Source organism: Hetaerina americana, unplaced genomic scaffold, assembly GCF_022747635.1.
Source record: "Hetaerina americana unplaced genomic scaffold, ioHetAmer1.1.p SCAF_2, whole genome shotgun sequence".
Lineage (NCBI taxonomy): Eukaryota > Metazoa > Arthropoda > Insecta > Odonata > Calopterygidae > Hetaerina > Hetaerina americana.
In genome coordinates this window covers 56,211,998-56,284,086 of record NW_027286763.1, presented here as the reverse complement: position 1 = coordinate 56,284,086, position 72,089 = coordinate 56,211,998, and positions in this window count along the sequence as shown.

The following is a 72,089-nucleotide window of genomic DNA, read 5'->3' as shown; positions in this document are numbered from 1 at the left end:
AAATCTTATGACAGATGGCCCTATCCGATTTCATATTTTATTGGTTTCATTGAAACTATAAAAACCGTTTACAAAAACGATTAGGTAAAGGTTTTGGTAAAGGCTATGATTACAGGAATAAAGCAATGTTTAAAAAATCACCTTAGCAACCGCGCATATTTTATTATAATGCCATGGTCAATATTAATACACAATTTCCGTGGCCATAAGTCTGAAGAGATTAAAAAAATTCACAAAATTATACCAAACCAAAACGTGAAATGTATTCCACCATTTCTCATTCATCAAACTTCTTTTCGATTTTTGAGCGTAGAGACAATTTCTTCGCAATTCTGATAAATCCGCAGGAAATTGGCCGTTCCCCATTGTGACAAAGTAGAACCAAAACGAGAGAGAAATAAAAATTTTCACCGACGGAATGGAATTATGTATCTTCAATTTCGCGAAATAAAAGGTTTTCGCAGAAAGGAGGGTAGTTACACAAATGGGGAATCATGCTGCGATGAAGAACAGGAATCTGTGGAAGAGCTGATTGAAATGGGGTTGTATAGACTCAATTCATTGCTTCGTCAGCATGGGAGATGGAGGCGATATCCCAACGGAATTGCCACTGATGAGGAAGGAAGTGGGCACATTTGAAAGAAGGAGAAGAGTAATGGGGAAGGGAAACGGTGAGAAAATTCGGAAAACCGAACGGAGCCGATACCGATTATGCACACTCAGCAGCGAGATAACGGATGCGAGCATATTGGGTCCAGCTGGTAGCTCCGTCGCTAGTGAGCTTATGAGAAATCCGTTCCCAAATACCCCTACTTCATCCCCATCGGTTCGGTCGTTTACCTTATCGACGCTTACAAAGTGCATGTGGAAACTTTGGATGGAACGGGAACACATATTGGCAGTGGCATATAACAACTTAGAACATGACTTCATCAAGTACTTGATGTGTTGGCTGAATTAGAGTAAGGATTATTTTGAGAGAAAATTGCAATTGGATCGATGACCAAAATAATGCGAAAATGTAGAAGTTATATAAAGAATGGTTAAGCTACTACATATTTATCTAGGATAGTAAGCACTCATTAGTACTCCCCTCACGGAATTAGACTTACAACTCCGACCACGTAGGAATGGACTTTTTTAATTACTTTATTTTTTTATATTTTTTATAACTATGCACAAATATATTATATCAGTCTACTCATAAGATGTTACTTAGATAAAAATAATATATTTTCATGATTGCTCATAACTTCCGTTAACGAATATCATCAGTGTTAAAGCAAATCAATTGAAGGGGAATGAGCAATATAATATTTTGCATGGCACAACACTTGACCATTAAACTATTACTAGCAGTCTACCGGCTTAGGATAGGTTTTTGATGGACCTAGGCACTATATACTACTTTATTCCTAAGCCCTAACTAGCATGACTCAGAATAACCTTATTCGCAACATCAACTACTGCATTAACTCATTCTTTAGCTATGTATACTTTCTAACGTGCTCTATTCCATCCAAAAAAATCTCTTTTTTGCTTCCTTCTATACCACTTTCTCAGCAATTCCGTCTGTTTATCAACGTCTTTAGCTCCTGCATCCACTTGTACAGAATTCTTTGAATTTTTTTCCAACTGTTATATGACATTACATGTATTTTTAAAGTGCCTTCGACGCACGTCATTCTGAGTGCAAACTGGATCATTCCGTCAACAGGAAACTCAACCGATGTAGATTGAGTTTCAAATTCTCTAATTTAATAAAACTTCGCAAAAGGAAAGGCAATTCTTAAAGAATAGGGAAAGACAAAATGTGTTTTGAGCAAGAAAAGGGACTTTTTTTGCTCTACATTAGTTTTTTTTTGTTTTTGCTATTTTAATGCTTGAAAATCTGATACAAAGAGAAAAAGGCTGTTTTTGGATTGATACTAAATAAATGATAAATTCTTATTTAATATGAGGGAAATGAATGAATATTACCAAACGATTAAAACTTAAAAAGTTATTTATTATAGCAAAGAAGTTTATTATTTATATTACTATTATTATTATTATTTCAACGAGTCTCATTAATTAAGAAAGCATTTTCAGAGGATAATATTTAAGGTACGCTAATTTCGGTCAAGTTAAAGGAATCCATCCCAATTGTCAAGCCTGGTGGAAGGGCACCTGAGGAACGGCATATAGGGTCAAATGTTTTTGAAAAAGTGCCAATAATATTGTAACAATAAAAGTTTCATTGAGAGAGGATTTATTAGATGAATTTAACTCCTATTTTCAAATAAATTCATACCCACCCCCTTATCCTAGGCTAATACTGAGAAATTTACTCAAACGCTTGCCCCTCCTTCATACCCGTTCACCTCCGCTTCTCACAATGCCATTCCCAAATGAACCCTTTGCCGTATTGCCGTTTATCTTGGAGAAGTGAGGAATTGTTTCGACAACAAAAGGGGGCGCGAAGACGAGGAGAGCGGTGATGAGGCTGCAAAGGGAAGGAGCAAACAAATGTTAAATGTAAAGATCTCCGTATGAATATGAAGAATCGAGAGAGAATTGAACTCTAGGAAGCCACCCTGTTCCCTCAGCATCCATTCAACCAATAGTCACGCCTCCCTGCTTATCCTTGCCAACTAAACAGCCCCCAGCCCAAAGTTTCTTCTCATCTTTTTACTCGATCTTTCAATCAGTAACTCTTCTCACACTGAGGATGATGGTTGGGACTGTTAAAAAAATGCTATGGTGAAATGGTGCTTTTTACTTTATTTTATTTGCCATATGAAAGTTTGGCGAGGCCACATATGCACATTCAATACTTACCGAAAAGCAGAGCCTTTGTGAAATGCATAAGATGAGGATCAATTATAATAAAACAAAGGCAATGAGGTTCTCATGAAAGAGAAAAGCTTAGATGAACATTAAAGTTGGGGGCACGATAGAACAGGTGGGTTGATTCACCTGTGTGGGAAGTTTTTTCGATAAGGGTGGCCAGTCGGTAGGGGCATTTAAAGAAGATTTGCGTTGAGTGAAGAAGCGTTTATGAAAAGGCATGAGTTAATGAGAAGTATGTTGAGTAAAAACGTGAGGAAAATACTGAAAAAGACAATAAAAAGTACCAAAGTTGTTATGTTTCATAAAATATCGTTAATGCAGGAGGATGAGCGCAGGTTGGATTATATTTTATATCTTAAAATGCACCACGCCACTCAATATAAGAATTAACACCACCGAGAATCTTGTAAACTGTCACACTCGTCCACCTTCTGCCCAGATCCCTCACCCCGAGCTATCCAAAACCTTTGATGATTTGTTACAAAGCCTCTATTATTTCTTACCTCCTGTCTTAAGTCATAAAAATAGCCTTTTGAGCAATAGACCTGGCTTGGTTTCGAACACTTTAATCTTTCCCTACTCCCAGGATTGCCCTTTTGCCCTTCCAATTATCAAACATCTTGCCCTCCTGATTACTCCACAGCCATTCAACCATTTTTCGGACCCCTCTGTATAACCATCGTCCTTAAACCAAAATTCTTCTCTTTTCCCTCCTTAATCTTCCAGTCAGTAACTCCTATCGCCCTGATGAAGATGCCCGGAGCAATCGAAAACTGTCAAATATGAGTTGTCGTTCCTTTTGAGCGTATTTTTCCACCATAACAACCGCCTTTCACTCTCCTGCCTCATCAGTCTTTTCCTTCCATATATTAAAGTGGGTGGTTGTGCCATAGAAATGTTAATCCTCTAGTATAATGTAGGTCAATTAAGTCTCTAATAGAGAGGAATATAGAATAAGTCAGGACGTATTGGCCTATTTCATAAATTTTGTAAAGTAGTTTGATACTTGAATTGGGAAAATCTGATGGATATAATTCGGAGGATAGGAGACTGTTCCGCATCCTGTACATGTATCAAGACTGTTCTGGTGCGAGTGGAAGACGGAGAGTCTGGATGGGCAGTGTTAGGAAGAGGAGTAAGGCATGGTATTTCCTCGTCATCTGTGCTGTATATATGGAGGAAGTTAGTAAAGAGACAAAGGAATGAAATTTGGAGGAGTATTCATATGATAATTTACGTTCTTTATTGCCTCTACCTTGGTTTCTTCGTTGGTGACGCACGCTGAGTTTCGCCTTTATTTATTTTACAGTTTTTTATGTTAATAAGGTGAAATTTATCATTCGTGCTAGAGTGACCTTTTATGATTAATTATATTAAGAAATATAAAGAAAACTGACATCGATCTCTACCATTGCTTAAGGCTATCTTTACACGTATTGTCTACCAGCCCTTCCGTTTTGTGCCACAACTAAACGCTGAACCGCCATATGCATTTCATTCAACAAGTGCTAGATTAGGTCACGAAAGGTTAGTGGTTGAATACTCGGGAGAAATTAGAATTTGGTAAGCACAAAAGGAAAAAATCTCGCCCTTCGCAATTGAAGTTTCGAAAATAATCACCCCCACCATTTTCACGTTTTCCAACCTAAGACCCCATTACTACCCACCAGCAACAACATTCTGGAGAAATGTACACACACACGCAAATATATATATATAGTTTTCAAATATGTTATTATTCTTAGCTCCAAATCCTCCTCATCTGGCCTCATAGTATTTCAAAATATAATGATAACTGCATTCCAGTAATGAGAGTGCATGCCTTTCAACACTTTACTATCGAAATATATAAACAATTCTCATTATAATGTATTCTCATATTAAATTTTGGAATTAATGCAGTTGGCAACAAAGTAGTCACATTAACCAATAAACCTAACCAAACATAATTACTTATTAGCGATAAAATAACGAGGTGTTCACGTATCCAAAAACAAAATAATGAGATCGAAAATGGATAGAAGGCAGAAATAAAATGAACAGTTAATATTGCAAGCCAAAGAGAACAAGATATTAGGATAAATTTGCAGTTATGGAGAGGATGATAAAAGGAGATAGTTTATAAAGAACACCCTTGTAAGCTTCTGAAAGGGAAACAGAGAGAACTATTGGTAAAACCTGAGGAATAAATTGATGGATGAAATTGGAAATGAAACGGCAAGACGGAACGAAAGAAGAAAAGAAAAGCAAAGCTATCCATAAGCTTATATTTCTCAAGGGAGATTACTCGTTTAAAAAAATAAGAATTTTATCGTTTGGGTTTAACAAATTCTCGTGAAAAGCTTTTTTGCTTTCAATAATACTTTGAAATTTGGTGTAGCTTATTTGAGGGGGTTTATATCATGGAGAAAATGTCGATTTTTGTCTAAAATTAAATAATAAAAACACTTAATTGGCAGTGTGTATGGAAAAATTAACATTTTCTTGAAGATGAAAGCGCGATGATAATCTGAAGGGGACCTAATTAAGTGGAATTAAGAAAACATAGGAACGTAGCTTTCTCTGGAGTACAAAAATAAACTGGGAATAAATTATATATAAACATATATATATATATATATATATATATATATATATATATATATATATATAGCCACTTATCAGAGCCAGATGATAACGCGTCTTAAAAACCATAATACTAGGTAAAATGTAAGAAATTAATAGTTGGATTAATAATAAATGAATAATATTAGAGTGCTGACGTATTAGTATTTTAAGTATAATAATATTGCTCGACACCACTTTAATATGACCAGACAACTAACTACAAAATAATTCCAAAAAAATCAATTTGGTGACGCATTTTACCTACTTTTTTGCGTTTAATGATTTGAATTTAAGTAACCTTTGGCGATATTAATGCCCAAATAAATGTATAACGTTGTTTTTCAGATTGAAATCAGTCATATTAATATTACTGATTTTTAATAATACAAAATAACAGTTTAACTACAGGGTGTACCAATCAAAAAGCAACACCCGGTTGGGCATTCGATGAAATATTGACGATGTACTTTTCATAAAAAACTTCTTTCGTTACAATTATTAGCATTGGCGGGAAATATTCCCATTACAACTCGAAAAACTAAAAATATGCTAATGTGATGGAGATGGAGACTCATCTCATTTATATGCCAAAGCTCCCTCCATTGAAAATATTCTCAGCACGACAAGAAAAAAAACACAGCTTGTGCCGGCGGGCCAAGTCGAGAGAAATCAGTTGAATGTAAAGAAGTATTTTTGAGGAGGAGTGAGGCAAATGCTGATAGCAACAACAATGAGGGACCGAATCGATAAAAAAGAAAGAGAGAGAAAGAAAACAAAGGAAAGACTGACAGTCCTATTATTACTCCCTTTCGACCGGACTTAAGGTACCCGTTTGAACGCCGAGATAGTCGGATTGAGAGCCATTGTCTGTTCAGAGCTTGCAAGAAAATATCGCTGAGGATGAATTATTTTTTCGCCAAGAAAATGGACTTTCTTTGCGGGGGTAAGAAGGAAGAGGGAGTAGAAGGGGTGATGATGGGGGCGGAAATAAGAGAGGGAGATAAGACTGAATGAAGGGAATTTGGTGGGGAGAAAATGCTCTGTTCGAGGGCAGATTAAAAAGGGAATGAAATGGGATTGACATAAAAACGCTAAGGTCCTCCAAATTCTAAGAATGAAAATTAATTAGATGTCTGTGAGTGAACGGGTAATGGGCCGAAGTAATCGGGGCAAAAGGGAAAAACAAGTTGATACGGTTAATTTCTTTTTCAATGGCTTGAACGATGGCGACTGAAAAAGGATTAACTCTACCAACAAAGATTGAGAATTTCCACCGGAAGTCATTGGGAAAAGGTTAAGTGGTCATTCAAAGAAAGTCGAATCTACGCAATAAAAATATGCACAAAATGAAGCAAAAACAAAACTTAACAAATGTGATCAATAATTTTCCTAAATATTTACAAAAAAATTATGATGATGATTTAAAACTTTATTTATTTCAATAACTATCTTTGAGAAAATTAATCCCAAACACATACTTTATATTAACCGCAGCGCATGCAAGATAAATCAAGCTCTATGGAGTCATTCTGAGTAGAATGGGTCTAATTCTATTAGGCTAAAAATTGACTTATTAGCAATTGACATATGTTTCAAACAGCGTGAGTAATAGATGTTTATCACAGTGAAATTCATGTAAAACGAAGTATAGAAGTTCATTCTCAGCTAAACTAAAGAGGCCTTAATAATTAAAACCGATTAAAATACAGATTATATAATTTTCTAGGATAAAAATTTTCAGCAATTCAATAATTTGATAATTTAATTTTTCACTTTCAATAATTTTGACTAAGTATTGGCATTTTATCAGAATTTATTCTAAAGATGTGACATGGATGATATTTTTTCCTGTGACAGGTGTGAATTTGAAGAGTAAAATCATTCCCGAAACATGAGCTTGTCTACAGGGTTCGTCCGGAAAATAAGTGTACTGAGCTCAGGAAAAAAAAATTATTACACTTTTACATATCTTAAGCTAATATTCCTCAAAATAGGACCCTTGTGAGTCGATACACTTGTTCCAGCGGCGTTCCTGGAAACGCTCCCGCGAAGGCATCATCGGGAACCTCTCGAAGACTCGTCGTCGACCTCTTCTCTGCCCTCCACGAACATCTTGTGCCACCGAAAGATCATGTTTCTGGACATGGCTGACTCCCCGTAAGCCTAGTTAATCATACCGACAATTTCGGTAGACGATTTCCCAAGCTTTACCGCAAATTTGATGGAATAACGCTGCTTCGGCATCGCGTTCCGTGACGTGGGTCGAGCGTGGAGGTTCGCGTTAACAGAGCTCCTCACTACACCACAGCTCAGAGCCGACTGCCTTTTTCAACATCGCTTGCCAACATACCCCCCTCCAATCGCAGCCCGTCAGAGCGGTGCTGGGCGCGCCTGGAGCGGCGCGCCCAGCCCAGGAGTCAGTACAATTATTTTCCGGACGAACCCTGTATTATTGAAGTAAGCATTAAAACTGTGTCTACATTATCTAGTATACTACGCAATATCATTATCGTCAGTGTTTCAAATCTAAGATTTGTTTGCTTCCGCCCTCCACTCTTCTCCATTCAGTATTAATTCCCCAAGCCCCTGATAGCTTTTCTTTGTTAAGTTCTCTTAAATACGAGAACTCGTATGTCCTTCGTAATTTTCTGTCGGTCTTCCTCTCGGGAACTTCCCTTCAATTTTTCCTTCAATTATGTTTCTAAATAATCCATGGCGCCTCAAAATGTGTCCAATTCATGTAGTTGCACTCTTTTGTAGTTATACTTCTTTGCAGTTGCACTTCATATGACCCTTCCCTCTTCGACTCATCTATTTCCTCGTACCTCATTTTGTTTACCCATTTAATCTTCAGCATTCTCCTTGTTTGCAAATTTCCATTCTTTGAGTATGGTAGTTTTTTATTCATGAGCACCTTTTTAGCTTGAGTTATCTATCGCTTGAATTTCCTATCATCATCCTAAATAATACTTCTGCCTAGGTAGCTGAAGGATTCCAGTTTTTCTAGTTTTATTCCTCGTATAGTCATATCTGTCTGTCTTCAGCTTCTCACTTCCACAAACAATTATTTTATTTTCTCTATTGCTGATACTCAAATTATGAGTATATTCCCAAAGTACTTGGGCCATATAAAATAGAGTTGCTTACAAGTTTCTCTAGTGTTTCCACTATTACTTCCATGTCTTCTGCGAACCGGAGCGTGTTAATTTATCACCATTCACCTTGACACATTTGATGATTAATTTTGATGCTTCTTTATTTGTCTCATCTAGATACTCCTCAATCAGAACTACCAAGAGTTCCCTACATAATTTCTTTCTTCGTTTCGGCTCTGATCTTCCACTTTTCATTTTCATGGTAGTTACCTGATTCTTGTAGATATTATGGATTATTCTTTCATCATTGAGGTCCCCTTCAAATAGAGGGTAATGATGAAATGGGCATCTCAACATTTCATATGAGAAGTTAGCCAAGGATAAATTCAGCTCTTCTCTTGCGTTATATTTTCATTTTCGGATTTGGTTATATTCCCGACTACGCTGAGGCCAGGCATTATATCGGCACCGGCTGTCCTCTGCTTCTTCAGTCCGCATTTTCTTGCGCAATGCTACAGTTAAAAGGAAGCTTTTTCAAAACCCGTTTCCTTCCCTGAAAATCTTTGTTCTGAATTATTTAGGACGGAGATCCAGGAGAAAACTTATGCTAGCTACACTAACCCCCGACGGGGCAAAATTTGTAATATATATTCGTGATGCCTTCTACCGGGAGCGGTAGAAAACGCAAAGAATGAAAAGTATGAAAACTTTCACAACCAAAATCGTATTCTAAAGGCAATGATAACAATGAGCACATACTATCGTTGAATCTGCTTGATTTGAAGAAAATCATACTTTTGGATTACGAGAAATTTTCTCGAAGAACAGCTGAATGCTTTCATGGGAAAAAAGGCGAAAGGTGAAGAGTGAGGAAGATAAAGGCATTGCTTCCCTTGAGAGAGGGACAAATACTATGTATTGTTTCCAATAAGTGTATTTATGGACTCACATACACACATTCGTACGTAACCTATTCACGAAGAAAAGGAATAATGATTCTAACTTCACATTTTTCTCTATTCCGACCAGAGTAATATTTCTCGTTATAGTTAAAATACGCCCTTCACCATGCTCCTTACCTCCAGTGACTGATAATATATCAGATATGATCTTTCATATGCTTATAAAACTTATTGAACAGAAATAGAAGAAAGGGGATACAAATATTTGATCATTTTGCCGAAAATCAAGTGTTACCATAAACGTGTTTGTTTATCTAGTCAGTTTTCCTTCCCCCATTCCATTGCAAAGGTCCACAGTAACCGAGTAGCTCCTCCGCTACCGGACAAGGGTTTTAGGTAGTTCATTATCAGAGCAATGAAATCACGACTAACAAAGGAGAGAGTCAAGCATGGAATAAGGAATAGAAAGGGATAAAGGAAGGAGGGTTTAAGTGTTGAAGCCCTTCACTGCTTCCCGAGAAGATTTATCATTAGATTTTTGCAGCTTTACAGGGAATCAAAATATAACCATGAAAGGTAGTAAGCGTAATCGTATAAAGGGGGTTAACAGAGATCCCAGGGTAAATTTTATGTTATTTTAAAACTATTAGGTCATGAAATTTTTCGTAAGATTTAGATTTCAATCAGATTCGACTAATTTCCCTTTTTTCCTCCAAATTAAGCTTATAAAGGTAGGTCATATGTTATTCAATGGAGATCTATGTAGTAAGTACAAGTATTAACGTACCAATAGTGTCTATTAATAGTTGAAAACAAAATTGATTGAAATATAAATATTCATAAATGCTGATGTGTTCACCGGAATAATAGAGGAAAGTAAATGAGTAACAGAAATGAGGTGAAAACGAAGAAAAATTCACCTAAGACGCTATAGTTTGTATGAAGATTGAAAAAAGTAGAAATAGTATATCGAATCTTATATTTTTCAATATTGTTTACAGGTAGAGATTAAGAATAGAATTTATGGATGCAAACAATAATTATTTCAAGATTGAATCTGGAATAAAAATGCTTAAGTCATAGCGCAACCCGTTTTATAGAAAAAAATTAAAGTTCACATAAATTTTCGTCAGCTGTTCACCACTAGAAACTTCTCCATTTTTCCATGAGATAATTGGATGAACTTTAATTTTTTAAATAATAAAAGAGTATGCTTCAATCAATGAATCTAATATTTGACCTGATAAGTCAGAAACACATAATACATAGTTTGGATAAAAAACCCCGAGAACAATTTTTTCCTGACGTGACGGAACATTGCAGCGCACTCTTACCACGCAGACTTGGTTGTGGGGAATCTGACCTTGCGCCTTGAAGCGCCCATCGACTGGGAGCGTTCGTTCAGGCTGGATCGTGTGTTTAGTGGACCCCCGTCGAGTGACTCAGTGCAAGTGCAAAATGCGGCGAAAGATTGAACAGCGGCACGCTATCAAATTTTATATGGAACTGATGAAATAGGGTACGGAGACGTTTAATAAGATATTCCGCGTGTTTAAGGATGAAAGAATGTCACTAACGGCAGTTTTTAAGTGGCAAAAGCTCTTCAAAGATTTTCGAGAGGATGAGGAGGAAGAGCCCGGCACCATCCGTCGACATCAAGAACTGACGACAACGTACAAAGTGTGCGTGAAGTGCTGAATTCAGCCAGTTGGTTAAGTGTGCGCATAATTACAGATCGTTTTGACATTGATAAGATGACAGTGCACACCAATATCACTGGAAATTCGGCGATGCGAAAGATTTGCTCTAAACTTATCCACCGAAACACCCAGTGTACCCTGCCAAAACCTGATCTATGGTAATCGACAACCTGACGACAAATGGTATCGTGACGATTCCCCAACCCCCTTTAAGTCCCAAATTGGCACAAGTGGACTATTTCCTATTCTCAAAAGTGAAATCCTCCCTCAAAAGACTCCACCATGGGACCCTAAGTGCCGTCAAAGAGGTTTGCACACGTGCCCTTAAGGACCCTCCGGAATCCGCCAATCAGAGAGCCTTCGAGTAGTATGAAAGCCGCTCTTAGAAGTATGTCAACGCTCGCTCGGGAGATGTACTTTGAAGAATTTTCAGTTAGTCATTGTAGCAATATCTAAAATAAATCTGTTTTACCGACACTTTTCCAGACACTTCTTATACAACCTAGTATTTGGCCTCTCGCCTCACGCCACCCATTTTAAGATTTTTTCTTTGACTATTAAGGTTACCATCCTACTAGTTTTTCCAGCTTGGCTACAAACCAATGTGGTGTTCTTTCCGCTTCTCGACCTGAGCATAAGATGATGTGTAATACACCAAAATGGGTAAGTGTTTCTTAAGAGAACAAATTCCTACTGAGTTATCCTAAAATTGTACAAAATCGGCTACTCCTCTGAAAAGGGTACCTATTTAAGTCCACTCTCCGCAAATCTAGTCGGTTTTCTGAGGGAGATACGGTATATTTTGTCAAAGAATGTGAAAGAGGACGGCTAGCTTTTTCCGATAGGGGAGATTCTTTGCTGTAAATGCATCATTTTTGAGATACAAAAATTTAGTATCTTTGTCATTATTACTTTGTTATTATTTATCACTACGCATATGAAATATAAAATTAAGGAAGATAGGGAAAAGCACATGAAAGACACATGTGTGGACGTGACAGAAGAAGAACTTAAAAAGGCTGCATGTATTCCGAGGCTTGTAATCGACGGTATCAATAAGTGTTAGCACTAGGAAAGACTTATGAACCAACGAGGAGCTAATGAATTTCTATGAGAAAGGTGAAATCGTACGCCAAAAATAATGAAATAACAATCGGGTTTAGTACGTTATGAAAGACTTTTCTTTAAAATTTTTTATATTAAATTTAATTAAGTCCATTTCTTCGAACTTGAATCTGAAGAATCAAGGGAAGACAATGCGTTAAAATATTAAAGAGAGATGATAACCATTCAATTCTCTTCATTGCCTCTATGCGATCGCAAATTACGATTCAATGAATATTTTCAGGGCGATGGCGAATGGCAAGGAGAATTAGCTCCCCGCCATTCGCCATCATTCTTTGAGTCTCATTAAATGAAAAAATTCGGAATATAATAATCACTTAATTAAGCAAAATATCAAAATATGATGGATTATAAAGAACGTTTGTATGTTCAGAGATATCGTGCAGGAGTGTACTATAGAAGATTGGTGAACTTTAGTGTACATATTTATAGGGTATAACGAGGACATAAAAGAGATGACACAAGAATGAGCGCTGAAATATCAGTACCCTAGAAAGGAACTTTTCATATCCTTTGAAAGAAATGTCAGGAAAAAAAGAAACATAAATGTTCATCCTGACACATTTCATTAATATTTACGGCCAACTCTTAATTTTATCAATGACTCTTTGGCTATTTCAATTTTAATATCCCAAACTACAAAACTATGTCTTTAAGAAAAACGCTTACGTCTTTTAAAACTTCAAAACTCGAGGAAGTTTGCTATCAAAAGTTACGTAAAATTAATGGATTGACACACGTTAAGTGAAACTTGAATGCATTTAATTAGGGAGGAAAAAATTATGTAAAGTTTACGCCATGAAATTCTGAAAATAAATCCAAAGGTTTTGATGAAGTAGAAAATACTGTGATGGATTTAGATTAAATATATTTAGCAGGGTTTTTACACAAGTAGATATAGATATCACTAAAACAGAAGAAACAGTAAAACGTATTTTGTTAATTTAAAATACTTATCAACTTTTTCTAGTTCAAGAATAAATTTAACTTGTATTTTCTTAACTTGCAGTTTCTTTCTTCATTAAATACTCTTAGTTAATTCATTTCTCAAGTTTATACAAGTTTTTGGATAGATATTTTACAGTTGACGAATGAAAGAAAAGCAACCACAAAGAATACAATATTCTCAACTGAGACATGCAGAAACTAGCAGTATGATGGCTGACGCTTAAATTATAATCCATTTTTTTACATGACTTTGAAACATACTCATCAAATGCAGATAAAATATATTTTGATCCCATTAATTTTTCTAGCCAAAACTCTTAATGCTATCATAAATATACCGAACGAAAGGCAGAGAATTAGTTTGACCTGTTTAAGTGAGGAACGAAACGTAATGATGGGGAGCAAATTGAATAAATGGGTGGGAAGGAAAAGACGATGGAGTAATTGAATATATAAATGGACGAGGGAAGAGTAAAGAGAAGGAAGGGCAGTGACGATGAATGGAGAGAAGGAAAGGATGCAAAGAGAGAGGAGAGAAAGAGGACCTATGGAGAGAGGGAAGCTATTTGCGAAGCGGATGGCGTGTCAGGGAAACAGGAAAAGGGGAGTGTTCAGAGTGACACAAAGACGCAGCACTGCCTTAATGGACGGGAGCCAGCAAGAACCCCTACCGCCTCCCCCACCCCACACTCCCACAAAGTCTAATTCATCCCGTAACGCCCCTTTACTCCTGCTACCCCTTTCCCTCGGCACCCCTCCCCCCCATGAACCCCAACTCATCACACCCGTCCCACTCAACCCTCACTCTACTCAAGTTATCCCCTTCCGCTACTCCTTAACGAGCCGCCTTTTTTATTTTCTCTTATTTTTAATCCTTGTCCTCTCGCACATTCCTTTAAACACGACCTGCTATGTTTAATCTTTGCCTTTACATTTATGTCCGACATTAGGAGGAAAATGCTGATAAAAGGAAGAATTTTTTGATGAGTTGATAACGAAGCAATCGCGATGTGCCATCCAACGGAAAGGAAATTCTGAGCCGTCTTACCGTGCGAGCGCCTTTCCTTTACAGCTGACTTGTACCCGAGAACTCATGATTTTCTGGCGGCCGGTCGTCAACTTACATCTGAGCATGTGTTCCCGACTGCTTGAATGAGACTCCCTGCTGCTCCGAAATCTTGAAATCTATCTTAGTGAAACGCAGATGCTAATTATGATTGCGTGAATAAAAACGGCCAAACTTTGACATGCAAGGATTGTAAATAGAGAATGCATGCAAAAAGCACAAGAATGAACAAGAATCAACCGAGTTAAAAACATGATATTTTGCTAAAAACTGTATAAGTTGTCTGGAATAATTTTGGATGAATTTAACCGACGTCTTTAAATAACAGGCTAAATATTTTCAAAAAACCACCCATTCTTATTAAATATAAGATCATTAATTCTTTTTCCACGTCTCATTAAGGTAAATTAACTATCTGATTTGTTCCGTGGACCTAAAAAACTATTTTTTTTCTTCGTTAGATCATTTAAAAAACTAATGCGTATTAAATGCTCAAAACAGTTTACTTACCTATCAAATAGGTTTTATGAGCATGGTTGACTGTACTATTTTCATTACATTTTTGGTTCTCTAGCTTAACTCTGGAATAGGTTCCATGGTCCATTTTCCATGTTCGACCGATGCGCATTTTAGACGAGACTTTTTGCATGCTGGGAGAAGGGCATAATATACGATTAGAATACATCGTCTGAAGAGGTTTGACTTTGGACCCTGTACCTTTAATGAGTCATTCTAAAAGATCTGTTTTTATCTTTTTTGAATGAAAGAAGGACACATATAATCCCATTTCATTAGTATTTAGTTATTTCATTCAACACTGTCAAATATTGCGGACGTTTTAGCAAAGAGACTGCGATAACCAGCGTTGATGGCTGCCATATGGCTGCTACCCTCTTTTAAGAAAAATTTCAGCGGTAACGGATTAAATAAATCAAAATAGAACATACTCGTAAATATACAAAATGACCAAGAAGATCCTACAATGTTGAACTTCCTACTTCTCGAAAATTTTATCGTTGCTTATTCCATTTGTTCGAAGGTTGAAGAATGGGTATGAAGCCGCCGAGGAAAATTAGAAAAAAATGTAGGTGAATAATTTAGTATCGGTGAGTTTCTGGTAACTTTATACACATAAACAAGAGAAAATATGTATAGAAACTTTTAATATGGCATATTGCTGCAGGGATAACAGTTAATCCACCAAAGTTAATCCTACAATTGGCGCATAAAATATAAAGCTTACATTGACAATCAATTTCATTTTTATTACTGCAGTGAAACCCATTAAAAATGAAACTAATATTATGGCTACTTTCAATTTCTGTGGGTTAACGTTGAAAGGGATGGTGGATTGTTACGTGATAATATGTTTGCATTCTGATTTTATACACACAAACCTACACATAAATAAACACCGTCATAAAAGTACCATAATTATCGTAAATATTTAAATGTATCTCAAGTCAACGATCAAGAGGTTTAAATCATGGCGGCAAATGTTACAATATTCAATAAAAAGATAGGTTAACATGTATACCACTTGGGTTTATATGTAATAATGTAGCATCTTCACGCGACAGTAATCTACTTGATAGGTGATAAGTACCGAATTATGTAAGAGTGCCGTAAATTTATCACTACATTCTTAGCTCTCAGTAGGTGGCCTCATCCTCTTTATCTATCTAGAATTTCATGCTTTCCATCTTTTAATTAAGAAAGCGAAGACATCTCTGGGATTGTAGGTTTTCATCTCAGCTCAACAGTCTCAGCAGGTCTACAACCGACTTTATTTTTTTATAAATCTTTGAAAATCCTTAACTCAATTGGTATGCGTCCGTATTGCGTGCCTTTCGTTAATTCCGAATATCATTAACACCTGGTACTCATTTCTACCGAACGCCGAAAGAGAAATCTCAACTTTATTAAAATTACACTCTGTAGCCTACCTACATTTTGTTTTTAGAGCTATAATTTGATGTTGAATGTGTCTCCATATGTTTGGAAAGAAAGAGCTGTGATTATTCCTTCTCAATAACTTCTTTTCAGACGTCATGGACGACTACAACAGACGTTTTCCTTCGATAAACTGAGTAAAATGGCTTTTATTGTTCGTTGAACTCGACCGTATGTATTTAAATGTCTCTCAAGTCAGCGGTCATGATGTTCAAATCATGGCAGCAAATGTAACTCATTTCTCATTTAGAAAGAATTAGTCTTTTTGTTCAAATAATGCTCCCTCTTGATGGTTATGGCTGTTCTCAAGCAACACGAGACTGCTTGGAACAAACATGAGTGAGCCTGATCATTGATCTCTCCTTCCCATGCCACACAGCCAGGATTACTAGCACATTACAATCACATGGTTCTTTTCTCGGAAGTTTTTAATTCTTAGTTCTCATGCTACGAAATGCTCCTCTCCTTTTTCCCATTTAACGGTTTAACCACACCCTTCCCTCACCATCCCAAATCCACCTTCACTCGTGGAATAATGATTTCCTCATATTATGCCTTCCTCCATTACATCTTTTGCCCTCCTTCTCACTGTCCCGTACACATTATTGTCCACTAATTCAGCAAATTAAATGCAAAATAACTTTCAGTCACACAATTTGAGCAAGTTCTATTTTCAATTTCCCACTTCTATCTTTTCTGTCTTCCCACAGTAAAGCGTGCACGTGAACTTTCTTCTCCCACATTTCCTACGACTCTAGTTTTTTGTACCTTACCTTACTTAATATCCAGTACATTAGCTCATACTCTCATTACACACTTTGATAATACACAACAGTGTGGTATAGGATGATAAAAAGTTTCACCCATTAAATGGAGAATTACATACGCAGATCTTACCTTTCAAAATGGCCTTTGCGCTGAGGCAGTGATTATTCTGTAAGATAATTGCACATGCACATAAGTCATACTTATGAAACGGACAAGTATGGAGTGATCAAATTTAATTTTCCCCATTAATTAACCTAAACCGCCACGACAACAACACTCATATTTTCAATGAACATACTTTTTTCTGTCATCACCATTTCGTCACAACCCACTTCTGCAAAAATACTACATCAATACAGGAGTTATATTTCCCCAATCCTGAGCGTAAATCCTATACGAGGGTCCATTTTAGCTATTGCTCCCGCCTATCAATTCATTAATACATTCAATTGTCGAAAGACAAAAAAATTCATAAAAAACAAGAGCGCTTTGATGAATTGGTTTGACAAAGTTAAACAACATTGTTAAAATCCAGTTGATTGGTCTTTTCGCAAAATACCGCATTGCTATACAATTGCATACATTGCATTGACCAGTTACCTTAACAATAGGACAGAGGAAGAATAATTGCGTCAAACGAAGAAGCTTACGTAAAGAAGAGAGAATTGATGACAAGGACGTTTAGTAAGGGTGCTGAGAAAAGTTGTCAGAACCTATATACAGGTATGGAGCGTGGTTTTGTACTGCGTGGTAAGATGGCACAGAAACGTTGAAGCAGGATGATGGGCATACAATGGAGGCTTTTAAAATGTGGGTATGGAGAACAATGGAAAAATTTAAATGGCCAAAAATAACAACAAACGAGGAAGTGCAGGCCATGATGAGGGAGGCGGGAGCATTGTTGGGAGAATTCCAAAGAAGGCAGGAAAAATGGATGCGGAGCATTTTGATCGGCAATTGATTGACTCTGTCGGTTTCAGTTGACAGGTCACTACCGTACTAGAGAGAACGTTAGGCAAATAAGAATGGGGTAGGAATATTATAGGTATGTTGGACGGAATGAAGAGAGGAAAGAATCATGCGAAATTGGAGAGAGTTTTATTTTAGCGTTGGATGTTAGGTTATGTATTGTTTGGAGGGTCTAAGGAATTATTGTTGTACTTTTTAGTAGCCTGTATTATGGGTGATATGGAATAAGGGACCATTTGGTCCCAATTTCGCCCAAATAAGGACCTCTATCTATCTATTCATCCAAAACCCACCTTACCTAGTAGAATACTAAATAATAATAAGATTTCAAATTGTCATTAATAGATCTTCGAACTATACATGCATACTTTTGCAAGAGTAATAATTCAAGTTCTACCACCAACTAAATCCAACTCTATATTTCAATAATCAAAATTTCTGCCTTAGTCGAATTTTACCAGCTACTTCCTCTTTTCCTCCACCACATTTGAAATATCATGGTTAGGATTCCTTTTTTCCAAATTATTTTCTTATTTCTCAGAAATATATATTTTATTTACTCAATAAAAATGAAAATGTATTTACTAAATCCTTCACCAATAGGACATACTATATAACATTTCTGCAATAATTTTCTATCAATAAATGTTTATTTTACCAGCACACTTGGTATTCTAATGAATTTTTCTAGTTATTCTACGTAAGTTTGGTCAAAATGCATTTAATTTTTCTGATAATTATATAAACACTTTTGATTCAAAATGGCAATAATTAAAAATCTTAAGTGTTTGCGGTGCGAAAGTAGTCCTAGACTTTTCCATTTCAAGATTATTTTTGCATTTATATTTTTTGGTACCCTGCAGACTCTCACTTGGGTGTGTGGTGGGGGTTGAATACACACCAGACTAATTTTGACCCGAATATTTTTACCTTTACCACGGTCGCACAATATTATTCTGATACCTTCTCGTTCTTGGAAAAAATAATATCTTAACTCCATCGGTGCTACACTTAATCTCTCTAATTTTATTGAGATGATCTCGCCTACCTTAGTGCGATGGGAGTAACTTTCTGGGCCTTGGTTCTACCTGTTGACTAAAATTTTCAATGTGAAAATGCTACATAAAATTTGGCATTCACATTAAAATATATTTAGAACTTCCAAGGTAATATGCGCCTAACATGATACCAGAATTTCACTTTTATCGAGCTATTTAGTCAAAGAAATTGATGGCGAGAAATTAACAAACTTCCACACAGGCATATCCGTGGATGCAATCTTATGATTAATATTAGGACGACTTTAGAGCACGTATGAAGTCTACCTCTCCAGTAATGAAAGCATAGCCCTAGTAATCCACAAGTTATAAATGATGAAATGATGGCAATATTTTAGTAGTCTTTACAAACCCATAGTAAAGGAGCCAATTGAATAATTCTCTAATATTGTCAGTCTTTACGTTAGGATTATGAATAAAAGACCCAAGGAGAACACAAAAAACGTCTTTTTCATCAGTTTGATTCGTAATGTCTATTTCATTACAGATAAATGTATTTGTGAAGACGGCTGAATATCCAAATTCAAATTTTCCCCAAATTTTCCAACTATAATCTAACGGCATGGGATGATATCTCTTAAAATAGATGCGATCTCTTAAGGTCACCTACAGAGCCTTCACATTAATATTCGGATTTCGAAACTATCTGATCTAATCCAAGTCTAATTTTGAGAAGGAAAAACTTTAAATGAATTACAAGGTAATTACAGCCAGTAACTAAGCAGCAAGAGTGGTCACACTCACTGTAATGACTCGGTTGAAACTGTAATGTATCGCATAATTACAACTTCTAACATTGAGACTTGAAATTTAAAAATGAAGTCAGAGATGTGAAGAACTACAAGCATTTGCACAGATTTAAAAAAAAGACGAAAAGTTTCTAAGCTGGTGATTCGATCACCTTTCCATTTACAATTCAGCATTGACAACACGCCTTAAATTTTCGCCATGCATAAAACTCATCGCGCTCCCACACGAAAAATTTCAATCCAAGCCGGTCAACATTGAATATAAAACACTTTATGGGGGTAGTTTTACCTTTCAACACCGCCCAAACGCTTTCATTTTCCTGTTCGGCATCCCAAACAAAACAAAAGTATCCGCATACCAACCCTCACTTTTCATACTTGACCATATCCATCCATCCTCACACATTCACCATGGCAAAAGACCACGCCCTCTTTAACACCCGACCCCGCCTCTGAGACTCCCCAACTTTCGATTCCCATACGACATGCAGCATCCCATTCCAAATTTTACTGCGCCGTCAAAAGAACGAATGTAAGACCGTCGTAAAAATATTTTACTCTCCCACCCATCCGTTTTATTCGAAAGCCTTCTTTCTCCGCTCTTTATTTGGGCCCTCTTTCTTTATTTTATCTGCCTTCTCCCTCATCCGGGGCCCTCCAAACCCTCTCTTCTACCTTCCCCTACAATAAGCCAGCGGAAGAGGTGAATGAAACGCAAGGTCTATTAACACCTGAGTTGCGATGCGCCATTAAACAAAGCGATGTCAAACCCTCCAATCCCCACCCATCATGTTATGACTCTCCACGCCCCTCCGTACAAATCTCTATTTTCTTCCCTCCCTCCCTGTGCTCATTCAGTTTACAATTTCACTTTGGCCCTTCCGTCGCCCTTTGCTGTTTCCTTCAGTCTTCCTCCCTTCCTCGAAAGCGTCCTTTCCTTTACCTTCTCCACCCTCATCTTCCTTCTCCGTTCTGTCCTCCTCTCCCAATGAAATCCCTTGCCCCTCTCACGTCGACCATTCTGTACACCTATGAACAGAATCCTCAGATGTCCTCTCCTTCTATTTAGCTCTCAATCTCTCTCCGATCTTCGCGATCATTACCACACGCCACATGCCCTCTCCTTGCACGCGCTACTTCACCCGTAAGGTCCTTGGTTGACCCACGTGGCTATTCAACTAATTTTGTTCATTTACTCCCTTTGTTTGTATTACTTCAACTTACGATAAAAACGACGACTCGATCCTCAGAGAGATATCTTTCTCCTATCCTACGTACTGCTCCGGATTGTATATACGGCTGCAAGTCGTCCGCCAAATTACCACACGTCCCTGCCAGCCGTGCTTCTCTCTGCCACGTACCGTGATCCCATCTCGTCGGTCGGGAATGCCGATTTTATCATAGCTCCTTTGAGCTGAAATATTCCGTAGAGCAAACCAAAGCAGTCACGTCCGTATTTTTACGTCCGTGTCATTCCTCCCAAGAACAATGCTCTACTCATAAAAAACGAGTATTCTCAGATTTACCGTGCATTTATTCAAATTGACCGTATAAAATTTTGAATAGTTTGCTTGCTGAAATGAATTCCTTTATGAATAAGGTAATGATGAGTTTTCGTTCTACTAGTGCCGTACACTAAAAATCTGTAGACTACACTTCTCTAAAAGGAAGTTAAAAGAGATCTCAGCTGACATAAACAATTTAAATGTGCAAAATAATTGACACATTTGCGAAATAATGAAAAACATAAAAGATTATCAGTGTACTCATGTTTTATGTAGGCGAGTTTAAGTTCCTAGTTCCATTTGAACAAAGACCACCCAACGCACAAATTTACATCTATATGTGCGCTGGTTTAAAAGTTCTGCAATCATTGGCACATTTTATATGCATAATATAAACAAATACTTCCGTTTTCAAAGGCATAGTAAATGCGCCGTCACTGAATATGGCCGCACTCTTTTTAACCTGCCTCCTGAAAATGAAAATAAGGCTGATATGACTGCACTTTTACATAAAATAAGGCCATTTGCTACTATATACGATTGTATTTTATAAAGAGATGAGAACGTTTGGATGATATTTCGAAAGCCCTAAAAGCAAAAATGAAATTCAAAAGATCCTCAGCATAAGAATTCACACCGTTCCCACAGGTACTAAAAAGTTAAGCTCAGTGTGATGACGCTGAATCCCCTAAAAAGCACGCAATGCCGAATTCCATTTCATCTTCCCTCGTGAGGTATTGCATCTTAACTCATAAGCAAACAACAGCCTCGCGAAAAATAACGGCCTAATAATTTCAACAGAGAAACATCTACTTTTCAACTAAAACCTCTCAATGCTATCTTTGCTTTCATACATCCGCCATGATAAATAAGTCTACGCCCGATGTTGACCTTAATTTTGTAATTCCAACACTTTCCTAGCACTTGGCTCCCCTTCTCTCCGATACCGCATCCCTCAGTCTTGCCCTTTCATACCCATCCTATCATGACAGTCTTCCTCTCCTCTCTCAATCCCAACCTCTTCCTCCCCACCTTTTCCATCCACTTCTCCTTTCACTTTTGTTCTTGAGGAAGACCTACACGAATTTAGTTTCCCGTGTTTCACTGAAGACACTCTAAGGAAAGGTTTCCAGAGAGTTCCAAATTGTTGAACTTTGAAAGTGCCATCATCAAAGACTTCTTCCAAACAATCCGGACAAAATATAGGTGAAATTGATGAAAATCGAGCAAGTCCCTGATTAAATCGTGGGGACATTGATGGAGCTCATTTCTCAACTATGACTTTGAAAGACTTTAAGCGAACAAAAAAGCAGGTCACTCCGTAAATCAATTCCGTTTCTACTTTATCCCACTTCGCCGCGGACCAATATAAAACCAACTACGGAAATGAGACGCCTCTATCAGTCTCACTAATAACGTTCACATTTTAGAGATGTGCGTTAACAGAAATTAACGTCCAAAATCCAGGTATAAATGATATATGCGTGGCAGAAGAGTATAAAGTGATAACCCAGGGGAAGAGATGAAAGGCATTGAATGATGTCACCAGGAGACAAATGAAATCGTAAAGAATGGAGGAGAGGAAAAATTGAAGATACCAATCTAGACCATCTGACAAAGGCTTTCTAGCAAAATTAAACCATGGAAGGGTAAAGGAATTAACATGGAAAAGGAAAGAATCAAAGGTTGGAAGGAGTGAGGGTAAATGACGAGTTCTGTTTCAACAGTATGTTTAAAGGATGAGTCCAGAATTTTCATTCATTCAGTTGAAAAATATTGATGACGAAGAAAAATTACATCAAAAATATCGTCGGTATAACAATATACTAACAATATTTAATGAAGAGTGCGCAATTGGTGGTATCTTGTCCAATTTTAATTTTTATTGGAAATTTAAAATCTGATGAAAGTAGCGCATATACATATTTTCTATTCATTTACTGTGCATATGATAATGATGTGAAAACGTTTAAACCGGTAAAAAATCAAAATGCTTAAAAATTATCATCATTAGCCAATTTTTACTTAAATAAAAGTGTGAAAAAGAGAAAAAATGATATCCTTATATTTTGGCACTTTGCAATGCATTTCTAGTTTTAAATTTTTCCCAAAGTACCGAAAGAAATGATAGTTTTTATTACGCAAAATATGATCCCAGCAGTACAAATAGCTTTTACAAAATAGATAAATTAATTTATGGGTCTGGAAATTATATAAGTATATTGAAAGAAGGGTTGAAATTAAGCGACATGCATTTCCCACAGCGAAATATAGCGATGTCAAAGCATGCGATAGGACTAAAGACGCCCTTGGCGTCAAGACGACAGTGACAGTTGGAGTTTTCCCGGAAAAGTTTGTAATTGGATTGAGGGGAAAAACCACACGAAACAGGCCGACGGAGCGGCCGGAGGATTAGCAAGAGGTAATCGAATTTCTCGACTTATGTTAAGGATTCATCAAGATTCAAATTCCTTTTAGTATAAAATGATTCAACTTACAAAGAATGGTGATTAAGAGAAACTGTCGGATAAGAATGCCGGCTGCAATGCTTCCCAGCAGTCTTAAATTTTCAATTTCTTCCACTAAACATAAATATAATGAACCTTAGGACATCATTCTTATATTCAATTAATGTATTCTAGGGCAATTTATTCGTAGAAGTAGGCAGTCTCGTGCCCAAGACAAGGAAAACTTGATAGTTCATGACGATCAAGAAGCGCAAGGTGAGTGATTCATTAATAGAAACAATTTTTTTTTTAATAAACAGGAAATACAACTCATTATTTTATTGCACTTAACCATGACACCACGATAACTCGCAAAGGAAAAATGATTACGAATTACATACCAGAGGGAAAATCACTCCCTCAAATGTTCTATTGCAATAGTAGGTGTGAGAACTCAACTCTTAAGGTCAGGTTTTATTATGCCTCATTAAACTGAAGGTTAACTTTAGACTTCGGTTGAGGTCAAAACTCAGTTAAATGACCGCTAATTAAATTCAAATACACCATTAAATAGCTCAATAACTATTACTAAAGATGTTACTTCGATTTCAATGTTCACATTAAGTAATACGCAATCTTATTCGTTTACAACAGATTATAAAACCGGGAATAAATGTCTCAAACCAAGTTATTCAAATATATTCGAGCCAAATAATCCTATCCGATCAAGAATCCATTCGGGAGTGACATCAGATAGTTTCAGGCGTAATTATTAAATATTAAAAGCAAAAATATAAATGAATCGATGACACCCTGTTATCCTCAATTTTCCATGGGCAATGAGAAATTAAGAATGCATACCTGTAACCAATATTCCCGTATAATACCCAATAAACTTATTTTGCGAAATAGTTTGGTGAAATGTAAAAAAGTTGGAATTTACTATTAACTTCTATGCGAAAATATGTATTTAAATGTCTTATCGGTGGACGATTTCTCCCCGTATGATATCATGGATAAACATGCATGGTAAACTGGACAATATTTAACTATTAACGATCCAGCAGTCTAGCGTCAAATCATTAACATATTATTTTACTGTATATGTGGTTTCATTCAAGTAGGCACGCAATAAGCCTGAAGTTAATTCGGAAAGAAAACTCTAGACCTTATCCCTATTATTCCATTTCACAACATCGTCGCTCTCCAACAAGAGAAACTTTTCTCCTTCCCGAGCTTTACCCTGCCCGTTATTTCCCCTCTTCATCGGAGGTTTTTAATCTGTTAGTTTCAACCACGTGGGCCTTTGTCTTTTCCATAATTATGTGATTTTTAAACAACGAATTCAGTTAAACCTTGCCCAGACATTAAGGCAATATTCTCAAACGTCTCCTTCACAAATCATCCGTACTTTCTCCTTGACTACATAAGATATGCATATATTACCTGATTATGATTACGTTATCTTCCTTAACATTCAAATGGAGGGCTACGAAATTTCCTGACAAGATAAAAGACTAGGGCATGGGGAAATTTCCCAATTCACCTTTCAATATTTATGGTTTTATACATTTTAACTTCCAAAGAAAAAATAAATAAACTTTTCTATCAATAAATAAGATCCTGCCATTTAAAAAACGCAAACTTTTGGATCAGGGTGCTGTACTGCAAGTGGACATTGTACACCAAACGTAATTATAGCGTTTATGGCCGACACGGAAACTGCAAGTATCTGGTTTTCGTATAAATCTAGGCTAGCGTGATAATAATTAGTTCCTCAAATTCAAATTTCTTCAAAAATACGTATCCTCCTAAAATAAGAGCCTTACTTCTCCGCAGTCCTGAACTAGTAATTACTCTACTTCGCAATGCGGTATACTTCACAAATACGAATCAGAATCGATAGCAACTTTTAAATCTAAATCTGTATGCAGTGTACGGGAGGTATTAAAACGTAAAAACACCAATAAGTACATAAACAGCCATTCATATTTACGAAACCGTAATCAATAAACAATATTCTGGTTACTAAGTAGAAAGAGAATTATTTGCTTTTATATTATTAGAAGACGGTACATTCGGCGTTAAATCCTCATTCGTTGTAAGGAACACTTGTTCAATACATAATATAAATAAATTATTTCATAAACAATTCTCCCAAACATCATCTCTTATTCTTTTTTTCTCTAAGGCTAGCATATGGCTAGAATTATTTTTGTATTAGTTTTGAAGTTACGATTGATGGGATTATTAAAGTAGCTTAGCGTATGTAAAGAAATCTATTACCGTTGATTTTAAGGCATTATTAGGCTACATAATGAATAAAATCAATCAGATTTTGTATATTTATTTCAATCCTAATTTTTCATCTCTTTGGGTTGCATTTTTTAAAACGACTTCTTGGCAGGCGCTTAGACGATTGCATCAAGTATGAGTTTATTTTTACTTTAAATTACTCAGTTGTGACACATAATTGCGGTGTCAATTCAATTACTGTTACTATGCCATTTAATTATTTTTGCTATGCCGAAACAGATAGTTTAAAATAATTGGCGCCTGATTTTGAATTTTTGGTGATATTTTGAGCAACGGGAAATACGTAGCTGTAGCATGAGGAGTAATACAACACAAAACAGAGTCACCGGAAATAAAGAGCTAGGAGACAAATGACAGAATAATTCACCATAATTATAGATAAGGAGCCGCAACCTTCCAAGTAACAAAAGATAAATAGATTAGTTGGCCATAAGCCTAAGTCTAGCGTATACCTTTTTTACGGTTTTAGCAAACGAAATGAAAATCCATTATATGTGATCCGTATTTGTCTGAAAGGTAAAGCAACAAGTACTCTTAAGAAAGAATGAGTGTGCGTGTAGTAACGCTGGGCTTCAGGAGGATCTTGGGGACTTCGGATCACACATATACAAACCAATCTTCAGATATAGCAGCCTAAGCAGAACAGTAAACTAAACTTAAATAGCCCATTGCATCGGCCTATTCATTCTCTATCCTTTAAGCCTTTAATCCTATATAAATCCAATCATCAATACATCTCATGTCTAGATATACTTACGTTATATTGTCAAGGATATAGTCTGAGGTATCTTTTTTCTGTTGCCAATGAATTTTATCGCCACCACGTCCTCTCCAGGATTTCTTTCAACATTCAATATTTCTTTCTGACCTTTCGCACAACTCATGTGACATAAAGTCTATTGAGTGCTGACGGTACGATTACCGATTTCCTTGGGTGGTTTCATTAAAAAACAAAAATTAGCCTGTCGCAATTATTAAAAGAGTAGTGAACACAAGGTTTGTAAAATTTTATCAATTCGCTTTCATCAGAGGTTTGCTCCAAAAAGCACATAAGCACGTCAACACCTGTAATAAGTGAGCTGAAAAACGCATTTATCTTAGTGCAACTATTCACTTCTTGCTAATTGCAGAGAAAAGTAATAATAACCCTATGTTTTTACTTCCCAGTTTTTTTCTACCGTTATGTTACACCAGCGTATCGATATCCGGGTTGCCATAAAAAGCCAACTTTGATCAAACACTTTGCCATTGAGTCAATCACTAAATTTCTTCTGTACGATGGAAATCCTCAGTGACGTAGTCTTGCTATTTTATATGAACATTAGCATAATCCTAGCTATTATCTGGATAGTGAAATTTGAATCCATGTTGGAGTAAACTGTTTCCTATTACACTCAAGTTGATCATCCTTTCATCATCAGCCACGATTTTTGCGAGAAATTAAAAAAATCATTTCCTGATTCACACTTTCTCTTTCAACTAGAAAAAAATTGGTTATAGGCCAGTTTCTCTGCGTGCACTTCATCAATTAAATCAATCCTTTGCATTGAATAAATCAATTAAAAGCAATGTTGAGATTAAAATAATTTTTAAATAAATCATTCAAAGTTAACAAAAGGAAAATTTACTCGAAATACTATCTCATTTGTCAACTTTTATACAAAATATAGTAGGTAAAATTCTATTTCCAAATTTTGTATCTCGTTAAGTTATTTTAACTTACAATTATATTTAGCATCTAATCCGATCTCAAAAATAACTTTCAAGGTATTGCCATCAAAATAAATACGCTTTAGTAATTTTTTAAAATGCACAATCATTATATAATCATTTGGGTTAAGAATGAGGATTTAAAGAGTTGAGGAATACTAACGCTCACCACTCTTTCGTCTTTCAACAGATTGAATGCCTGCTAGCAAAGGCAAAGAACGAGTAAACATCCATATTAGTCCATCGTTGAAACTTGGTAATCTTTTAATTAAAGTTAAAGATTAACGTAAACTTTATGGGATTAACACCGAATGACTAATGTACTAAGACAATTTTTGTTACCAGATATTGAATGCAGTATTGATCACAAATAGCATTATTAACGATAGAAAAAACTTATATGTAAAACCTATACTTACAAATTCTCCGTCAGAAAATTGAATATGACCAAATGAATTACGAGGTAGTCATTCAACTTTATGGCGTATGGAGTAAAGGTTATTCACATTGTTCATAAATATTGACAAAATAGAAAATTCACTGCTTAATATTAGATTGAGATATTACTTCCCAATTGTTATACTTTAAGTTGAAGAAAATAATTTCCTATCTTCATATATTATTATTAAGATTTACAGAGCGATATGATAAATGTACAAGAATAATAAAACGATTTCAAAAAACCAAAAATGACTACTTAAATACTTGTAACTACCCTTGAAGATTTTACACTAATTTCACCGATCGCCTTGGTTAAAATAAGAATCTTTAGCTGCAATAAAAATATACTAGCCACCAGAAACTATTGATTTATTATATGAAACATATCAAATGAACTAATCAATAAAATTTACAAAAAACTTCAGTTCCATATACTTACACGTAGTAAATGCAAGTTATTGAAAGAGCTTCAAATTGTCGACATTTGGCTTGCTTTGCGTAGATCTACATGCAAGTTTATTTTGGCGGACTATAAAACATAAATATTTCTTCTTCTTCCTATCCACACCCGCAACCCCAGGTACGGAGATCCCAACCGTGAGAATGACAGATAAACTGTAATTCAATGAATAAAAAAGCCTCCAGGCGTTTGAGATGTGTACTCTTCATTAATTTGGTCTCATGACAGAGCTGTTTTATAGTTTTAATAAAACTAAAGTCAGAAGTTCCTCCGTCCAGAAAAAAAGCTACGAATAAACATATTAATTGCGTCAACCGATTAACAGAATATTTCGGATGGAATTACGCTAAAGCTGGCAGTCTATCGATTTATTATAAACTGTCAAAAAGAGCTTACGTTCTGTTTTCACATTCATAATTAAATTTTCGAGCAGCACATCTTGTGATTATATTATTATAATTATAATTTATACCACAATAAAAATAGAGATTACTACTTTGTTGTTACATGGAGATAAAGTCTGATAAATTATAATTATTATCGTTCAACTAATAAACAAACACGCCAACAGTTTTAAGCAATATTACTTTATGCTAAAAACTTTCCGGCTTATATATTTCTTTTTTTCCGACTCACTCAAATTTATAATGACGCACTTCGTTTCATGATGCTCATCTTCAAGCGAGGTTGATATTTATAACGCTGAGCAATCATCCCTACATATTTTTTTAGCAGAAAAGGTTACCTCTTAGTCCCTCATATTTTAATACATTTTTCCTATACATGACTGCTCTAACATCCTCTAACATTGGTCACACATGAAAAATTTGCTGTATATTATTCAGCAACAAAAAATCGTATTCAATTAGAATAGTTCTTTTGGTTTTGGGAAAAATAAGTTCAATAAATTTTGGAATTGACGCAAACAAATTTTGAAATTGAAAAAATTTACTTCGTAAGCAATGCTTAGAGGAAAGGCGGGCAAATAAAGAGATAAGTATAGATAATTCAAAATTCCAGCCACTAAAAAGTTAAATTATTAAAAAGGGGAACGATTTCAAATAGTTATCTACTTATTTCTGGAAATTATCATTTTTAAGTGATATAAGATTCGGTAGAGAGAGTATTTTACGGTTTGGCAAATAATTACGACTAGAATAAACTGGAACGAAGTCAAAAAAAGATATTAATGGAAGGAAATCTTTCCAGGATATTATAACGGACGAAACGACGTAAAAAAATGGAATATCATTTTATTCGAGCACCCGAAAAGGTAATGTTTAATCATTCAATTTCTTTGGTAGAGTAAAAAGTTCAGATTTTTAAATTCATTAAAAAAATTATCGAAGAAATTTGAGCTCACTCCTTTGATCTCAAATTCTCATGTAGAATCCCACCGTCCCCCTTACAACTCTTGTTAATATTAATAAATACGAAGAAAAGTCAATGAGAAAAGTTAACTCGCGGAAAATCCGAAAGTTTGTGCGTAAAAAAAATGAGTGATTCTCCTCGACCTGCCAATCATGATTTATCTCAGAGTAATCGTAAAAGGATATGCCTAAATGTGTACATAAAAGAACTGATGAAGAAGCCTACATTTCTAAGTGTTTCTTAAGAAATAGCACTTGAAATTACTTACATAAATTTGAAGTTTAATATCCCATAAACTTAAGATTATTTGTCAATTATGTCAAATCACAATGGTACGTTGCTTATTCATTTTTTCTTAGCAGAAAAATACTTGGTTCTGCCTTAATAAAAAAGTTTAGGCTAAATTATTTTAGATATTCCCTTCGCCATCCGGATCATCTGCTTTATAGCACCAAAGGAAGAGGTTTCAATGATATTTCTTTTCTTCTTTGATCTACTTTTCCAGGGCTCCAATCACCGTGTCGAAAAGTATGAGACTCTAAAGGACCCCTTTCATATAATTCATATTTATTTTTAAGCTTTTTTTGCCTTGATCTTCGCAGTTTTCTTTTGATAACGTCTTATTACCGCCAGACAATCTACCCTTGATATTCGCTATGCTCCTGGTACGGTGAAATAAATTAGAACTTTCAATAATGACTATAATCTCGGTGAAATAATTTAAGCATTTGGGAAACTCCTCCGAAAACTATCGTCATTCCTATAAGATTGTGAAAAGAATGGAATTTTGAATAGATGTTTTCTATTTACTCTCTAATTTTACTTCAATTTTCCCTATCATATGCCTAAGGCCTCTAGATATGGTCTCATCATTTTCAGTGAAGATTACCACCGCAAAAATGCACAGATGAGTGAAATACTTCAACCTTCGGTTGAAGAGTGATTCCCAACAGGGTGATTTCCTATGAAACTCATCACGGGCACTGATATTATAAGAATAATATGTCTTGGCTGCACTGAATGTTAATTTTATCAAAAATTGGAACTGGTAAGTTCAAGTACTCGATCATTACATATCATGTGATTCATGCTTAGTGGAACATAACATAATTTTCTGTTTTTGATGATTATAACGAAGGTTCTAATTTCCACAGCGTTAACTAAATGAAAACCTACGATACCAAAAAATTTAAGGGACTCCCCAGTTGCTCCCCGGATTCATTTGAAAAAGAGAAACGATCGTAGGCTGGACTTGTCTTTGGCAGCCATCGATTTCAATACTTATCATTTAGCCAGTAAAAACTTAGATACTATGAAAAAATTGAAAACTACCAAAACAAAAAGAATTCAGAATCGATCTTAAGCACTTTGAGTAGAGTCAAATCCAGTGGATTTTCAGAGTGAGTAACGTATTCATCGAAAATTGTAAGTATAAAAGATAAAAATTAAAATCATTCAAAATATTTCAGAAGTTTCTCAATTTAAATAAACAAAATAGACCATATTAATTAAAACACACGCAAAATTAAAATTGCAAAAAAAAGCTTTGAAAACATTGGAATTACTCCATTCCATTATCATATTAGTGCTTTTTTTAAATTTCAATTGGCTTCTGTACAATTTCATCCACCCCATTCTTATAATATGGAGCATAGCCTGATAATTTTAAATAATATGTCACTAAGGACTCATCCGGTCTTGTAAGATTCTTTGTCATCGTGAGGCAAACATGGAAATTCTGTTTATGACCATAAACACAGTGAACAACTCTAAGGTCGGTTTGGTAATTGATGGTAAAGTTCACCCAGTGCTTAGCAGGGTAGGGGGGCAGTTTCTTTCCCTATGCCAGCTATGGTTTCCCAGGAAGACCAGATACCCGAAATCATAAATCTAGGGTGGAGCTGAGGGTGCTTAGAGACTTTCCCGGGCCCGGGTTCAAATCCTGGAACCGTCAGATCATTTTTAGTGGTATCCCGATCCCTACGCGAGGTGGTTTGTGAGGAGCCTTTTGAGTGAACACGCTGTCAGTCGGATGGGACGTTAAACTACGGGCCCCTTGGCGTCCGCAGTTACATAATGCCTCAAAGTATCTGAACCGTGTTAAATTATTTATGCTCAATATCCAATAACTATGTGTCGCTATTTCTAATTCAGAGTAACATCAACCTTATAAATAAGTCAATTATTAATTCTATTCCATAAATAAATCTAATTCTCATCCCTTAAAGTATCACAATTCACCTTCACCTCCGTCTCCACCGATTTTCATATTTTTTGACTCAATATCCCAGCTACCCTTCATCAATTGCCCTTCTTTTTCCCCTTTACCTCTTTTTTTCCCTGTTCCATTCCCCTTTCATATATCCTCTATACCCTCTGCTCCCTTACTCAATCTTTCACGGACTCCGAACACCTCCAATCCCCACAACTCTCTTTTTTTTACCTCCTCACAACGCACTTCCTCCGCCTCTATTCCCGTCGTTCATCTCTTCTTTCCGCAGGCCTTTTGTCTTCTCTTTCCCCTTCACTAAATCCAGCTGATTTTAAGTAATGATCGTCTGAATTACTCTATCATCACTTCATAAAAGAAATATATTCTATGCAATTTGACAGTGTACTATGACTTCAATTCCCAATTGGTTTTCTTTACTAAGAGTTCCCTTTACTACGACAAAGGTCCAGAAATAATATTTCCGTCGGCTTCCGGCCAATTCCTCTCTTCCGCAATATTTTGGCTTGTATTACTTGAATTTTTTATAAGAGCTTCACCAAAATTATGAAAGTTCATATTAGAAAATATGATATTTTCAGTGATATCCCTCATCTTTTAGGCTTTTCAGGCTGCTCATTACCGATCAGTTATCCTCGTATAAATTCTTCCCATTTATTCTGAGGTCACCCAACATTTATTTTATTTCAGAAATTTTCACTGACCATGTTGTTTTCTAATTTGTTCATGTGATTATTCCACATCGATCTTTTATTCATATTTTATTGATGTTAAATTACATACTTTTCATTTTTATTATTACTTATTCGATCTCATCATATTCCTCTAAGTAATTGAGGCTCAAGGTCATTCATTTCAGTTGTTTTAAGTAATATATCTGTGTATGTTCTTGCATTATAGCTCTAATACCATAAGATAATTCTGGTCTATGGGAGGGTTTATCGATTCTGGCTTTATTATTTTTATTATTTATTTGTGGCTCCGCATCTCATCGTTTATAGCATCTGGTACTTACACGTTTGTCCTTATCTATTTGGGTTTCACTTCTTGTAGTTACATACCTTAGCTTGCTGTTTGTACTGCGAAATGCGCTATTTCTCCACATACTCAATAATCTGATCGAAATTTACTGATCGACTTTACAAATAACAAGGTTTTTAGCTACGGTAAAATATTTTTTAACTTTGATATTTAAATATTTGTGTTTTTCTGCCGTTTTATTAAATTGGTATAACAAGGGTTATAAATGTATATCGTCCTCGGTATTGGCATTCAGCGCCGCATCATTAGTAATACACAATATCTTCATTATTTACGTTGTATCTATTATACTCCCTCTAGTGTCTCATTCAGTCTATTATTTCATTCATATTAAAATTAAATAGGAATGGCCTGAGTAGTGTTTTGGTATTATTTTACGTAAATATGAAGCTTCCGCATTTCATATCTGTCAATTTTCGTACTTCCACTTTTGTTTTAAGTGAAAATAAAATCCTTAAAATTACAATCATAAATCTGGCATCCGTTCAAGATTATAACTGCCCTTGATCACAAAGAGAGTGCAGATTTGTAATAGTAAGCAATATTTTTAAATTCAAAATGAATTAAAACAGTCGTATCTGAAAAATTGAGCGTTCACCAATAATGAGGACATTATGTAATCCGAAACTTATCAACATATATATTACAATTTTTCTGGATCGACAAAGAAATCTTAGCTATACTATTTATGACAGGTTAAACCAAGGGTAACCTGACATAGTAGACAAATAATAGGCTAGGGCAAATAATAGTAATAATTGGTTTAGGTCTCCGAAGCAAACTGAGCGAACGTTTAAACTCTAAATAGTTTGGAGCTATCCTAATGGAACCTGCAACTGGTTGGTACGTGAGTAGCTTATAGATCTATAGCATATTTAAATGTATATCGCATATTACATTCGCACTGGATCTTATGTCGACGTTCAAACTTATTAAACTGAATGAATTATCGTCCAGGAGCCCTTCGTTAAAGTAAAAAGTCCGGGAAGCCTTTGAATTTCAATGCATTTGAAATGCTAACTTCCCTCTGATAAAGATAAGTTAGCGCTGTACTCGTATTTCATGCATTTGCATACTCACTTAATGACATTCATTCAAACCTCATGATTAATATTCCTGAAAATTCCGTAATATAAAAACAAAGAATTACTTAATTTTACCAGTCTCAAAACAGGGCTTTTCCAATGAACCTAATAATTTTTTCAATGCATGTGATTTGATCAGACAAAATTTTTAAAAAACAATCAAATGCCCAATAAGAATAATAAGATAAACCTTTACGTATTTATGTTGTCATTAGATGACTCTGAACTCCAATCAAGAGTTAACTATGTTTTTAAATTACCCTTTTTGTTAGCAGAAGATATTTCCAAAAAAAGGCTAGTTATACATCCACAGTATCAGCAAAAGAGTACCTAAAAATAAGCGATTAAACATCATTTAATGAGTTTTGCATACTTTTTTGTTTCGACGTTTTCTGAAAGTGCCTACTTCCTGCATGTAAATGGTTGGATATGACCTCCTCAAGTTGGATCTCAACCCAACTAGTGGATATGTTACTGATATCATACCTAACTCTAATGACTACAGTGACAAAGCTAACAGCCTAAGGGAGATGTCGATGGATTTTTGCTATGGTAAGTTGAGGATTACAAATCGGTGCCAGTTCCTTCATGTAGGTCCATGTAGACACGTGTGAGTCCCTTATTCAAAAGTTTATTTCGGCTGGCGATTTTATAGGAGCATAAATCAGTAGCCCGGAGGCAAATAGATACCACTCCGTGAAGTGGCAATCCTGATGTTCAATTTGAAAAAGAGTCATCTACGGAGTAATAGCACTTAGATCTTCGTTCCTTTAGCGTCCTCTTTCTAGCCAAAATGTATGAAAACTGAAAAATAAGTTAGTGGTGGAAATGAACAGTACTTTCTGCATAATCCAAACCCTAGCAGAGAATCATCTGCGCTAGGTCACCAAAAACGTTAGGGCACTAATAAATCTAATAATAATTGAAATAATTAGCATGTTACAGACCTAAAATAAATAGACTGAAAACTAAATTCTCAATTTCGTAAATAAAAAGATGTTTGATGAGATCTTCGGATTGAGTAGTTTGGTTAATGGTAGGAAATGTTTTGTATTTTCGAGAATTAAATTAGCTATATAGGCGTAAAATACGAAGATGTACATAGGTTCATGAACACAAATAGCATACTATATAATTTCTCCATTAGTCGCACACTTAACATAAAATATTCAACAATCATCGAAGGAATGAAGACTTTTGGTGTTACTATAAAAGTCTCAGGTGTCGGTATAAAACTAAGTATAAAAGTAAGGTAAGTATTCAACTGAAACGCCTCTTGAGTCACTGCTGCTAACTGACAAAATCAACACTCCGAAACTTTTGTTCTTGCCTTCCCCAAAATTTTCCACCAATCACTAAGGCGAAGCATAAATTGAAGGAGCGTCGGGGCGCAATTATTTTTTGGTTTATGGTATGTGTGTTTGCATGAGTGTTGAATGAAGGGATTTTTGTATGAGTGTGTACGCCGCTGTGGATGTTGGTTTGCATACTGTTGGTTTTTAATGTGGTATTGCTCCTATTTCGGGTGGTGACCTAACACCCACCGTCACACGCCCTTTCGGCGGCTTGCGGGGTATTATGTAGACGTATAAGGATGCCAGACACGTTACAGTGCGTAACATGCTGAACGTATGCAGTTGAAGAGAGACGCATACTAGTGTAGCTTCATGAAAGAGATATTCTCGGCCCTGTCGCCGTAGGTGTAGCAAGGGAAATCGCTAGAGGGAAACGGGGGGAAAGGAGTGGGAAGCCGTAGATGAGAAAGAGGGATCAGTAAAGGCGGTTATAGGGACGCTACCAGTCAATGGTTCCTCCCCCTCACCCTCTTGGAGCACAGTCTTCCCTCACTAACCGCTCCAGCAAACCTGAAGCGAGCGTACACATGCTCGCCCAAGCCCGCACGTATTTCTCACATAAAGGACGTGAATCCCCCGCAAGTGTGGCAGTGGTCTTAACCCGCAAGCCCTCTCCCCCTCCTTCAGCCGTTTTCATTCCATCGCCGAGACGGAGGCGAGATCTCTTTTCTCCACCGCCGGTGAGCACCCCTCCCACTTATTGCCCACCTCCCATTTCTCATCAACTAATGGCCCAAAATGCTAACTCTAAGTAGAAACAGTGATGTCTGAGAACGATTATAACATCAAGCGTCTTCATGTTCTATGAAGCTACTCCATCTTTCTCTCTCTCTCTCCCCCCCCTTTCAATGATAGAATGACACAAAGGCAAAGAATTTGCGCTCATTTTGGAGCTGATTACACTACGCACGTAAGGGTAAAACTTAAATTGCTATAATTATGCCTTGGATGGAATAATGCATTGACTAATTGATTATCTACTCAAATAGAGCACAAAATGTTTTAGGTGCATTCTTGAGTGTTTTCAATATGTCCGCACGTGTAACGTAGAATAATATATCACTTCCATTGCCATTAGAGATGATATAGGAATTGGAAACAGCAAGGAACTAGATGTCTACATCCATCATCATGCATATCCTTTCAGTCTTAAATGAAATGTCTCCTTGCTGTCTCCTACCGTAAATTTGGAACAGCATTTTACGCAACATTCTTGATGGATGACCTAAGTGCATATTTTGCGTGCCAAAGACACAATATATTTTGCAAAATATTATTTGGAAGTCAATAGAACTTTTTGTTCTGTTCAACATTTTCAGGAAAAAATTATCGAAACAATTTGCCATCAATTGCTTCAATTAACCATCAAATGGGAGACCATTGGGCCTCATGAAAATTTTAAATCATTATTTACATTCGTTTCAGGTTCATCTAACTGATTATGGAGACTGATTTTTACGACCAAACAAGACGTCGAACCACATGAATAAAGTGAAGGAAATTTCCAACGGATTTATATGATTTACGCAAATCTGTAGAATCTTCATGAGTTAAATTGAAAAATTACTGAATTCATAAAAAATACAAACTGGCTACTTTTCAATACCTAAGAAAAAAAAGACTAAAGATTTACCCATTTAATAGCAGAGATGAAAACTATTGAAATTTCCACATAATATATATTGAGTGGAAAATTGTAAAAGTTTCGTCTCTGTTATTATGAAACAGTTACACCGCATTACACATGAATCTAGAATTTATATTCACATATTGCGTTTTACTACGAATTACCATTCCTTCCAGTTACCAAGCATGATATCATTAGATAGATGGGTGAGGTTTGAGCTCACCTCTTACTCAAATTTGTAAAATCAGTGAAGGGGGTTGTTTATCTTCCTCTATCACCTGTGGTTTCCTAGATAGATATGGTACCCAAAAACAGCGCCGCTGGTTTGAAGGTGAGGGTGTCCAAATTCACTAGAATTTTCCCGGATCTTACAATCATCAAAAGAACGTTCTAACAACTAAGCCATCAAGCCGTTTACTTCCTCTTCTATCAAAATTCAATCTAATAGTATCTTCTTTTTATGCTGATATAATTATGTCAGGGGGACATGGATATACATAATTGTGCAACTATACTTACACCCGGTAAAAAATGATCCCTTCCTCGATATATTTATAAAAGCCCGGACATTTTTTAAAAGACTTTTAATGTGTTTTGAAGAGGTTGCCAACTGTAGCCGTCGCTATATAAATCTGTTGAGAGATTTTTAATAAAACTTGCGATAATATATCAATAAATTGAGAGGAAGAAAAAATGTCACACTATATCATCAATATTTATTAATTGCTTGCGCTTACGAACTAATCGTCGAATATTCTTTTCACTGCTGAAAGTATTTACCATACTGGAGCCCCTAATGCACTATGGCATAATAATTACCTTTAATTTTTATTAAGGTGCACACATATATTTTCGTCCCACCATTGGTTGCATTGGCATTAACATAATGAGGTGCCGGGTACTTTCCAAATTTTTTGCCAAGAAAGCCGCCGAAAGAAATAGGAAAAACACAAAGGGGGCAGATTAAAAACTGCTGAGCCTAGTGAACTAAAATAGAAACATCTTTGTAACTGCATTATGACACACACGCATAGGGTAAAGGATCTACTCAGCCGTCCACCTCCCAACTGGTCATATATCATGTATTTATAAGCAACGTGGACGGCAGGACTGTGAAGCTACCCCTAGCCACGTTCAAACAAAAAGGTTAATCGCTTAAGGGCGCCAATTATTTCATGCTACATCCAGTACAGGCTTCCAATTGGAATTTGTCCACAATCAAGGGAGAGCCGTGTCGTGATATAACACCACAATACCCACTGCTAACCTTGGATGCCAAATTTAGTGAAAGCACCCACTGAAGGGACAGTTAATAAGGAAGACAAGCTGTCCAGTGTTATGACATGGCGCATATACTTGCTTCTCGAGGGTGGAACCACAAGCCTTCATTGGCATGTGAATGACAGGGGCCTAAGGGTATCAACCCAGAATCGCTATGTCATATTTCCAATATACATATATGGTTATTTGATCCTTAAATAACTATTTATTAGTAACACAAAGCAAAGAATAACAAACGACAAAGATGTAAAATTATAACATTAAAGGGAGATAAAAACAGGTTGAAAAGCAAAGTTTGTTTGCCTCTTGTTCGTTTTTTCAATTGTATTACTTTTATTCTAAGTCAATATAATAGAAAGCAGATACAGACGCTTTTAGAATACAGAAAAACGAGATATTATTTAAATCTACGGAAAAGTACTAGACAAGTTCCGATGTCTACAAAATAATTTTAAAATATAGTTGATTTGTTCAAGCATTTAAAAGAAAACTTAACACCTAACAGCTAAAATTAATCTAAGATGGAGAAAATAATTTAATGGATGATAAATTCATTGGGATATGAAGGGAAACGGTATTTAATGAAACAAATTCAATTGGAATGAAAGTGACATACGTTGTTCCATAGGCTTGAATGAAAGTTAACGACAACAGAATAATGAATAGAATAGTTGTGATTGAAATGTATGCATTAACCTGAATTTTACCCTTCCTCCCGTGCTACTAGAAATTTCGAACTTATCGCGACAGTATTTCATTAAAGTAAATTTGAGAAAATCGATGCAGGATATGAATAAATAACTGACATTGATTGCCGTTTAATTTATAAACTAGTAATAGACGGAACAAGGAGACGACCGATATTTGAAGTAGTTTGCGTTTTTGAAATAAGTGATATTATATATAATACCATTAAGATAACCAAAGATGGCTCAGATAGTTTTGCGCCAACATCTGTAATAATAGTGACTAAAAATCATTCATTTATACTTATAGTATCCTTTATTAGTGACCATCATTTAGCAAAAACGTATGAAAAAATTGCCAATTGCATCCCATTCCGAATTATGCACTAAACCCTAATTAAAGATGTAGAAACCAAGTAAAGGCATCAATATACCGAACTGAGCAAATAAAAAATAATTAAGTTAAATCAATCATATTGAACTCAAGTGTCAATGATGCCAACACACTGGTGATGTGGATTTAAAATGCTATATACCTCTAAGTGCGACTCTTAATATACGAATAAATATATAATTCTAATAAATCAACGGAAATCTCCTGCTATAATTTTATGTAGGCATAAATAAAATTTCAATTGACAAGACTTGGTGCGTATAGTATAAATCACACACCTACCTCCGGTACCAAGAAAAGGCTAGTTTTCGTCGCTTGAAAGACAATCGTGAAGATTATTATTTATTCGAAAATGTGCATAATTGACGAATCGAGAAACGTCTGACAACAATTGATGCCAGCAAATCATAATAGGCGAGAAGGTCCGCTGATGATTTCTGGAGACAGGCGTATTCAAACTCCTCGATGATATTTTTCATGAATGTAAAAAAAATCAGGATTCTGGATACATATTTTGTCTTCGGTGCTTGTTATCAATTCAATTATAATCCAAACCGGTTCGAATTGCAGTGTTATATTGCGAAGGGAAGTATATCGTAGGAGGTGTTTTATTTCTCTGAATGGTCGCAGCTGTTTGGTACGGGTTATTCAAATAGTGCACAGTTGGATAAATATTTGCACCCGAGAATGTCAGGGCATATTCAAACTTGTGCTTTCATTGGGGCGAAAAGAGCTCCATATATTCGTCACGGAGAAGTTGAGGTAACTATCGTTATTATGTATCCGTATGTTATTAATGGGGAATGTGAAGGAGGGCAATGTGGAGGCGAGAGTGAACCTAGTTTTTTGAAAAGTTTTCCGAAATTTCTAATGAAAAATTTCCTCAATTTGCAACGGTTTATTTTAAAAGTTTTTGAGACCAGTATGTTTAAGGAAAATCTAGAAAAGCGCACGTACGGAGTACCTAAAAAAGCAAAAGGCATGTGGACAGAACTTAAATGCTTTCAAATTTGGCACTACTCATTAAAATAGGCAAAAAAAACTAAATCATAAAGACAAATTTTTAGCAGTTTACAGTATTCTCCTTCTTTGAAGGAAAAGAACCATATTCAGGCCCATAATCATGATGCTTCACGATATCCTGACAAAAAAATCCATTACAAACATGGATCGTACACCGTATTCACCGAGTATAGTCTCCTATGACTTTTTTTCCTACTCTCAAAATGAAAGACAAAGTAAAATGCGAAGATTTGCTTGGCGAAGAAATCCAGCGCACGGGAAAACGATGCTACGAGGTACTCCCGGAAAAGGGTTGCAAGAGCGCTACCGGCAATGGCAGTTCAAAGCAGTGGGATTGAATCGAAAAAACCCGGCCAAAAGCACATGAGTGGTTTTTCGTGTCCAGAATCTGAAATGACGCGGGGTTACTCTCCATTGATTTTTCCTTATTGAACCGCATGCCTTTTACTTTTTTCACATACTAAAGTTATGCAAAGTTTAAAGTCGTCCCAGAACCATTTACAAAGAACATTCTATGAACTGCCGTATTTTCAAAGTGGACTGGTTCGAAGAGACCATAGGCGATCTCAGACCACACGCCCATCTACAACGAATCGTAATGACTGCCTAGATATGACCGACATTCGGTCATATGTGGAAAACATGAATTAATCCAGTCTCTCAAAAATATAGCATATTTCCTCCTCAGTGCATTGCAATCTAAGTTTAGCTAATAATAAGAATGTCGACTATTTGAGTTAAAATTACCTGTTCGACCTTGTTACTTCGACAAAGGCTTTCAAACTAATATAAAATGCATACCTTTGCGATGCATATTTATGCACTGAACCATAAATTGAATTTTATATGAGTTATTTCTATTGGTTAAGACTAATATCGTCGTTCATTTCTTTTTAGAGATTAGGAAATATTGCATTCAGGGTAGCGTCGTCGGGAATTAAAAAAATACGTATTTTGGGATTCCATCAATACGTTCAAACCATTTGCTCAATAATTTTTCTGTGCTTCCATATGCCTTTGTGTAAATAATAATTTTTTCGTGCATGAAAACTCGAGACACGTGCAGCAAGGACAATTATTTCGAGACTTTTCCTTAATTTTGCCCAGAAAAAGCACAAAAACCTGTATTTAATCTGCGGAATGCAATTAGTTACCGTACCAGTTACTTAAACTGACCACTTTATTGTCTAAATTGAAAGCAAATTTTCTATTTACAATGGAGATCTGCCGCCAAAGGATGAAAAACAAAACATTTACGTAATTTGCAAATCTGTAGGTACTAATGCGAATCCAAAGGTACTACGTATCATATTACTGTATTCCCTCAATGTAAATTTGAACATTGATCTCTTGTGGAAATTGATTGGCCCAACATTACTGATCGGGAGTTAATAAATAGAAACCATCTATTCTAAACTCTCGCTTTTACTATTCAAAATACCCCGTCATATTTTGAAAAGGTAAGCTGCCTGCCATACCCTTGATGCAGTAATCCTCTTAAAATTCTTGACCTACGAGTCTAAGGGACAAAATTTCAGGTTTCAAACACTGAACTCTCTCCAGTCTCCAAGAGAGTCTAACCACCTTAATCCTCTAATATTTAATGGCAACTCCGCCTACTTTAAAAGTAAATGCATGCATGTTAGCCCCGGCGCTTCCGCAATACATCATTCTCCAAAAAGCGGTTTAACATAAAAAGGTAAACACTATTCGGCTTCGCACGTGAATAGATTATAAAGAATCAAGACCATACTAGGGCGAGACCCCCGCGAAAGGTTTCGGACCTTGGAAATCCTGAAATCCTAGAATAGCGTTCGACGCGATTAATCCGTTATCTCACATTTCTTGCAAGACAGGGAGAGCAAGGCATTGTGTCGGAGACGATGATAAAGATAGAGGACGAGACGGAAACAGCAGGAAGGGGTCCTGGTGGAAGAAAGAGAGCGGATATAGTAGACGGTGAAGGGTGGAGAAGCGACAACAATGGCCCGAAACCACGGGGGTACGAGAGTTTTGAAGCGAAAACAAAGCAATTTAAGGGTCAGAGCCGGATAAGACTCCATGGGAGCGGATAAAGGGAAGGAGTACGTGCACAAGGAGGGGCAAAGTAAGTGGTGACGATGGGGATATGACGAGGGAAAACTGAGACGGGAGAAAAAGGAAATAACAGATATTGAGAAAGATTGGTGCAAAATGGCCCTTCCGGTGGAGCTATAGACGAAAAGATATTGCGGCGTATATATGACTGAAAGAAAAAGTATGCCCTAGACGGGATGAAAGAGAGGAAAAGAGTTAGCCATGGGAAGTAAATGACTAGGCCACCAATAACCAAGCAAGATATTGCCTGTAGCCCCAGCATCACTTTCAAATATTATCTAAGTTATGCTTGCTTGTCAAATTTTGCCTTAACACAAACAAATAGGCTTGTAAACATACGGTGGAATTCTTTATTCGTGAAATATTGTAAAATCGATAACTGTAGAAAAAAAGGTATTAATAGGTGATAAGGTTTATACTCTTTGTTGTTTAATTCAAGAAAGGAGCCAAATTAGTTGATAATATTGCACAATTCATCAAGGGTCTATCAAACACGCGAACCGTCCAGAGAAGATGGGCATACGAGGGTTGCTATTCATATTTTGAGCCATGGCAACACCTAGTACTTTAGGCACCATCTGACGTTTCCTTCTGAAATTTCCACTCTTTTAACGATAACTTTTCTCAAAACATTTTGTCGTTTGATCATAACTTGTGCTGTTCACAGTAACTTGAAAATGTTGGGTCGAATGGCGAAAAAAGGGAGTTAACTCGTGAACACTTTCGTGCGATGATTTTTTTACGACTTTCGACGTGGGTTAACAAGACAGGAGTGCATGAATCAATTTACTTCCACTTTTGGCGATGAAGCCACATCCTTTGCCACTGTGAAACGCTGATATAACGAATTCCACCATGGCCGCCGTTCACTCAGCGGCGAGAGTCATGAAGGTCGTCCAAAATCAGTTGTTGTGCCAGAAAACATTGATGCTGTGCAAGAACCAGGAAAGGAAGATCGCCATGTGACTTATCGTGAGATTGGGTCATCCTTGGGGATTAGTATGACGAGAATCAATAACATATTTCATGAACACTTAGCTGTGAAAAAAAATTGTCCGCGTTGGATCCCGCATAATTTGACAAAACTCAAAAAGATGCTCGTGTCAATTGGTGCAAAGAAATGCTCAACAAATACAATCGCGGTGCATCAAAATCTGTGTATATCATATGCACAAGTGATAAATCTTGGATCTATGCGTGTAAGCCCGAAACAACACAGCAATCCACTGTATGGGTCTTCCAAGACGAGATAAATCCGACAAAAGTGATTCCTGCGCGAAGCACATTGAAGCCAATGAGCGCCTGATTTCTCGGAATAAGTCGACATGTGGTAACCGTACCGTTAGAGCAACGTAGAACTGTGATTTAGGAATGGTACACGAGTATTTTTTTGCCAGAAATCCTTAGTGAAATACGTAAAAAGAAGCGGCAACAAAGGATCATTCTTCATCATGACAATGCAAGCTCCCAAAGATCGGCAGAAAAAACTACTTTTTTGATTGGAAAAAACAAAGAAATGATGGGTGTTCCTCCGTACAACCCTGATTAAACACCAAATGACTTCTTTTTATCCCCATTTATCAAGAAAAAAATTGCGCGAGCAACATTTTTCGGTGCCTGAAGTAACAGTTGATGAATTCCGAAATCATATTTTGGAGTTACCTGAATCGGAGGAGGAAAAGTGTTACAAAACTTGGATCGAGCGCATGCAAAAGCGTATTGAATACCATAAAGAAAACTTCGAAAAACAAGCCATTTTCAACAATAAATTAATGTCTTTTCATTATTAGGCTGAAAATAAAAATAGCAACCCACGAATAAAATACTCTGAAACAGCCACCACAAACTACAGGTAATCGCGGGATATTTTCCTCACTTAATTCACAATTAAAATAGCAATCACTAAACCAGTTGTTGCATTAAACATACAAAATAGCATTTACTACACCATAATTTTTCTTTAAATTAATATTCACTTTTGGTAAAGTGTGAAATTTTACTCAGAAAAGAGTAAATTATTATCAGTATACTAAATGAGGCATTAATTTCAATGGCAACATTGCCCTTCAGAAGTTAAAATCAATTAAAAAAAGAAGACACTATTAAAAAGTCTTTTAGACTTTTTTAAAAAGGTTATTTATAAGTACGCTGTTAATGACTGCATGTTATGTTATGCCAACATGAGGAGAAAATATGATGAAGCAATCTGTTGCATATTTATGGCAAACGGAACATTATCACCTTTCTCCTTTCATATTTCATTAAGGCTAATAGTACAACCGGATGAATACGACCTTATAACATTCTATAGCATAAATAATATTTATTATGATTCATGGGTTAAAATCATAATAGAAAGGAGGAATCCATCAGGCGAATCTTTGTTGCTTAGAATTAGACAGAAAGAAAATACAACAAAATTATCATTTATAGGTAGTCAATTAACAAATGACAAAGAAAATAAGGCCAGTATCATTAGGAACTAGGAATTTTGCAAACTGGATGTAACATGTACGCCATTTAGGGTTCTTATTACTTAAGTTATAATTATTTTCGCATTCCTATGCATCACGCCTTAATTTTAATTAAAATATCTACGATTAATACATTTGGATTGTATTCAAATGAGATTAATTGTGTACAAATCATCCGCATGTCCATGCATGTCATATAGTTCTATCGATCCCTCTGACAACGTCGTAATTCTAAAACATAAACCCATTACACCCAAGTCACATGTTCAAGGAAGGGTGCTAGATAAAGGCATTCTCTTGAGACTGAAATGTATTTTTCCCTGCAAGAATGAGCATTTGTCATGGACACTATCATCCGAGAGCGTCGGAAGAAAGAGAAACGAGTTCCTCTTACGGAAGAGGAAGTGGGATATAAAGGAGTGACAAGGACTTATGACGGGTACATTGCTAGTATCGATGAAAACGGAAAGAAAGAGAAATAGATGGAAAGAGGATGCCGTTCGTACACGAAAGAGAAATAAGGGATTACTGATCGAAACGTGAAGGGGTGAGAGAGCATCAAGTTTGGGAAGGACAGTGTATGTGTAGTAGTCGGTACCGCTGTTTTGTTAATAATAAGGGACTTAAGTTATCATGTTCAACAGAATATTTAAATGCAAAAGGTCCATAGTAGGCAACCTTCATCATGTACAATATTTGTATGAATTGAGAGAAGTACATATTAAATACACTCATTCTGCAGTGATTGCAGAACTTTCAGATATTTTGGATCTAAACTTTTAGAAATTTTCGGTATCTATCGTTCGTGTGCTCGTGGCCGAGTTATTTGTTCGTCAATATTCCCATTGATAGCAACCCAGCTTTTTGCTATTGATAAATTTAAAGTAGGGAGAAGAAGAGGTAATTTTTGCCCATGAGTTTATACAACGGAACTTAAGATAATGGATCCACATTTACGGAGATGTAATGGGATAAAAGGATTTTATTTTTTGTCAATCAATTTTACGAGCAATTAGTGAATGTTTACTGTGCCGGATAAAGTAGCACCATTGACCAGAATTAGACAATATACCTTAGAGATATTTTTTTAAATCATTTTGTCAATGGAAAGATAATCGTGCACGCATCACCTTTTAAAATAATAAAAAATTAAGATTTTAGCTTTGTTTTAGGTTAGAACCATCTTTCCGTTATCTCCCTGCCTTATAGACCTGTGGTTTCGTAGCCAAAAGCCAGCATGATGGTAGTAGTAGTATTTAAGAGAGGCGACCGACTGCTGAGGTCATTTGGGGCCATAGGGGGGATGGACAGGAAAGGATGAAGGGCGGAGAGAAACCCGGCGTCGGCATTAGCCTACTCTTAACGAAAGGCGCCAAGGGCTCTGCAGCTTAACGTCCCATCGGACGGACAGCGTACTCACTCAAAGTGCCCTCCACAAAGCACTTCAAGTAGGGATCGAGATACCTCTGAAAAATATTCAACACCGCCGGGATTTGAACCTGGGCCCTCTGGGTGGGAAGCCAGTACGTTAGCCCCCGCACCATCTCGATCACCGCCAGCATGATTAACCAATAGCTGGAACGTGACATAATATGCCAGTGTAACCAATGATATTGCTGGGATATGTAAACATGGTCTAAGAAAATTTAGTCACTGAGAAGAAATGTTTCTTTATTCAGTTCGTTCATTGCTATGGAACTGGTTTGCACAGAAGCATGACACCAAACATTTCAAATATCATAACACATATACAGGGTCGCACCCAAAAGTGGTAGGGCTGATTTTTTTACAAGAATTTTATTGACGATATACTTACATCGACTTAATAATCTTCAAAGTATGTTCCTCGAGCTGCTACACACTTATTATAACGTTGCTCCCATTCCCCGTACGCCCGCTGGAAATTTTCTTTGGGGATGCCGTTGATGACCCTCGCCGAAGCCTCTTGAACGGCCTTTATCGAGTCAAAACGTCGTCTCTTGAGCTGTCTTTTCATCAGGGGGAAGGAGAAGAAGTCCGGTGGTGCCAGATCGGGAGAATAGGGCGGGTTCGGCAACGTGGCAACGCCGTATTTGGCCAGGAGCTGTCTGACGACGAGCGCGCCATGGCAGAATTTTCGGCATCATCTTGGCGCACACCTTGCACATGGCCAAATCCTGTGAAATAATGCGTTGGACGTTTGATGCAGACAGACCCAACTGGTCTGCAATTTCTTCACTGGTTAAGCGTCGGTCTGTGTTCAGCAGTGTCCTCACTCTGTCCACATTCGTGTCGGTTCTTGCCGTCGACGGCCGTCCGGAGCGATGGTCGTCTTCAACGAGCTCCCTACCCTCTTTAAACAACTTGTGCCACTCAAATACTGTGGAACGGCTTAAGGCAATGTCCCCATAAACCTGCTTGATCATATCGAGGGTCTCAGTTGCCGTCTTTCCGAGTTTCGCACAAAACTTCACGGAATAACGTTGCTCTAAATTCAGATTCATTTTGTTTTTCGACGCGGACAAAAAACTTGCTTCACAAAAAACGGTGTCCTCACTCAACGACAGCCCGCAGGCGACTGAGGTTGGTGTTGGTCTGTTGTTAAGAGCCCCCTCCACCTTACCCTGCCATGCAGACCCCCCTCCACCGCTCCGTTCGCGCCAGAGAAAATCAGTGCTACCACTTTTGGGTGCGACCCCGTACAATATATCACAAAATAGCACAAATATCGTATCATAATTTCGAGTAGATAAAAGGAATTTTGACGATCTTTGAAGGATTGTTACTTTCCAGAAGAAACTGAAAGCCTCAGAATAAAGCTTTATAAGAACGCATTATTGATGTCTGAATGATAATGCACACCATTATCAGTAATCCTGAGCGTAGAGCAGTTATGGATGGTGTTAGCTCTAATTTCCTAATGTTCTAACGTTTGATCAAAGTCACATTACGTGTTCCAAAAGGAATTGCTTTCGAATCTATTTTATTCATCTTTACGTTAACAATATTCCCACAAGAGTGAACAGAAAAATACGCTTATTTATCCACGACGAAATGGTTTTCAGAGAATTCAGCAGTCCTGAAGATTAAGTAGCAAAAGATAACCTAAATGAAATACACTGTTGCTACCACGTGTGTGAATTATAATTAAGCTTAAAGAAGAATGTACTGATAAATTATGGAGTAGTAGCAGTAGTTCTCTTCCAAACGTCTAATGTATCAAGAAAATGGAAAAAGCAAAAGTAGTAAACTCGATTAAATATGTAGGCATTACCCCAACTCAAGACCTCTATTGGGTTAATTATATGGGGTATAATATAGACAATCAGGGAAAGGAACTGACCCGCTACCGTGAAATTCACACGCCGTCGGGCTTAGTACTGGGTTATCTACCATCACCTATCAAACCGACCTTCCGGTAGCTTACTGTGTTTATGGTTTTTTTATAGACCTTTAAGAAAAAATCAAACTTAACTGAGAGAATATTGGAGAAACGCGACGAGAAAATTAAAGAGCAATGCTACCTTTCACTGGCTATACCTCATTTAAAATGTGCTGCTCGTACATGGGGTACACATGAAGTTGAATTGATTGCCGAATTAGATCGCGTGCAATGCAGAGGAGCCAGATTTGTAAAACGTGTTCATGATATACGCTGCGGTTCAGCTACATGTTAGAGGGACCGGGTTGGAAATCTCTCACCAAGCGAAGATTAAATTAGAGATTCAATCTCTTGCATAACTCGGAACCAGGTCATTTCTGCAAGGACGCTAAGGATGCATTATAATCCATATGGTAATACAATACGATAAAATATGAAAATAAAATTAGGGTGATTAAGCGTGGAAGCGACTGATTCGAGATGTCATTTTTCCGAGGGATGATAAGAGATTAGAATAGCTGTACGCGACCGCGCCAGGTTTAATGATTTTTTAAACTCTAATTATCCTAGTTATATTGTCATTAATTCATTTAACCGTCATTTTATTGTGCTCCTTGTTTGTATGAGATCGTCTGCCATGCGTAGAGAAGTATTTTAGACTTAGATGCCATTAACGATTAAGCAAAACTTAATATTCTATACTGCAGTTTCTGAGCCAACCTTCACCACGAACGGTGGTGGTGGCTTACAGGGTACCATGTAGAAAAAAATAGCTAGAGTTAGCAGCAACCTTAAATTATTTTCATAGCAAACCGTCATTTACAGAGAAATAAGGACGCCGGTAGGTATCAGACTATTCCCTAACGATTCCGAATATATGTAAAATTGGCTTAAGGTATGATAGTTAGAGTTAAATTTTAGAAATGGAGAACACTGAATTTCTGGACTTCATAAAGTGGAAAAAGACTTTAATAATGAAAGAGAGAGAGTGATGAAAGAGGATTGAATCAAGAAACTCAGAATGGTCATATACTTGGTTGTCACCGCAACATGTAACCTTTAGTAGGGTATAAACATTAGAATAATTTATGGCTCAGCCAAGGAGAAATTAGAATTTACCCAAATATAAATATTTACTATGACAACATTTAATGATAAAGTCAAACAAACCAAATTCTATTTGCATTTTAGAGGCACATATTCAAGTTAATATTGAGAAATATATTTGAATAAAACAAGTTGCATATTTTTCAACTCATCACAATTATCATGACAAAAATATGAGCCGAGAACATATCAATGTCCATTTTTGATATAAATGAATAAGGGTTTCTGATGAATCTTATTTTAACTCAAATTATGTTTTGTTAGGTATCTAATGTTAATTCTCTGATACATAAACTAAAAATAATTAATTATTTATCAACTCATTTCAAAAGCAATGTGTTCAAGCGTTTTGTCCGAAAATTATTTATTTTTATTCAACTCCCTATTTAAAGGTGAGGTTTCACATCTTATAACATATTTATCCGCAACATAATGTAATTATCTTCAAGATTGATACAACTGGATATATTTTTTACACAAGTCACGTTAATAAAATAGTCACGCACCAATCTACTCAATACGTTACGTTCAAGGTTTCGCAAAGGATTTAGAAGGCATTATGGTTAATCAAGGTAGCCGTCGGCGCCCGTCATTCATTTTAAAATAAAAGGACTCATAGTTGCACTTTTTATTCTTGGAAAGCTTTTGGCTGTCCACTACTATCAAGATGAAGCCATGTTAACTTTTTCCGCTCAGCCATATAATTATTTTAGATCCTATCTTCCCCGCCTCCCACGCATTGTCAAGGAAGCTGTGCGTGATCACATTGATTCTGGCCCAATTTAAGTTTCCTGTCCATATAAAAATACTTTGCTTCAAACACACTTCAAAATATATGCTATGAATCGAAAATTGACGGTTTGCAGGAAGAGCTAGTCGTATTTATTTGAACATGTATAATACTTTGATATCTAAAGGTGGTTAAATATTAGTCTATTCCAAAATTAAACTGAGACATTTGTTTAATAGACATAAACTTCATAAAAATAAAATCAAAATTCTCCTAAATATAGACATGATTACTTAATCACATATTGTCCTATATAAATTCACAAGTACTATGCATTCCCTTTTAATAATTTATCTAGATTCTGTAATGTCACCAAAACAAACGTTTAAGTTGATTAAAAAAGATGTAATAACCACAGCAGTAATCAACATAACTATGGGCTTCAGTAGGTGAGGGAGGAACTAACCTCAATGCTCACGATGCACGAAATCAAGCAAAAAATTCAACAGTGCAATTAATTCCTCTGCCATCTAAAAAATCACACCATTTGGATTTTACTTTGGCAGTCTAGAGACATAATTCAGATCTGAACTCCAGACCTTCAAAAATGCTCTCGAATGATATCACTGGACTTGAGCATATTCAGTTATACGTATATGCAACTATCATCTACTGCGTGTATTTATTTCGAGAGTGTATGCATATTTAAGCAGAGTAATGATGCTAAAATTCGCAAGTTAGACTAGAGCGCATCGAGTAATAAGTGAATGTAAATATAATATTTTTTAAGGATGGATAGTTATTTAAACAGAATAATGGTGCTAAAATTCACCAGTGCTAAGGGTCAGGCCTTTACTTTCGATGTCTAACACGTGTAGTCCATGTCATCTTCCCGATCTATCTGTAATTTTATAACATTATACATTATTTTATAACAAATTAATAGAATCTGCATTGAGATTCAGTGACCTAAATTTCCAGATCAGCTTTGTTTGCTATTCCACGCATGCCTTATTATCTCATTCCTGGATTTTCAAGTAGAAGATGTTTTTTCAGACTCAAACTACATGTTGCAAAGGTTAGGATGATGTGGACACACCGCCGCACTTAAATGTTTTAAATTATTGCTAACCCGAAAAAATTCGTCCGTGAACATCATCAAACGACTGAACGAATTAAGTATACAATTTTAAAAATATTTACCAAAGCAAATTGAAAGTTTAGGAAAAGATGTAAAATAATGTGAATCTGACCTGTACCCTACCTCATCAAAAGAAAATAGATTATAAGGACGTAAAACAAGAGAAAGAATAAGGATTTATAACGTAAAGACTGAAGAAAGGGGATTTTAAAGAAGTCAAACAAAGAGAGAATGCCTAAATTTGTGAACTTTCTAAATGCTGATAATAGTTAATCAGTCTGACTCTTTTCCAGAAGTTTTAGCGATATTAAAACTGATTGAAAAGTCGATCGTTTCACCTCGATTTATATTTCAGCATAATTTTTGTAAGATTATTACCTAAAATGCAAAAAGAAATAGGGTAATTCACCTATATACCTTCATTTTTATGAAACTAAAATTCTAGTAGCACTTCGAAATAGCGAGATTTTGACGGTTGAATTGCAAGACTTTTTTGTCGGATGTCTTAAAATTTCTTCCATCATTTTCCAAATCATATTCGATTATATGGTTGAATTCAAAAGATGACACACTTTAATTTTGCGTTTTCAAATTAATTAATACACGGAAGTTCAAAAGAACAGTCATTTACTAAAAAGAATTTTCAGATATAGAACCATCATTGTGTAATAGTATTATTATAATCAATTGATTTTTAGGGCACCTTACCTTCAATCATTCATCAGCCAATTAGACAAAAATCTGTACATTAATTATTGCAATTACTTAGACTTGGTAGAATAAAAGAGGGCAAGAGTCATCTACCAGGAGTGCGATGACTTAAAGGTATAACATGACTGGAACGATACAAAAAGGAAAAACTTGAAGCTGCCTCTTTGCTAATTAATTTCAATATTAATTTATCCAGTGACATCTATTTATTTACGTCAAATCTCCATGCTATTAAGATGCGAGTTATTTCGCAGATTATTCCTGAGAGAGGTGAGTGCATTAATTTATTGTGAAATACATTATAATCTTTGGATTCATCGCATAGAAAATATTTAATGGAGCGCAAAGTTTTCTTCCTGTTGATAAGCATGCTAGAAAAGTAGCTAAAGAATTGTATGAGAATCATTGGTACTAAAATCATGACAAAGGATCAAAATAACGTATACATTTATGAAAATTTATCGCTCTTCTGCTTTTGACTTCCGGTTGAATAATAGTCTAACGGGTGAAATACGCTATCAGATGGGAAAGTCTAGGATAAACAGCGTTTCTCTCGGACGGGATGAAAAAATAAGAGAGAAGAGGGAGATGGATAACAAACAGAAAGAGGTTGTGGACAGAATGGCGCTGGGCAGAGCGAGAATCTCGGGAAGCAGGGTCGTTGTGCGAGTGGGCAGAACCACCAACTGGGTATTGAAGCGCTCTAAAAAAAACCAGGAAGCTTTATTTCACTGCAGGAAAAAGAGAAAAATGAAGGCAGGCTGAAACGAATGGAAGGAGAACTATGTGGTTAACCAGACGTTTTCCCAGAAAACACAACGTTTAGCATAAGTAATGGATTAAAATGCAAGGGAAGCAGCTTGTGCACTTCCCATACAGGCTTCTGCGTTAAATCCAAATAAAGGCTAAGCTTTTAGCTGTTTAACATTTGTATTTCAACTGGTAATAATAGAAATTACTCGACCGTTGGTATACACACAGTATAATTGAAGAAAGCAGACGTTCTGCGATATAAATGGTGAATTGAGGACAGAACACGCAGCGGGAAAACACATGTAAATATTTGGACTTCTAATTCTTCCATTCGGTTGAGAAGTGACTCCACTTTCAGCTTCCATCTCCATTTTAAAAAAATTATCATTTTACTAAGAAAACTATGCTATTTACAGAGCTGAAGACAAATCCGTTACTACATTTAAAATTTTTCTTAAATCACATGATATAAGGGCAAATTACAAATATTTAGTATAATATACTCTCAGGCAATAGAAGTACAAAATAGCATTTATGAAAAACTCTACGATTCGGAAATGAAATTTCGTTCATCAAATTTATTGCTGCACTACTCCCTTAAATTATCCTCGTTTATCGCAGAAACAAGTTCATTAGTAGGCCAATATTGATAATATACCGTTTGAGGTAGATTTTTCATGGATTATACTGAGTCACAATATTTAGTTGCGTATGATTTTTTAAATTTTCTTCGTCGATAATTTGTTAATGACAAGGGTCTTCTAGGAAGTAACATACGTTTCGGTCTAGCGTAGCGATGGGTATTGAGTGTAGGCGAAGTGAGGTAGCGGTGCATTCAGTTTAAAAATAGCCGCACCAATGTTCATGAAGAGGACCGCAGTGGTAAGCCTAGCCTTATGACAGATGAACTGACAGTGAAAATTAGCAAAAACATCGTGAAAAATTCCGCCTATTCACCCCCTGCCACACACCTTAGCGGTGGCTTGCAGGGTATATATAAATAAATAATAAATTCAATAAACATTAACTATAGGCTTACATCTTAAAAATCGAGTAATTTCATAATTAAATCCTTTATTTTAGTAAGATTACGTAAACGAAGTAACCGTTTTTAGAAAGATTTTATGTAAACATATCTGAGTTTTACACTTTTACACGCAGCCATAATTAGGAAATTGTCACGAAATAGGACGCCTTTGCTAAGTACCCATAAATAGGTGGTAACTAGTTTTAATATTTCATCGTCATTACCATTTAACTAGTACCAGAGTAAAAATATGCTGAGATAATTATTAACATTTAATAGCTTGAGGTGGCTGGGGTGTATGACATAAGAATTTAATATTCCACAGAGCAAAGATCCATAAGAGTCAGATGAAAGGAGTTGAAGCTAGCGTAAAACTTAACTATTACCCTTTATGAAATAAGAGTGTCACAGCTCTCAAAATGACTTGAAAGACTTCATGGGAACATCGTATGACACTATCACGATTTAACAAATATTTTTGGAAAGCGCAGAAATAGCTGTACAATATACGTGGCAAATAAACGGTTGATAATTGTGAATAATGACTGAATAGGTCAAGAACTCGAATGAATATCATGTAGCAGTTTCAAAACATTTTTGCTCTCCAGAATATATCACCGAAACAGCAAACATGTACATAAGTAAATAATCCAAATCGTTGAATGAGTTTTAAATTAACTTTAGAGGGTGTTAAACTGCATTTAAAATTTAGTGTATGAAAATGCGTAGACGATATATTAGCGACAAAACTTCATATTTAGTGGATAATTAGATTTTTTTAAATAAAGAGTTCGTATGTCGCATGTTTTTGGTCATTAGAGGCGGAAACAAATCTAATATAGAGGATACACTTACCATGCTTAAGCCTGGACGTTCCATTCAACATAATGACCCTGTGGTACTCACCTAGAAAGATGAAAAACGTAGTATTAGTGAACGTAAATTCTATATTCGAACTACTTTTAAAATACCTCATGAAATGTTTTACAACCGTTTCGCTTTACAATCCTTTCAACACATTTGCAAAATATTGTAAATATGCATATCAAGCAATGAAAATTATAATATTATTTTGTGGTTAGCGGTATAAATATTTATATCCAGTAACCAAATTTGGAAGTCCATTTGCTTTATAAACATGAATAAATCCTACTAAAATAAAGCCTACTATTTTAAACAATAATCTAAATTTTGTCTTAAAGGTGCTCATTTGAATTGTTAATAATTTCCTCACCTCATTTTACACAATATTTTTAACTGTAATAATAACACAATAATTTTACCTATTCTGTACATATTTTACGTCTTTTTTGGAGTTTTCAAATGTGATTTGTAGACATTTTGGTATATATATATATATAGCAGTCATATCATTTTCATATGGCAAAATAAAATTATTTTAAATTAAAAATTTTTCCAAGGGTCAATATTTTTACTGCTGATATAAATTTAAGCCATACATCGAACTTTAACCCAGTAAATTATTTCGTAAAGACATGTTATATCTTCTTGTTATTTCAGCTTTACCAAATTATACAACACGCTGAAAATATGACCGTGATCTTAAAAAACCATGATTCAGTAACATTATGCTATATAATCAATTACAAAATTATTTACAGAAAAACTTCCTCTCTAACCCTTTTCCACAAATGAACGAGCTAATTGGCAGTTTATTAAAATTGGTAAATATATATATATATATATATATATATATATATATATATATATATATATATATATATATATATATATATATATAATTTTGAGTATAAGGTCTATTCTTCTTTTATCATCTTTAACCCATCAAATACGTTCAAGGAAAAAACCATGAAGCTCTTATTTATTGTACATTGAATTTAATATTCTCATAATTCACTTGGAAATCTTTATTTGAGTAATAAAATGTAAAAGATAAATACCTGTTCAATTGGGTTATATTTCTTCGATGCAAGCAAGGAAAACTCTTTACGTTAAAAATCTATGCCTATATTTTCAAATCTCATTCAGTTGTCACTTTAGTAGGATTACACGAAATCACTAAGCCAAAGTAATGCAAACGAACCCGGCAATGTACGGCGTTCACATTGGGCGGGTGCGATCTCTTTTTGAAGGGGAGCGAGGATGGAGGGAGAAGGATCCTGTGGCCACGCAACGGATCCCCCCTTAAGCGATATTTCAGCGGCTTCGATCCCACTCGGTCTCCGGCCTTCACCCCTTCCCACCCCACTCCCACAGACTCGTCTTCTCAACACCACCTCCATCTCCAGGAATAAGTTCCATTCAAGGTGTTCTTATCCTCTGGAGGATGTTTGGACTCTCTTCCTCTCCCCACCAATTCAAGGACCCCGGGCACGGGGATAGAAAGAGGTGCGGGAATGATAGGGGGGGGTGGTTGATGGAGCGATGGTGCTCGGGAAAGGGAGGGAGTCAGGGTTAGCGAGAGAAGCCACCGGGAATACCTCCACTCCTGGCCCACTTGGCTGAGGTGGGAAGACGGCGAGGCAAGAGTGAATTGTGGTAAGTGGTGATATCGCCAGGAGCCATTCGTTCTCCCGTAACATCCAACCGGGAGGGGGGAGCGAGCGGGTGAAGGAGAATGGGAGGAAAGGGGATGAGAAGTACAGCAAAGCAGGAAGGGAAGGCGGGTTACACTGGGAGAAATCAAGGATACGATGGCGGTCAAAAGGGGAGAAGGGAAGTGGCTCGGGAGATTACCGAGTGGAGGAGGAAGAAGGGTGCACACAATAGGAGTCGGAATAGAAAAATGAGAAGGGAAGGCGGAAGAAATGGGGTGGAAACGAAGGAACGGAAAAAGGGGTTGAGATGTGAATAGAAGAAAAAATGGTAGTTCTTAGAGAGGGAAAAGAGATATGGATTAGAGCAAAAATGTGTACAAATTCTGAGAGAGAGCGCCGATTTTGCAATTCAGCACTTCCTTAACCAGGTGTACAAACACTTTTTTCGCTAATAGCCGTCAAAATTAACAAAAATAGGCTAAATATTCGCTAAAAAAAGGGTACTTTCAACTTAAGGTCTTGAAGGAAATAAACATGGGGCGATACTGCTCTTAGATAAAACCGAAAAACCACAAATCGGAAGCAATATATTTACCCAAATGAAAATTAGTGGCAGATATAAGGATAAGAATACTGATTCAACAGGGTGAATGGAAAAAATCATCATTTAGTGTAAACATACACCAGGTGAACTATTCTAAAGAAGAATTTCTGGAGAAGAAATGGATGAATAGGTTACTGCTTTATTACACTGGGAATACCAAAAAAAAATGGCAAAGGGTATTGGAAGAGAAGATAGCATAGGAACCACGAAAATCGACAAAATATGATAAACAGTAGCGATGGGGAAGAGAGGAAGGAAGAACTGTAGAGGAAAGAAGGAAATTCGTAACCTCTAGATGGAGATATGGAGCACGTCGAGTTCAGCGCCTGGAGCATCCACACCTCATTGCTAAAACACAATCTCCAAGGAGACATACGGGATTTGGCTCGATTTGGAATAGGATTTTGCGGTGCAAGTAGGACCGGAAGAAAGAAAAGGAAGATGGAAAGAGGCTGTTGGAAATGTCAAAAAAATGGATGTAAAGAATTTGGAGGAGAATAATTCAGTAATTCAACAAATGGGTGAAAATATTAGAATTAGGCAGTATTTAAATTGGATAAAAATACTGGGGATGCACCGAAATTTTTATACTGAAAAATCATTTCACTAAAAAATCCTGTGCCTTTCTTTCGTGTACCTTTCTTCGGCTGTGATGCAGCTGAAAACCATGGAAGACAATACGATGAAGTAATTCTGAATGACTTAAGATGTTTAAAAAGAATAAGTTTTGTAAAAGGATACCTACTCTTAGTAGTAATAGATAAATTTCATGGGAAAATTCTGATAGTATCACACTGTACTAAAAATCTGATCTGTGATACAGTAAACTATTTGAATGAGAACAAAATACCAAATTTGGCATCAATACAGCTATCACCACCACTGAAGAACCCCATCTGACAACTAGTTTGAACTATTACGTTAATCGCGAACACTTACATTATACTTATTGTGGTCAATTTGAACCTAAACACGTGAAAAATCTTAATATCTTTTACCTGTATCATGGGGCACACAAATTATTTTTTTCTTTTATGGAACAAAAACCACACAAACAGAAAATGAGACTGTGCGCAAGAGTATTAAAAAATTATATTTAATGCAAGATGATAATTTACAACGGGAAGAATAACTTATTAATAATTCCATCTTTTTAATGCATTGCTACATTAGCTAAAGATCTATTTAAAATGACGCAGATGCGTTCATATTTGGACATCAACGATTATAAATCATCAATTAAATGGAATATACAAGAGTTGCCCTTTATTACTGCTTATCCAAAAAAGGATTGGTTTGTAGCGGTTCTCCAAAAGGACCTGTTCCCCTACCAATCTCTTCAATCCTTCACCGATCTATGCACCAAAAGTTGCATTATGTATTAGAAATACCTTAGAAAATATAACAGGTTTCCAGTGAATAGGATACATCCCATTTCATTTTTTTTTGGAATTTTACCACGGTAACTTTCCGTTAATTTTTTTATAAAATGAAAAATAATAGCGTTCTATCAGGATGTCTTTTATGGCCTTTTTAATTCATGGCCAGCGATATTAGTTCGTAATTATCAACTACTTTATTTTGAATAAAAGTAGCATAAAGCAAAGAAAATTTGTTACTTTTTATTGAATTACAGTTCTCATTAGCCTTACAAAGATAAGCATACAAATGAGCAAGGTATGAATTAACTGTAATTCATGAAAACAAGCAATCGATCCACCATATATAATGAAAGAAGAAGTGATTCCTTCCAAATTAATCATCACTGGCTTTCGGGTAAACAAAAGCTCATTAAGTAGCTGTGAAAGACCCTTAATGAATAGTACAGTAAATTAATGTCGAGATGAGGTACTTAGCTTCTATTTAAACATGCTAATAAATCAAGACGAGTCAATACTGCCGGAAATATCGGTCAACATTTGTACATGAATCTACTCCAACTTAATAATTACAATCACCCGAGCGAATGAATAACAATTTTGTCAAGAACGACGGCACACCTGCTGATTTAAAAAATACGGTCCATAAGTTGCAATACTAACTGCTGACTCAAAACGCTGCATCTAAATTTGTCCTTTAACAAAATTATTTAATACAACGGATAAATTATTCAAATACTGTTAGATTTGCAGACATTTTTTTAAGTTTTCACTTGTATTTTATTATTATTATATTATTCCCATAATGTTTTAGTTGGGTAGTTTCACTTTTATTCGTATACTCACAAGCTTATTTTCTATTTAGGAGCCAATTCTCAGATTAGTCTCCAGAAGCCTTCCATTCGGAGTAATGTCCTTCTCTCATTTTTAGTTCTGCGTAAATTTGGCAGTTAGCATCTTCCGTTATCTGTTGCGTGTACGTTGAAGTGAGGTATTTTATGATATTTCTTTCCTTCTGTCGTTTCCTCTATAATGCTCGTATTAAGATTTTATTGGGAAAAATATGTCCTAATAGTCTTATCATTTTGGTTCGTACATTCTCCCTTGGATGCATTTGTCCCTCCTGATAAACTTCTTCAATTGCTATTTTGTTTTTCCAACTAGTCTAGGGAATTTTACTACAACATCTCCGTTCAAAAGGTTTCATTCATCTCTTATGACCCATTCCCTAGGCCTAGGCTTTACATCCACAAAGGCAACACACTACTTCATAGTTATAGTAATTTCTCCAAACTTCGCCATCTGATGCTGTTTGTTTCTTAAGGACGGTTTTTTGGCTGAAAAAACCTTTCCTAAAATCTCCTTGGCTTTTTCATTAGTATTTGATACGACAAAAAAGTGACAGAGAAGTCGTCCAGAAACCTGTGATTTTCCAATTGTTTCCTCTCTTATTCGCTCATTTTATATTTACCTCTCCCGTAGCTGATTAATTCCTACCTGATCCACATTACTGGCGAAAAAGAAAAATTATCACTTAAGTACTTTTCAAATTTTCACCACTCTTGAATTTATTGTAATTTCATGAATTTGTTCGTAAAGCATTAAGTCCGTTCGAGGTGAGAGAAGAGAGGGAATTTTCCAGGATTAACGATACATATCCCTCCTTGAAGAGAACCTACCACCTGATTTTGAAGGAACCGCTGCAAGCTTAACATGTTTGCTCCCAAAGCTCCAATACTGCCGGAAAAAATGAGATCAAAGTCCCGAAATTTCTCTTGGGCCACATTTACATATTTTTGTCATACCATTTCCTCATGCGCCACTTACCTTTATTTCATGCGTGAATTACTCTAGGCTTAAAATTTTAAAGATAAAGGTTCGAAACTAAAATTTAATGATGAAAATTTCAAGCCACAGAAAACCCACCTGGTCCATTTCCCAAATATTTTCACAACCATGAGTTCACGGAGTACCTTGATTTCTCTTAAGCCATTATTTTATCTATTGAACACCCTCCATTCCTTTTTGTTGCCAATGTTCCTCAAATGTGAACTAAACGTATTTTGAGAGAGGTTATCTCATTAACCCCATTAGTTCTACTTTAGCCAATGTTATTTACAGTCTATCTAACTTTTTATTTCGTCTTTTCTTGTTCTTAGTGATTCTTATTCCGTATTCTACTGCACAAGTCGAGAGGAAGGTAAGTGGATTTCTAACGAGCTCATACAGAGCTTACCCGAACCCACTCTGGGACAATACTGTTTCTATTTAATATATCGTAGACAAATCTATATTTATATTCATAGATGAAATGTTGGTACAACACAGCGCTCGCAGTTGATAAAATGTCATTGCTAATGAAATCTTATTCATATAAAATAATTCTTCACTTAAACTCTTTCTTTTTCTAAGAATCTTAAACTTAAGTACAATTATTTCAATATCAAGCGTAACTATTTTCCTTTTTTTTAAGATCTCAATTTACTAGTTTTTCCACTTCACCACTCAGAACATTATCCCAAAAATTATCCACCATCACCAAATGTATTCCTTAACCACATTTCCCTAGAGCTACGCCGTGTTACCCTATTCGTCTCCAATAACAGCTCACATTAGTATAATCAATGCCTACTTCATTATTAAAAAGCATAATTTTGCATTCCAAAAGATGTTGTGCGAAACAGACATGATCCACGAGTTGTGTTTAAACATTACCGTTGAAAATCTGAGTTCGAGCCGAGCTCTCAATGAGTTTTTTTCCCATACACACATTCAACTTTATTAGAGCAAGCTGACAACTTAAAGCCAAATATAAATATGAATTTGAAATAATTACTTTCATCAAATTCATGATAAAAACCAAATTTGATACCGTATCGAGATAAAACACCAGCCCGCCACGCTCCGAAGGTACCCGATATCACGAGGACCAAAACCCGATTTTTTCCGAGTTGGTGCACTACAATAAGGGTCTGCCAAGCCTATTCCTACCACCATTTCTTTATTTATGGGCATAAAAGATAATATTTTTAAACCAAGAACAATAAATTCTGTAATTCATAATAATATATATTTTATAAGTAGCAATTTAGCTCCAACGATATATCCAACATTATCCTAAAACTGAATGTTAATAACAATATTTCATAAAGTTGATTTCTTTTAGTATATCTAATTGACATGACAGACGGACTTTATAGGGCATTCCCAAGGGTAATCTCACACGAATGGAGTAAATAAGTATCCACAGGAGATACCGCGGTGCTCTCAGTTAAAAATCATACCTTGAGCACATCGATTAACTTTCAATATTAAATGATTCGATGTCAGGAGAAGATTGTTTCTTCCTAAGTTAAACAGTGTTCAACAATCACGTCTTCAATTAATCACCTTGTCGCACCTGTAGATCCACACACTCAAGGATGACAATCGAAGGTGATGATATCCTTCTAATTCCATCACCTTAAATGAAGCAAAGGCTTATCCCCCATCCTCACCACCAATCAGATATACCGCCTTCCTTCTTCCTCTCCCTAAGTACCCTTCTTGTCCTCCTCACAAATCCGATGCATATATCCCTCCCGAAATTGCCCAATTTCACCGCACCGATCTGCCACCCACGCACGGCAGCAGAGGTATCCTTACGTCCATCACAGGATTTCTTCAAAAAACGACCTACCATCCTACGCCATTACCATCCCTCCCCACTCCCTCCGTCTCCGCTTCCCTCATCTAATCCCCTGTTCGCCCCAAAAAAATACACAAGAGTCGATCCCTCTTTCCAACCTAAGGGATTTCTGTTTTCCCACATCTTAAGGCCAGTCCCCCACTTCCCGCAGGCCGTAAGTGCGGCAGCTCCACCAATTCCACGGGCCCTCTCTCCACCACCGCCATTGTGAGGGAGGGAGGCAGAGAGGCACATAATCTCTCTCATTCCCCACCACGCCGGAGCTTACGAGAAGAGAACGACTCTTTTACCCTATCCAAAAGGCCTAGTTCCTCTCCCCCCCCACCCCTCTGCTCTGCTTCCCCCGGCCCTTACCTCGCCCACCCGCGCCCCATCTATCGGCCAACCCATGCGGTGCTTCTGCCTCTCTCTGCTGCCTCCGCTTTACCTCCATGTTCCCACTCGTTCCAAACGACGCCTATTTTATGCATATAGACCCTCACAGTATATCTATATTTAATTCCACTATTCATAAATAATGCATTTTTATTGAGCACCAATGTATAGCTACACTTGGCAGGAACGTTGAGACGTCTCCTATAATTTTTTCTACTGTACTTTCTCCCTCTCTCATTCTCTTGAAACTGAACTTTCTTTTATTCACTTTAGTGTCTCCATCCCCCTTCCATCCCTTTTTAACAAAGATCCTTGCTTCTCGGCTGAAATATAACATAAAAAAAATATAACTCGAGTGCTTCTACTCTCTCACCCACTTTCTCTTTTTGCTCTCGCCACCTGTGAGAAACCCGGCGCCTCCCGAACGTGACGGTGAATAATGGATAAAGCTCATCGAACCGTTTCTAAAGCTCCTCCTCCCTTCCCTTCTTTTCGTGCAGCGGTCTCTTACCGTTCCACTCAACACTCTCGCCTCTTTTCCTTCTTTCTTTTTCGCGCACTTCTTAAACACTCTCTCCCTCACTACCTTCATTCCTCTTGTTTTTTTTCTTCATCTCTTCCTCCTCTAGTTAATGCGACCCCGTGTCTTTCGTAACCCTCGGCGCGCAGGACGCTGACGTAGTCTCGGTTCTTAACGAAATTTAATTATTATAAATTTTCTCTTCGACTTTGTAATTAAACGACTGGAATAATGGAATTTAATATTTACCGCGGGAAATATGAAATAAAAACTAACTGGAGGCAACTGCTGACTGTTACGGAAAAATTGGTTCCTTTTTTCCAAATATCATTCACTTTCACGCCATTAAAATATTAAAAATGTCAGTAATTCACGAAAAATATTGGCCGGGGTCTCTGAATGGCCTATGATCGAATCATGAACTTCGACGGTTTCCCGTGACTGTAAATATATAAACATTTATATTATTCGTAGCTTTGCATTTTTACAACATATGCTGAAAGTACCTCACTTCAGCATACGCTCGCATACCAGCGCGGTGAAGATAATTCACAACTATGGACTCACTTCTGGCATCTTCATTTGAAAATAGTAAGCAGTAATTTTAGAACCTTAAGTTGATTAAGTACAATAATATAACTCTTCTACTTTTCTCTCGTACTATAGAACGACTTGAATTCAATATATCCACTCATGACTAGTTAGTTAGCCGCCTGTTAAGTATTAATTATTCGTAATTACAGTCTTTTTGATCCGTGTTTATATTAATAAATTATCCCCATTATATTAATGGTTTTAATTCAACACTAAAAATCACTTGAGTCTTAATTTAAAAGAAGTAAACTAGTTTTTTTTCATCGAAAGCTTTTAAATTAGTCATTATTCTATGATTATTTCTGAATTACTCCCAAACGCGCTTTCCATAGCCGTACATTTTAAAGATATCTCCTCATCGATCCTTACAACGGAAATACTAAACAAGTTTCCTTTTTACTTAATATCGGCTTGAATCTCAACATTATTTCGGCTTCCCCGGCCTCTTATTTCTCAATACTGTTGAAAGGAAAGGATGAGAATTAATCTTTTCCAAATCCGGTTTATATTGATGAATAACCTATTTCCTGGAGGTTATAAATCCTTTTTACGCAGACTATCATTTCACCTCAGTGTATACGCCTAAGATGGTGGCCCAATGATGAGCTATATACCACAGACAACGACTTAAAAACTTCCAGGTTTTGAAACTTCTGTCGTGTAAGTTTAGTGTCCCTTTGAAAGTATATAATCTTTTTTTAAATTGATAATTTACAAAAGATTCTTCGGTCATTTAAATTACATTACGATAGAGAGCAAGAAAAACTCTTAGACCAGAAAACACACAGCTTGAGTGAAGCTGATGTGCCCAGGAGGGTTAATTGGAATCAAACCCAGGGCCTCCGAGCAGTACCCGATCGCTCTATCGATTAGGCTAACCTCCTGAAGAACTCCAAAACTTACATTCAGATCACCAAGTTATGGCTGCTTTCCTTAAACAAAAATACACTAATATGTCGAACATTAGTTAACTCTTTATTTTATCACGGATTTCATGATAAAAACCATAATTCGTGAAAGTGAACATCATTCTCCCGTTTAAGTTAATAATCATTACCCATCCTTTCTATGACTTCAGTACTTAAATTAGAATTAGTTACAAAGACATGGGAACTTCTTAGTCATTTTTCCACGGAATAATCTGAACCTTCAATAAAACCGCAAATAAAATATATGAGTGACGAACTCTTTTGAATACAATTTGAGCATTAAACAATCCAAAAATATTAGGTGTATTAAGTCTAATGCATTTCAAAATATTTTGTAATTACAAAAAAATTGAGAAAGTACTGTCAGAGTCCTGGGCTTTGTCCTTAAATTATAATCAATAGTTTAAAAAACAATAAATTGAATGAAACTAAAGCAAAGATAATATCCCTTTTTAATGGAGCATTTTAAGGTATTATTAAGGGATTGATTCAAATGAAATATATGAAATTATTGACTTTTTCTATCAACTATCATTTTAAAACTACCGATAACTATTCTCAGTCTGCGAAATATTTTGGGACAACATATATAGAAAGTTAGCTTTCTCTGATACCAAAATATATCCTCTATGATAGAGGCTTTTGAGTGGGCTAAGATGGTGAGGGATATTACATTCGTTGGCCCAGTGAGAGAGAAGAAATATGTGAGGAATGGAGGCCCTTTTTTCCGGGTCACGTAATTTTTAGATACTCTACTTTTAGGTTGACCGGTATTTTACTCAGAGCCTTTGTTGTATTTTAAAGTATTCTTGGCTTTACTCATCGCAAATGTCGTCTTCCATTTACTTATTTCATATAAATATATATAATATAAACACGACGTCTGTTCAAAAAGTATCACGACTTTTGTGTTCAAAATTTATATTCAAATTTATATATTTCAAATTTGTATTCAAATTTATATATTTATTCATGAATATCTATTTTGTTCCCTTAAAAGTAATTTATTAGATTTTAGATATTAGATATGATACACTTCTGCCAACGTTTTTTCCAATCCTCGAGGCACTTCAAATAATCATTTTTGGTGATCTTGTTCAGCTCCTCCTTCGATGCAGTCTTTATCTCGTCAATCGTAGCGTAGCGTCGTCCTTTCATGGGCCTCTTCAGTTTCGGGAACAAGAAAAAGTCACTGGGGGCCAGATCTGGGGAATACGGTGGCTGCGGCATCATTAGTGTGTCGTTTTCGGCCAAAAGTTTGCGCTGCGCACAAGCCACGATGTGTGAGCGGGGGCGTTGTCATGGTGCACAAGCCAATTATTGTTCCTCCACAAATTCGGGCGTTTGTGGCGGATTGCTTCACACAAATTGCGCATAAATTGCAGGTAATATTCCTTATTTACCGTTTTACTCTGTGACAAAAACTCATGATGCATCATGCCCCTACAATTGAAGAAAACTGTAAGCAAAACTTTCATATTTGACCGAACTTTGGGTGCTTTCTTCGGCCTTGGCTCGTGCTGCAGCTTCCATTGGGATGATTGAGCTTTAGTTTCCACGTCATAACCATAAACCTACGATTCGTCACCAGATATGACCCTCTGGAGCAAATTTGGACCGTCGTGGACAGAGTCATTAGCAATTTTAATGCGTTGCTGTTTTTGGTCTAAATTGAGCAATTTTGGCACGAATTTCGCAGCGACCCGTGTCATGCCCAAATCATTAGTAAAAATCGAATGGCACGAGCCAATCGATGTGTTTAGGTCTGGAGTGAGTGGCTAAGGGGAAAACTTTGGCTTTGGGAAAACCAACGGAGGCAGGTAAAATAGATGCAGGGGATTCTAATTTGTAACGGAATGCTGAAGTACATGATAGATAAAAGGTCGTTAGGCAAGGGAGGTAGGTGTAGGAAAAGGTTAGGCATGTTGGATAGACTCAAAGGAAATGTGGCATGGAGTGTCAGGTTATCTTGTTAGAAGAGACTAAGAAATACTTGTACGGAAAAACCTGCTTCAACCGGTATATTAAAAAATATAAACATATACATGGATGGTCTGAAAAGTTTCCGACCTAACAAAGATACAAAACATTTTTTCCGAAAGTTTCTGAAATTTTTGAAGCTGGAAACTTTTCAGACCCCCCCAAGTATGCATATATAGATGGTCTGTACCAAAAAGTAAGTAGAATAAATCGGAGAAATACTTTATTGCAGATCTAAGAACAAATTAGTAGAACTCTTCAAAACAGCACACTTGTAAATCAACACACCGATGTCAGCGCCTCTGTCACGTTTCTGGTATGCTTCCTGAGAGGTGTCGACGGGAATCACGTTCGGGCACCTCGTCACGGCCTCTTTGACATTATCCAGTGGTCAAAAATGGTACTCAATTGGATGGTACTTGGGTCGTACTAAAATGCCCATGTTTCGTCACCAATAACCACCTATTCTAAACAATTCGGGTCGCTTTCACACTATCACGGCACATTGTAGCGGCCCGCAGACAGCTAACACAGGTCACGTTGCTACCCCAAGACCTATCACCATTTTACCTGCCACAAATCGTCCCTATACACACACACACACACACACATATATATATATATATATACATACCATATATATATATATATGGTATGTATATATATATATATATATATATATATATATATATATATATATATATATATATATATATATATATATATATATATATACACGAGATAGATATATAAAGTATACTCTCGCACTCTATTCTTGAACATCGTTAAAACCGATTCAATCCAGCCTAACCTAATTTAAAATGGTATCAATTGTGCAATGACAAAAAAACGTTCAAATCGAAAAAATGAAAATATCCTTACAAATTTAACCCTCAGATAATATTTTACTGGACGCCTTAGATTGAAAAGATTTCTCCGCAAAAAAAATATCCATTAAGAATATTTTGCTATAAACATCCTTAATATACTTCTATATAATATATGATTGCTCTGTTTATTAAGACATTCATAGGGGTATTTAAAGATCCTTTTTATTAGATGGATTATTTTCATTACATTTTTAACTTTGAATATATATGGACAACTTTCAATTTACCGTTGACCTTTGCAATCCTTAATGATTCTTTAAAGCTAAATCGCTTACATAAATCCGTGCTTAGGATAAATATGAAGTTATCTACTTCCCCTCCACTCATTGTTTCCCATGAAGGGAAGTGGATAAACTCATTTGCTCTAACGTAAGCAGGCTCTCGCCAAATCCGCAAACGAACCACGTAGCTTAACGGCTTCTCTTGCTCGGTGTGCACGCTATTGTTTGGACTTCTTGGGAACGAGGGGAACTGTTTGAGCCAATATTAAGAGATTATGAAGTACCTTTTATTAACCCAACCTGTCTTCTCCAAGTGTACACCGCCGTAATAATTAGCAAAACAACTCTGTTAATACCATAACAGTTAAATCGCCAATAGTGAAAAAATAATTTATAGTGAATTGGACTATTTGGCGTCACCAAATCAAAAATGAACAAAATTTTTCACAATTTTAAATTTTAATAAAAGAACACTTTCACGGAAAATTCCATAAATTCCTTTTTGCGCGATGAAGTGTATTCTTACATAAATGCAAACATGCGTCATTTAAATATGAAAACTTGCACGATCGCGTACATCGCCCCTAGAATATCATCCCCGTTCTATTTATAATCTTTGAGCATTTATTTATTATTATTAAAATTGGAAATGCATAGTCGCAATACGAGAAAGTTTGCCGAGGAGCCTAATGATTTCTAGTATCCAGAACAGTACGAGGACATCTTACGCTTCCTGAAGCACCACTCGGATTTGAACACAAATGCCCTCATTCAGAGTTAGACCGTTTTATGCATTAAGCTCCGTTACTTTACACTCCGCTCCACTTATTTCAAATGCAAATTATTAAAACCGTCATATCATCATCACTTGTTTTACATTTCATGGGTCCTAGATAACCGAGCAAATGGCCATAAAATTAAAACTCGAAGTGGAAAACTACATAAGTTTCATTGATTTTTAATTAAATATGCTGTTATTAAAATAATTAAAAAACAATAAAGTTTTGTTTCAGGAGAAGGCAACGTTTACGTTCATAATTTTTACTTACATATACTAACTTAAATTAGCCGGGAAATTAATCCCTCAACGAAAAATTATGAAAATATTACATGGTCCATATCAAGTTCTCATAGCTCGAATATCTAAACCTCACTCGCGCGGCCTATCTACCTTAAACATCGTAACAGACTAAACCCATGTCAAATTCCTGAGAAAATTTGCTCGAAAGGAAATTTTCTCAAAATGTTTCCACCCTTTTCATACAATATGATCAAGAACCTTAGCTCCGCTAAAACATTCCTGCAGACTAAAATTTTCAACCCTTTCCCTCTTCTTTCCCAACATTCCTCTTTGACCATCTCGCTGGGTACACCACCTTACTTCCTCGCAATGTTCCCATCTCCTGCCGTGGCTTACAGGCTGACATACTACCAGCTAGTGCGGGATGAACCGGGATACATAATTCCTTTACAGAGTAGCTAAGCTCCAGCCCGCATGCAACTAGGAAGGAGGTTAATGGCACCAGCAGTTCTCAAACACTGCCATTAGCGGATCGCCCGCGTGAAGTCCGCTGTTTACAAGGCTCCTCCTTTTTAAACTAAGAGCTTATCCACGGATTTTTCACACACTATTGTACACCCAGCCATGGGTGAATAATTTTGAAATTCATCCCTCGAAAATGCAAGGTCATAAATATGGCATAAATATCTTAAGGTTGGTAAACCTCTAATGTTAGATGCTTAATGAATCTGGAAATATCGGAGATGAAGAATCATTCGTAACTCAACCATCGTGTTTGAATTAGTTTAGCAATCCTTACTCCCAGGCAATGTCCTAAGCAAATGGAATGAATGTAACCAACATTTATTTAGACTCAAAAAAAGTATTTCACAGGGGGTGCCATTCCCTCAATGAAATGCAAATAAGGAAATCAAATTGCCAATGCACTGTAAATATTAACATTTACCGATCATTACAGACAAAAACTTGAAACATTCAATAAGGTTCTCTAATGTATTTCTTATATCCAATAATGGAAAGTTTTAAATTTTAAAGGTTTAATTCAACCAAATTTAAACAAAGCCGCGAAAAACCACAAAAATATTCCAGTTAATGTTGCTATCACCACATTGTGCAATTCAAAGTAATTTGACAAAACAGCTGAGACATTCTAAAAATATTCAGCTTACGTGAATGAGAACAAATAAGTTGCTCTTCCACTCGTCAAAGCCAATGAACAAGCGTTATCTAATATCCTCAACTATTTACGCTCAAAACCTTCGATTTTAACAGTATAAGTGAAATATTACAATAATTTATTTCAAATGTGCATGAGAACGTCGATTGATTTAGTTTTATAATAAATTATCAACTTCTAAAAGCGGAATCAGACAATATTGTTAGATTAACCATAATTAATAGTTATTAATTATATACATTAATAGAAGTTTACTCTCTGCCTAATAAACTGAGGGTTTAAGTTAATAAAGATCATTAAGAGAGTAATGATACCTTTGTTACTTCTTCATAACAGTACAACTTAACTGTGACATTAAAAAAATTCATAATGTCGACAATATGTTGCAGCACATTACCATATTCATTTATGAAAAGGTCTTCCTAAATTTGGTTTTTCCTGGCAATAGCTCATTTTTCCTCAATAGCTCAAGTCCAATTCCTTCACATGATAGCTACAGAAAGAAAAATATGTTAAAATGCCACCTATATCGGCATTCCTTCAGGATAGAAAAATAAATAGAGATCTTATGATGTTCGACATATGAGATACGTCAATTGTGTACGACTAAATTTCCAACAGCGATTATTTTGGTACATTTCTTATGTTAATCAAAATATGGCATAAAAAGTAGACAAGAGTTCAAACAAAAACATTGGTTCAAAACGAGGGAATAATAAAGGTCTTCTCAATTCATAGTTTTGAATAAGCTAATTTCAGAAATTAGAGCAAACAAATGATTATAAATAGGACTTTTACCAACAAAAAGACGCACGTTGAGGCTCCATGCATAGGAAATTCCGCAGTTGAGTTCTGCGTTATTGGGCTACGATCCCATGGGATAAGAGGCTATTCCATTCCCATATTTCAATAAACATAACAAGGAAAGAGTACAAATCAAGGACAGGAATATAAGGGGCGATAGCCATCACCTGAGTGGTTTATCAAGTGATAACGTTTGGAGAAATAACTTGATCGAGAAGGGAACGGTTAAATTTAAGGGCATAAATTAGATCACTGAGGTAAGATGATACAGGTTGAACTGCATGTGACCAATATAAATTTTGTCCTTGCAGTTTTCTAAGTATCAAAAATTTGATACTGCCGGTGTTTTAGTGTTTATGTTTACTATTTTACATAATTATATTCAAAAATTATATCACTTAAATTTCTCTCAGCAAATGTTATGGATGTTAAAAGGATTATAGTTAAACCAACCATATAAGTTTACATCAGAGTTATTATAGAATAACTTCTTTTATTATAATCCCCAATCATTATCGAAAAATTATACATGCATCTTCAAGTCATATGTATTGAGCAATATGCTTGCTAAAATCATTCTACTGCAAATACAAAAAGCATTAAACAAATCTGAGTTTAATTTTTCACATTAAAGAATAATTTAAAAGTTAAGTTTATAAGTACTTGTATTACGCCATGATATGATTATCCTCGTTATTTTATACAGTAATGGCAATATTTTGCATTTTTAATAGGTACGCGATGACTTGCGAAAACAGATTATTCGTTTACATGTTAAGTATTGAACTCATTTTCCTCCTGAATAACGTCCCAAGCATTTGAAGGATTTACTGCTCATTTATTTTTTAAGTTAATTATCACTGCATATTGGTTATAAATCATTGGTCTCCACGTTCAGATTGCCGTTATTTATGGAATTTCCTTTATTTCGAATGGAATTATTATTATTTTTATTATTATCATTGGTTTTTTAACGCTTAAGATGAAGGCTCAGGATGGGCGTAGACGATACAACGACACACTTCTTTGTCTCTGCTCTTTTGGTACCAGAGATTAATTACTAGCGTTAGGAAAATTATATTCCTTAAAATTTGAAAACAGCTGATAAAATTAACAAGCAACGCACATGAGATAAATTATCACACTCGGTGAAAAGGATGTTTCTTCAGAAAATTAATACCATTTAAAGAGTGAATGCCCTATTTTTTGTGCCCAAGCTCCACAACTGTGAACAGTCATTAAT